This window comes from Oncorhynchus gorbuscha, linkage group LG18 (genome assembly GCF_021184085.1).
Source record: "Oncorhynchus gorbuscha isolate QuinsamMale2020 ecotype Even-year linkage group LG18, OgorEven_v1.0, whole genome shotgun sequence".
In the NCBI taxonomy this organism is placed as follows: Eukaryota; Metazoa; Chordata; class Actinopteri; order Salmoniformes; family Salmonidae; genus Oncorhynchus; species Oncorhynchus gorbuscha.
The window spans coordinates 601532-673620 of NC_060190.1; the positions used below are offsets into that span (position 1 = coordinate 601532).

Sequence of the window (72089 nt, forward strand, 5' to 3'; positions counted from 1 at the left end):
ACATGACAGTAGGCTACATTAGTGTGTTTAGGTTGAATCCCCTTTCATCCTCAAAATAGTTAATCTTACCAAAAGCTATAATAAACCTGTAGCCAATATTGATTTTTTTGTTGTTAAATGAGCAAGTCTTCTTCTCTACTGATCGCTTACAACAGTCTCGTAACTTTGGTGCGGTTCAGCTTCATCAACCAGCTACCGCAATATGGCCATTCAAACAAGCTACCGCAAAGCTGCTAGCTGGAGAAAGTTTGATCAACTGATCAACAAGGTTTTACCATAATAGCCGTGTTTTCTAGTGGTCAGCCTGATGGGCAGTGCCCTTTGGGAAAAGGGATGGATACCTTTACGGAACTGGGCAAGTCAGTTAAGAAACAAATTCTTATTTACAACGAAGCCTTTAGTCAGTTGCACAACTGAACGCATTCAACCGAAATGTGTTTTTCCTCTGAACCAGAGAGGTGAAAGGGGGGCTGCTTTAATCACATCCATGTCACCAGTGCCTGGGGAGCAGGTGCTGTTTGGGGACAAAATGCCTTGCTCAAGGGTAGAACAGTAGATTTGTTTCACCTTGCCGACTCAGGAATTCGAACCAGCCACCTCTCCGTTGCTGGGCCAACGCTCTTAACAGCTAAGCAGCTAAGCAGCTAGTCACGTCAATGCTGAGATGCGGTGTGTTTTCTGTGCCCAGGAAATATCACGTTTTATTTCGTATATAACATGTGGATTTCAAAATGCTTTAAATACAAGGTCAGGTGTCTATTACCTTTAAAAAAAACACGAAAGGGAAATGTTATGCATTTAGATTTTTTTTTTAAACATGTTTTTGTGGATGAAGGAGTTTTCTATCATTGGTTGTTATTCATCGACTTCCACAAGAAATATAAGTCTTAAAATAATAACATATTTAATGTCTCTCTTCATCATTTTATATTTCCAGTCCAATTTTCTCTCATCAATGACGTTTTATTTTCATGATTATTTTATTTATTATTATTTAAAGTTTTTCCGTGTCCCTGATATCACTTTCCACGCTGTCAGTTTGTTATTATTCTCCATTTAAAAAAACAACCCCTTCCTGCAATGACACCACATTCAGGAAGTGTCACCATTTCTGTGGTGGTAAAACAACCCCTTCCTACAATGACACCACATTCAGGAAGTGTCACCATTTCTGTGGTGGTAAAACAACCCCTTCCTGCAATGACACCACATTCAGGAAGTGTCATCATTTCTGTGGTGGGAAAACAACCCCTTCCTGCAATGACACCACATTCAGGAAGTGTCATCATTTCTGTGGTGGGAAAACAACCCCTTCCTACAATGACACCACATCCAGGAAGTGTCATCATTTCTGTGGTGGGAAAACAACCCCTTCCTGCAATGACACCACATTCAGGAAGTGTCATCATTTCTGTGGTGGGAAAACAACCCCTTCCTGCAATGACACCACATTCAGGAAGTGTCATCATTTCTGTGGTGGTAAAACAACCCCTTCCTGCAATGACACCACATTCAGGAAGTGTCACCATTTCTGTGGTGGGAAAACAACCCCTTCCTACAATGACACCACATTCAGGAAGTGTCATCATTTCTGTGGTGGGAAAACAACCCCTTCCTATCATGACACCACATTCAGGAAGTGTCACCATTTCTGTGGTGGTAAAACAACCCCTTCCTACAATGACACCACATTCAGGAAGTGTCACCATTTCTGTGGTGGTAAAACAACCCCTTCCTACAATGACACCACATTCAGGAAGTGTCACCATTTCTGTGGTGGTAAAACAACCCCTTCCTACAATGACACCACATTCAGGAAGTGTCATCATTTCTGTGGTGGGAAAACAACCCCTTCCTGCAATGACACCACATTCAGGAAGTGTCATCATTTCTGTGGTGGGAAAACAACCCCTTCCTACAATGACACCACATTCAGGAAGTGTCATAATTTCTGTGGTGGGAAAACAACCCCTTCCTGCAATGACACCACATTCAGGAAGTGTCATCATTTCTGTGGTGGGAAAACAACCCCTTCCTACAATGACACCACATTCAGGAAGTGTCATCATTTCTGTGGTGGGAAAACAACCCCTTCCTACAATGACACCACATTCAGGAAGTGTCATCATTTCTGTGGTGGGAAAACAACCCCTTCCTACAATGACACCACATTCAGGAAGTGTCACCATTTCTGTGGTGGGAAAACAACCCCTTCCTACAATGACACCACATTCAGGAAGTGTCACCATTTCTGTGGTGGTAAAACAACCCCTTCCTACAATGACACCACATTCAGGAAGTGTCACCATTTCTGTGGTGGGAAAACAACCCCTTCCTACAATGACACCACATTCAGGAAGTGTCATCATTTCTGTGGTGGTAAAACAACCCCTTCCTGCAATGACACCACATTCAGGAAGTGTCATCATTTCTGTGGTGGGAAAACAACCCCTTCCTACAATGACACCACATTCAGGAAGTGTCATCATTTCTGTGGTGGGAAAACAACCCCTTCCTACAATGACACCACATTCAGGAAGTGTCACCATTTCTGTGGTGGGAAAACAACCCCTTCCTACAATGACACCACATTCAGGAAGTGTCATCATTTCTGTGGTGGTAAAACAACCCCTTCCTACAATGACACCACATTCAGGAAGTGTCATCATTTCTGTGGTGGTAAAACAACCCCTTCCTAATTTGGGCTCCAAATGTTCACCCTGTTAGGTTCCACCCTGTTAGGTTCCATCCTGTTAGGTTCCACCCTGTTAGGTTCCACCCTGTTAGGTTCCACCCTGTTAGGTTCCACCCTGTGAGGTTCCATCCTGTGAGGTTCCATCCTGTTAGGTTCCACCCTGTTAGGTTCCACCCTGTTAGGTTCCATCCTGTTAGGTTCCACCCTGTTAGGTTCCATCCTGTTAGGTTCCACCCTGTTAGGTTCCATCCTGTTAGGTTCCACCCTGTTAGGTTCCACCCTGTTAGGTTCCATCCTGTTAGGTTCCACTCTGTTAGGTTCCATCCTGTTAGGTTCCACCCTGTTAGGTTCCATCCTGTTAGGTTCCATCCTGTTAGGTTCCACCCTGTTAGGTTCCACCCTGTTAGGTTCCACCCTGTTAGGTTCCACCCTGTTAGGTTCCATCCTGTGAGGTTCCATCCTGTTAGGTTCCACCCTGTTAGGTTCCACCCTGTTAGGTTCCATCCTGTTAGGTTCCATCCTGTTAGGTTCCATCCTGTTAGGTTCCACCCTGTTAGGTTCCATCCTGTTAGGTTCCACCCTGTTAGGTTCCATCCTGTTAGGTTCCACCCTGTTAGGTTCCACCCTGTTAGGTTCCACCCTGTTAGGTTCCACCCTGTTAGGTTCCATCCTGTGAGGTTCCATCCTGTTAGGTTCCACCCTGTTAGGTTCCACCCTGTTAGGTTCCATCCTGTTAGGTTCCATCCTGTTAGGTTCCATCCTGTTAGGTTCCACCCTGTGAGGATTATGCACCTAACAGGTTGGACAATGCAGCTAAAAAGAAACAAGCTTGACCAATATGTTTTTATAACTCTGGACATGAAATAGCACCATTTTTACTTGAAACCTTTTAAGGAGGCTATAAAGAAAGAAGAACTACCTGCCTCTCTGAAGCAAGGGGTTATTACTCTTATACCTAAACCACACAAGGATCTCTTAAATATTGATTGGGGTCCAATCACACTCCTAAATAAAGACTACAAACTCATAGCCTTAATCTTCGTGAAAATGTTAAAGTCTTGCTTGAATGATCTGATTGACATTCATCAATCAGGGTTTATGAAAGGGTGCCATCTACAGTGGGGCAAAAAAGTATTTAGTCATTTGTGCAAGTTCTCCCACTTAAAAAGATGAGAGAGGCCTGTAATTTTCATCATAGGTTCACTTCAACTATGACGGACAAAATGAGGAAAAAAATCCAGAAAATCACATTGTAGGATTTTTAATGAATTTATTTGCAAATTATGGTGGAAAATAAGTATTTTGTCACTAGCTTCACCCTCATGTCGCGAGCTTCACCCTCATGTCGCGAGCTTCACCCTCATGTCGCTAGCTTCACCCTCGTGTCCCCGGACTCACCCTCATGTCACTAGCTTCACCCTCATGTCGCTAGCTTCACCCTCATGTCGCTAGCTTCACCCTCATGTCGCTAGCTTCACCCTCATGTCGCTAGCTTCACCCACATGTCGCTAGCTTCACCCTCATGTCGCTAGCTTCACCCTCATGTCGCTAGCTTCACCCTCATGTCGCTAGCTTCACCCTCATGTCGCTAGCTTCACCCTCATGTCGCTAGCTTCACCCTCATGTCGCTAGCTTCCCCCTCATGTCGCTAGCTTCACCCACATGTCGCTAGCTTCACCCACATGTCGCTAGCTTCACCCTCATGTCGCTAGCTTCACCCTCATGTCGCTAGCTTCACCGTCATGTCGCTAGATTCACCCTCATGTCGCTAGCTTCCCCATCATGTCGCTAGCTTCACCCTCATGTCGCTAGCTTCACCCTCATGTCGCTAGCTTCACCCTCATGTCGCTAGCTTCACCCTCATGTCGCTAGCTTCCCCATCATGTCGCTAGCTTCACCCTCATGTCGCTAGCTTCACCCTCATGTCGCTAGCTTCACCCTCATGCTTCACCCTCATGTCGCTAGCTTCACCCTCATGGCACTAGCTTCCCCATCATGTCGCTAACTTCACCATCCTTTCAGGTCCCCTGCCCCTTTCGCTTCCCTTCATTGAAAATTAATGATGCACCATTGTTTCATCTCCCCCAATGTGCTAGATGGTTTCTTATCAGAAGGGTAATACAGACACAGATACAGAGTTTCCATCCATCAGAAATAACAGGACTGCTGCTGCTGGGAGAGGAGAGGCAGAGTGAGGCATGAAACAGACAAAGTTAAAGCTCTGGTTAAAAGTAGTATGTAGGGAATAGGGAGCCATTTGGTAATTTACAGCCCTTGGTACTGACTACCCTTGGTACTGAGTATTGAATAACCTTGGCCTTTGGTAGTGACCACCCTCGGCTTTGGTACTGACAACCCTCGGCTTTGGAACTGACCACCCTCGGCTTTGGTACTGACAACCCTCGGCTTTGGAACTGACAACCCTCGGCTTTGGAACTGACCACCCTCGGCTTTGGTACTGACAACCCTCGGCTTTGGAACTGACAACCCTCGGCTTTGGTATTGACCACCCTCGGCTTTGGTAGTGATAACCCTCGGCTTTGGTATTGACCACCCTCGGCTTTGGAACTGACCACCCTCGGCTTTGGAACTGACCACCCTCGGCTTTGGAACTGACCACCCTCGGCTTTGGTATTGACAACCCTCGGCTTTGGAACTGACCACCCTCGGCTTTGGAACTGACAACCCTTGGCTTTGGTATTGACAACCCTCGGCTTTGGAACTGACAACCCTCGGCTTTGGTAGTGACCACCCTCGGCTTTGGTAGTGACCACCCTCGGCTTTGGTAGTGACCACCCTCGGCTTTGGTATTGACAACCCTTGGCTTTGGAACTGACCACCCTTGGCTTTGGAACTGACCACCCTCGGATTTGGAACTGACCTCCCTTGGCTTTGGAACTGACCACCCTTGGCTTTGGTATTGACAACCCTCGGCTTTGGTATTGACAACCCTCGGCTTTGGTATTGACAACCCTCGGCTTTGGTAGTGACCACCCTCGGCTTTGGTAGTGACCACCCTCGGCTTTGGTATTGACCACCCTCGGCTTTGGTATTGACAACCCTCGGCTTTGGTATTGACCACCCTTGGCTTTGGCACTGACCACCCTTGGCTGGCTCCTTTTCTCTCTATTAGTGCACTACCTTCCACCAGAGCACTGTGGGCTAATAACACACTAAACTCCACTAGCTGTACAGTGAATGTGAAACAACAGCACCACCTACAGGACAATAGGGGAAACTTACATGATTAAAAAAAATTGTTTTACATAGATAAAAATACATTCTTATATTTGTCCTGTTGAAAATTGCAACTCCCAACTCTCTCTGAGACACCATCTGGGAGTGAGGTCATGGCAATTAGGCTGGGAAAGACTGGAAAGATGAGACTCACAAATAAATAAATAAATAAATAAATAAATAAATAAATAAATAAATAAATAAATAAATAAATGGAGGTAGTTTTGTGCCAACAAAAAAAAGGAGTTAAATATGTGTGAAACATTTATAATATAATATATAAATAATATAATATAATATAATATAAACTATAAATAATATAATATAATATCATATATAAATAATATAATATAAAACAATATAATATATATATAATATAATATATAAATTATATAATATATAATATAATATAATATATAAATAATATAATATATAAATAATATAATTATATATATATATATATATATATATTATATAAAGATACACCTGTATCACAACGTTGTAAGTCGCTCTGGATAAGAGCGTCTGCTAAATGACTTAAATGTAAATGTTGTACTAGAACAGACATCTAATTTACCAAGCACCTGCATCACAACATTGTACTAGATCAGAAGTCTAATTCACCAAGCACCTGTATCACAACATTGTACTAGATCAGAAGTCTAATTTACCGGTGAAGTCACAATACAGAGACAATAATGAAACAAGTGTTACAATCTCCATTCCCCGTAATAATCCCTGAGCGTCCCTCAGTGAAGGACACTGTATTCTGATAGGCGTTTTGACTGGAAACTCCCCAACGATCCGCCCTCCTCCTCTCTCTCTCCTGCTTCTATAAGGGCAGTGAGGGGGAGCCCTCCTCCTCCTCCTCCTCCCTCTCCTGCTTCTATAAGGGCAGTGAGGGGGGAGCCCTCCTCCTCTCTCTCTCCTGCTTCTATAAGGGCAGTGAGGGGGAGCCCTCCTCCTCCTCCTCCTCTCTCTCCTGCTTCTATAAGGGCAGTGAAGGGGGAGCCCTCCTCCTCCTCCTCTCTCTCTCCTGCTTCTCTAAGGGCAGTGAGGGGGGAGCCCTCCTCCTCCTCCTCTCTCTCCTGCTTTTCTAAGGGCAGTGAGGGGGAGCCCTCCTCCTCCTCCTCTCTCTCCTGCTTTTCTAAGGGCAGTGAGGGGGGAGCCCTCATCCTGCTCCTCTCTCTCCTGCTTTTCTAAGGGCAGTGAGGGGGGAGCCCTCCTCCTCCTCCTCTCTCTCCTGCTTTTCTAAGGGCAGTGAGGGGGAGCCCTCCTCCTGCTCCTCTCTCTCCTGCTTCTATAAGGGCAGTGAAGGGGGAGCCCTCCTCCTCCTCCTCTCTCTCTCCTGCTTCTCTAAGGGCAGTGAGGGGGGAGCCCTCCTCCTCCTCCTCTCTCTCCTGCTTTTCTAAGGGCAGTGAGGGGGAGCCCTCCTCCTCCTCCTCTCTCTCCTGCTTTTCTAAGGGCAGTGAGGGGGGAGCCCTCATCCTGCTCCTCTCTCTCCTGCTTTTCTAAGGGCAGTGAGGGGGGAGCCCTCCTCCTCCTCCTCTCTCTCCTGCTTTTCTAAGGGCAGTGAGGGGGAGCCCTCCTCCTGCTCCTCTCTCTCCTGCTTCTCTAAGGGCAGTGAGGGGGAGCCCTCCTCCTGCTCCTCTCTCTCCTGCTTCTATAAGGGCAGTGAAGGGGGAGCCCTCCTCCTCCTCCTCTCTCTCTCCTGCTTTTCTAAGGGCAGTGAGGGGGGAGCCCTCCTCCTCCTCCTCTCTCTCTCCTGCTTCTCTAAGGGCAGTGAGGGGGGAGCCCTCCTCCTCCTCCTCTCTCTCTCCTGCTTTTCTAAGGGCAGTGAGGGGGGAGCCCTCCTCCTCCTCCTCCTCTCTCTCCTGCTTCTCTAAGTGTAGTAGGTTCCTGTCGGTGAGAGCGTTGTTCTGTTACTTCCCGAGACAAGAAACATAGTAATATTTATGTGTGACAGTAAAGGCAAAAGAGAGTGAGTGAGTGAGTGAGTGAGTGAGTGAGTGAGTGAGTGAGTGAGTGAGTGAGTGAGTGAGTGAGTGAGTGAGTGAGTGAGTGAGTGAGTGAGAAGGGGAGAGGGAGATGGGGGGAGAGAGGGAGACGGGCAGAGAAAGAGAGAGACCCAAATAAGGACAGTTGTGAAAATAGAGAACTGTCCGATTCTTCTCTGTGCCACCAGGCGTCTCTCACCACAAACACACATTGTCTCTCTAGTGAGCACATTCTAATGAAATGTAACAGGTTACTTACCCAAATGACTTTAGTTTCTGTGTTTTGTTTAACCATCTCTCACTCTCACCACAAACACACACTGTCTGTCTAGTGAGCACATTCTATTGAAAGGTAACAGGTTACTTACCCAAATTACTTTAGTTTCTGTGTTTTGTTTAACCATCTCTCTCACACACACACGCCTCAGTTCATCATGGCATGGACTCTACAGTACAAGGTGTCGTGTCTTGGGCTATGCCAGATTTAGTGATATGACATGCTATTCTATTAAATCCTTTCTCCGTAAATAAAATGGGGTGTCCGTCTACTCGGTGACACTCACAGAACACAACTGTGAAGAGTTTAGGCAAATGTTAGCGTTGTAGCTCTTATCCCGGGACTGTGACTGTGTGAAATCACCTCCCCAGTCAGCCTGTTGTGTGTAATGACATTCACATCTCCCCAGTCAGCCTGTTGTGTGTAGTGACATTCACATCTCCCCAGTCAGCCTGTTGTGTGTAATGACATTCACATCTCCCCAGTCAGCCTGTTGTGTGTAATGACATTCACATCTCCCCAGTCAGCCTGTTGTGTGTGTATTGACATTCACATCTCCCCAGTCAGCCTGTTGTGTGTATAATGACATTCACATCTCCCCAGTCAGCCTGTTGTGTGTAGTGACATTCACATCTCCCCAGTCAGCCTGTTGTGTGTATAATGACATTCACATCTCCCCAGTCAGCCTGTTGTGTGTAGTGACATTCACATCTCCCCAGTCAGCCTGTTGTGTGTATAATGACATTCACACCTCCCCAGTCAGCCTGTTGTGTGTAATGACATTCACATCTCCCCAGTCAGCCTGTTGTGTGTAGTGACATTCACATGTCCCCAGTCAGCCTGTTGTGTGTAATGACATTCACATCTCCCCAGTCAGCCTGTTGTGTGTATAATGACATTCACATCTCCCCAGTCAGCCTGTTGTGTGTATAATGACATTCACATCTCCCCAGTCAGCCTGTTGTGTGTAGTGACATTCACATCTCCCCAGTCAGCCTGTTGTGTGTATAATGACATTCACATCTCCCCAGTCAGCCTGTTGTGTGTAGTGACATTCACATCTCCCCAGTCAGCCTGTTGTGTGTATTGACATTCACATCTCCCCAGTCAGCCTGTTGTGTATAATGACATTCACATCTCCCCAGTCAGCCTGTTGTGTGTGTAATGACATTCACATCTCCCCAGTCAGCCTGTTGTGTGTATTGACATTCACATCTCCCCAGTCAGCCTGTTGTGTGTGTAATGACATTCACATCTCCCCAGTCAGCCTGTTGTGTGTAGTGACATTCACATCTCCCCAGTCAGCCTGTTGTGTGTAGTGACATTCACATCTCCCCAGTCAGCCTGTTGTGTGTATTGACATTCACATCTCCCCAGTCAGCCTGTTGTGTATAATGACATTCACATCTCCCCAGTCAGCCTGTTGTGTGTGTAGTGACATTCACATCTCCCCAGTCAGCCTGTTGTGTGTATTGACATTCACATCTCCCCAGTCAGCCTGTTGTGTGTAATGACATTCACATCTCCCCAGTCAGCCTGTTGTGTGTAGTGACATTCACATCTCCCCAGTCAGCCTGTTGTGTGTAATGACATTCACATCTCCCCAGTCAGCCTGTTGTGTGTAGTGACATTCACATCTCCCCAGTCAGCCTGTTGTGTGTAGTGACATTCACATCTCCCCAGTCAGCCTGTTGTGTGTAGTGACATTCACATCTCCCCAGTCAGCCTGTTGTGTGTAATGACATTCACATCTCCCCAGTCAGCCTGTTGTGTGTAGTGACATTCACATCTCCCCAGTCAGCCTGTTGTGTGTAATGACATTCACATCTCCCCAGTCAGCCTGTTGTGTGTAGTGACATTCACATCTCCCCAGTCAGCCTGTTGTGTGTAATGACATTCACATCTCCCCAGTCAGCCTGTTGTGTATAATGACATTCACATCTCCCCAGTCAGCCTGTTGTGTGTAGTGACATTCACATCTCCCCAGTCAGCCTGTTGTGTGTAATGACATTCACATCTCCCCAGTCAGCCTGTTGTGTGTAGTGACATTCACATGTCCCCAGTCAGCCTGTTGTGTGTAATGACATTCACATCTCCCCAGTCAGCCTGTTGTGTGTATAATGACATTCACATCTCCCCAGTCAGCCTGTTGTGTGTAGTGACATTCACATCTCCCCAGTCAGCCTGTTGTGTGTAATGACATTCACATCTCCCCAGTCAGCCTGTTGTGTGTATAATGACATTCACATCTCCCCAGTCAGCCTGTTGTGTGTGTTGACATTCACATCTCCCCAGTCAGCCTGTTGTGTGTAATGACATTCACATCTCCCCAGTCAGCCTGTTGTGTGTAATGACATTCACATCTCCCCAGTCAGCCTGTTGTGTGTAGTGACATTCACATCTCCCCAGTCAGCCTGTTGTGTGTGTTGACATTCACATCTCCCCAGTCAGCCTGTTGTGTGTGTAGTGACATTCACATCTCCCCAGTCAGCCTGTTGTGTGTGTTGACATTCACATCTCCCCAGTCAGCCTGTTGTGTGTAGTGACATTCACATCTCCCCAGTCAGCCTGTTGTGTGTGTTGACATTCACATCTCCCCAGTCAGCCTGTTGTGTGTGTAGTGACATTCACATCTCCCCAGTCAGCCTGTTGTGTGTGTTGACATTCACATCTCCCCAGTCAGCCTGTTGTGTGTGTTGACATTCACATCTCCCCAGTCAGCCTGTTGTGTGTAGTGACATTCACATCTCCCCAGTCAGCCTGTTGTGTGTAATGACATTCACATCTCCCCAGTCAGCCTGTTGTGTGTAATGACATTCACATCTCCCCAGTCAGCCTGTTGTGTGTAGTGACATTCACATCTCCCCAGTCAGCCTGTTGTGTGTATTGACATTCACATCTCCCCAGTCAGCCTGTTGTGTGTAGTGACATTCACATCTCCCCAGTCAGCCTGTTGTGTGTAGTGACATTCACATCTCCCCAGTCAGCCTGTTGTGTGTAGTGACATTCACATCTCCCCAGTCAGCCTGTTGTGTGTAGTGACATTCACATCTCCCCAGTCAGCCTGTTGTGTGTAATGACATTCACATCTCCCCAGTCAGCCTGTTGTGTGTATTGACATTCACATCTCCCCAGTCAGCCTGTTGTGTGTAGTGACATTCACATCTCCCCAGTCAGCCTGTTGTGTGTAATGACATTCACATCTCCCCAGTCAGCCTGTTGTGTGTATTGACATTCACATCTCCCCAGTCAGCCTGTTGTGTGTAGTGACATTCACATCTCCCCAGTCAGCCTGTTGTGTGTAGTGACATTCACATCTCCCCAGTCAGCCTGTTGTGTGTAGTGACATTCACATCTCCCCAGTCAGCCTGTTGTGTGTAGTGACATTCACATCTCCCCAGTCAGCCTGTTGTGTGTAGTGACATTCACATCTCCCCACTCAGCCTGTTGTGTGTAATGACATTCACATCTCCCCAGTCAGCCTGTTGTGTGTATTGACATTCACATCTCCCCAGTCAGCCTGTTGTGTGTAGTGACATTCACATCTCCCCAGTCAGCCTGTTGTGTGTGTGTTGACATTCACATTGCCCCAGTCAGCCTGTTGTGTGTATTGACATTCACATCTCCCCAGTCAGCCTGTTGTGTGTAATGACATTCACATCTCCCCAGTCAGCCTGTTGTGTGTATTGACATTCACATCTCCCCAGTCAGCCTGTTGTGTGTAGTGACATTCACATCTCCCCAGTCAGCCTGTTGTGTGTAATGACATTCACATCTCCCCAGTCAGCCTGTTGTGTGTAGTGACATTCACATCTCCCCAGTCAGCCTGTTGTGTGTAATGACATTCACATCTCCCCAGTCAGCCTGTTGTGTGTAATGACATTCACATCTCCCCAGTCAGCCTGTTGTGTGTATTGACATTCACATCTCCCCAGTCAGCCTGTTGTGTGTAGTGACATTCACATCTCCCCAGTCAGCCTGTTGTGTGTATTGACATTCACATCTCCCCAGTCAGCCTGTTGTGTGTGTGTTGACATTCACATCTCCGCAGTCAGCCTGTTGTGTGTATTGACATTCACATCTCCCCAGTCAGCCTGTTGTGTGTGTGTTGACATTCACATTGCCCCAGTCAGCCTGTTGTGTGTATTGACATTCACATCTCCCCAGTCAGCCTGTTGTGTGTAATGACATTCACATCTCCCCAGTCAGCCTGTTGTGTGTATTGACATTCACATCTCCCCAGTCAGCCTGTTGTGTGTAGTGACATTCACATCTCCCCAGTCAGCCTGTTGTGTGTAGTGACATTCACATCTCCCCAGTCAGCCTGTTGTGTGTATTGACATTCACATTGCCCTGTACAGCTTTACTTCAGGATTGGGGATCAATGAAATGGGGTCTCAGTCGACTCAATCAATACCCAATATATATGTTTTCCCAACATCCTCCTCAGAGTTATCAGACTCCAAAACATCCACACAGTATTGTTTTTCCTCTGGAATAGTGTTCAATACACAGTAGGTGTATATACAGTAGGTGTATATACAGGAGGTGTATATACAGGAGGTGTATATACAGTAGGTGTATATACAGGAGGTGTATATACAGGAGGTTGACAATAGATGTGTCTCTATTCACAGTGGTTTCAGAGTCCCACAATAAGAGCTACGATGTTCCCTGGGTGTCACTGAGTAGACTGATACCCCATGTCATTGATCCACAATTTATAGTTAAGGCTGTACAGTGAAATAAGTATGTCCCCCAATGCAATTATAAAGTCTAATACATCCAGTGTGATTAAAACAGATTTTTGTCAAATTAACAAATAGTATTTTGTTGACTTCATATAACATTCTAACTTCGTTTAGCATGATCTATTCAATTACGGCACAATTCCACTATTTGTATTCATTTGCATCACCGTCAATTACATACTTTTATTTTGAAGGTTAGCCGCAAAGTCCACTATTTAGCTAATCCTTACTGTGGCTCGCATCACATAGATGGGTCCGACCACCATTAATCAAATAAAAACTGTCTTATAAATTAGGGTTCTTTTTAGATGATGACACCGAGCTAACTATATAGCTAGGTGTCATCATCTAAAAAGAATACCTAGCTAACTATATAGCTACTGAAACAGATTATGTCGTTTTGCTATGTTTTTGGGGAAGAACATTGTTTGCATCCATGAGCGAGCTAGCTTTTATTTATGACCTGCACTGTAGGTGCGCGAGACAACTTTACCAGCATCAAAACAATACGTAACAATGAACCGTTGGGACATATGAAATACAAGTGATTGTGTAATTAATGTGTAATAACTACGTTAAAAAAAATATGAACGCATTTTCAGGTCCTGATTGGTCAACAAGCTCATTTGAAACGTCAAATAGTGTTAATTGACACGTCAAATCGTGTTAATTGACACGTCAAATGGTGTTAATTGACACGTCAAATAGTGTTAATTGACACGTCAAAAAGTGTTATTTGACATGTATATTTTTTTGGCATGCAAAGACCTAAATGGCGTTTCATATATTTGGCCAGCCTAGGCAGAGCTGTTAAAAAAAATCTATATGTATCCCTAAAGGTTTTTAGGTAAAATAGCCCAATCAAAACGGAAAGCTCCTTGAACGTGGGAATATGCCAGGCCTATTGGGCCAAAATCAATTATGGCCTATTGTATAAATAATAGAACGAAAATGAACGAAATGTTTATGCGTATGTAACCTACCAGTTTAGCACCATACCAGCAGGTGGCACCCGGTATGTAACCTACCAGTTTAGCACCATACCAGCAGGTAGCACCCGGTATGTAACCTACCAGTTTAGCACCATACCAGCAGGTGGCACCCGGTATGTAACCTACCAGTTTAGCACCATACCAGCAGGTGGCACCCGGTATATAACCTACCAGTTTAGCACCATACCAGCAGGTGGCACCCGGTATATAACCTACCAGTTTAGCACCATACCAGCAGGTGGCACCCGGTATATAACCTACCAGTTTAGCACCATACCAGCAGGTGGCACCCGGTATGTAACCTACCAGTTTAGCACCATACCAGCAGGTAGCACCCGGTATGTAACCTACCAGTTTAGCACCATACCAGCAGGTGGCACCCGGTATGTAAGCTACCAGTTTAGCGCCATACCAGCAGGTGGCACCCGGTATGTGACCTACCAGTTTAGCACCATACCAGCAGGTGGCACCCGGTATGTAACCTACCAGTTTAGCACCATACCAGCAGGTGGCACCCGGTATGTAACCTACCAGTTTAGCACCATACCAGCAGGTGGCACCCGGTATGTAACCTACCAGTTTAGCACCATACCAGCAGGTGGCACCCGGTATATAACCTACCAGTTTAGCACCATACCAGCAGGTGGCACCAGGTATATAACCTACCAGTTTAGCACCATACCAGCAGGTGGCACCCGGTATGTAACCTACCAGTTTAGCACCATACCAGCAGGTGGCACCCGGTATGTAACCTACCAGTTTAGCACCATACCAGCAGGTGGCACCCGGTATGTGACCTACCAGTTTAGCACCATACCAGCAGGTGGCACCCGGTATGTAACCTACCAGTTTAGCACCATACCAGCAGGTGGCACCCGGTATATAACCTACCAGTTTAGCACCATACCAGCAGGTGGCACCCGGTATATAACCTACCAGTTTAGCACCATACCAGCAGGTGGCACCCGGTATATAACCTACCAGTTTAGCACCATACCAGCAGGTGGCACCCGGTATATAACCTACCAGTTTAGCACCATACCAGCAGGTGGCACCCGGTATGTAACCTATTTAGCACCATACCAGCAGGTGGCACCCGGTTAAGCACCAGTTTAGCCCATACCAGCAGGTGGCACCCGGTATACCTACCAGTTTAGCACCATACCAGCAGGTAGCACCCGGTATGTAACCTACCAGTTTAGCACCATACCAGCAGGTGGCACCCGGTATATAACCTACCAGTTTAGCACCATACCAGCAGGTGGCACCCGGTATATAACCTACCAGTTTAGCACCATACCAGCAGGTGGCACCGGTATATAACCTACCAGTTTAGCACCATACCAGCAGGTGGCACCAGGTATATAACCTACCAGTTTAGCACCATACCAGCAGGTGGCACCCGGTATATAACCTACCAGTTTAGCACCATACCAGCAGGTGGCACCCGGTATATAACCTACCAGTTTAGCACCATACCAGCAGGTGGCACCCGGTATGTGACCTACCAGTTTAGCACCATACCAGCAGGTGGCACCCGGTATATAACCTACCAGTTTAGCACCATACCAGCAGGTGGCACCCGGTATATAACCTACCAGTTTAGCACCATACCAGCAGGTGGCACCAGGTATATAACCTACCAGTTTAGCACCATACCAGCAGGTGGCACCAGGTATATAACCTACCAGTTTAGCACCATACCAGCAGGTGGCACCCGGTATATAACCTACCAGTTTAGCACCATACCAGCAGGTGGCACCCGGTATATAACCTACCAGTTTAGCACCATACCAGCAGGTGGCACCCGGTATGTGACCTACCAGTTTAGCACCATACCAGCAGGTGGCACCCGGTATGTAACCTACCAGTTTAGCACCATACCAGCAGGTGGCACCCGGTATGTGACCTACCAGTTTAGCACCATACCAGCAGGTGGCACCCGGTATATAACCTACCAGTTTAGCACCATACCAGCAGGTGGCACCCGGTATGTAACCTACCAGTTTAGCACCATACCAGCAGGTGGCATCCTTACACATAACAGTCACTACACTCCCTCTCTTGCTCTTGGTCCTCATATTTGTAAGTCACCTTGATTTAGCACCTGTGTGTTTAATCCGTTTCTTCATAAAACATATTTAGTGAACTCCATGACAGTAGCTAAAGCAAGGGTCTATTAGCAGCACACACGTAGACTACAAATGCATGCTGGGCCGGGCGCGCCCTCAGCTGAAGTGAGTGCTTCTGGAGCGAAATTGGAGAAGACCGAAGCTCCAGCCTTTGGGAATCTCGATCCACGATCCAGTCAAATTGAGCTCTGCTCCATTTCAGCATCGCTCACATACTCTGGTCCATAACAGGCTACTGCGTTGCACTGGTAAATGCTTCACAATGTATTTCTTTGTAGGCTATAGCCTGGAAATAATGAAATAATCTAGCCTAAATAATTCATTTTGGTTCCTTCTCAGGCTCCTGACCAACTTAGTGTTTATATGCTGTTTAATATGACATGTAGCCTATTATGAAATTGGGTCCGGTCTAAAGGCACTGCATCTCAGTGATAGAAGCGTCACTACAGACCTGGTTCGATTCCAGGCTGTATCACAACCGGCAGTGGTTGCGCACAATTGGCCCAGCGTTATCCGGGTTTGTAGTAAGAATGTGTTCTTAACTCAAATCAAATGTATTTATATAGCTCTTCGTACATCAGCTGATATCTCAAAGTGCTGTACAGAAACCCAGCCTAAAACCCCCAAACAGCAAGCAATGCAGGTGTAGAAGCACGGTGGCTAGGAAAAACTCCCTTAACTGACTTGACAAGTTAAATAAAGTTTACAAATACCATTTTTTTTAAATCATGTTCATCATTTCATGTTTATTCAAATACCTTTCATTCACATCCATATTGTTTAGTTTCAATACTTAAAAACAATTGGTAGGTCCAGGTAGTCAAAAAAATAGATTAAATTGTGATTTAAATTGTGATAAAAATGAATGGAGCGATTTTGGAGCAGTGTGTTTTTTTTTCTGTGAGGGAGCGGTAGCCTCTGACCCCAACCCCTCCTCTACATAAAGGACGTGGAGAGCCACACCCACTCATCAGGATTCCACATGCTCTGACCCCAACCCCTCCTCTACATAAAGGACGTGGAGAGCCACACCCACTCATCAGGATTCCACATGCTCTGACCCCAACCCCTCCTCTACATAAAGGACGTGGAGAGCCACACCCACTCATCAGGATTCCACATGCTCTGACCCCAACCCCTCCTCTACATAAAGGAAGTGGAGAGCCACACCCACTCATCAGGATTCCACATGCTCTGACCCCAACCCCTCCTCTACATAAAGGACTGGTCCATTCCGTTGTGTTGCACCACGTGTTTGTTCTTGTGTCGTCGTGGCAACATGTCTTTCAGCTGGTAGTGGCCCATGCGCCTGTGTTTATAGTAAGAGGAGTAGGTGAAACAGGAGACAACCAAGAGGATCACCACCACAGCTGCAGCCAGCCCTGCAAAGATGGGCAGGTAGTCCACTAGAGGGCAGGAGAGTAGAGGGAGAGGAGAGGGAGATGCAGAGGGGAGGAGGAGGAGAGGAGGGAGGAGGAGGAGGAGGGAGGAGGAGGGAGATGCAGAGAGGAGGAGGAGGAGGAGGAGGAGGAGGAGGAGGAGGAGGAGGAGGAGGAGGAGGAGGAGGAGGAGGAGGAGGAGGAGGAGGAGGAGAGGAGGAGGAGGAGGAGGAGGAGGAGGACACTTTATGTTCCAGCCTTATTCTAAAATGGATTCAATAAAAAAATACCCTCATCAATCTACACACAATACCCCATAATGACAAAGCGAAAACAGTTTAAATATATGTTTTAATACTTATTAAAAATGAAAAACAGAAATACCTTATTTACATAAGTATTTGGACACTTTGCTATGAGACTCGAAATTGAACTCAGGTGCATCCTGTTTCCATTGATCATCCTTTAGCCGTTTCTACAACTTGATTGGAGTCCACCTGTGGTAAATTCAATTGATTGGACATGATTGGGAAAGGCACACACCTGTCTATGTAAGGTCCCACTGTTGACAGTGAATGTCAGAGCAATAACCAAGCCACGAGGTCAAAGGAATTCTCCATTGAGCGCCGAGATGTGATTGTGTCCCGGCACAGATCTGGGGAAGGGTACCAAAGAATATCTGCAGCATTGAAGGTCCCCAAGAACACAGTGGCCTCCATCATTCCTAAATGGAAGAATTTGGAACCACCAAGACTCTTCCAAGAGCTGGCCGCCCGGCCAAACTGAGCAATCAGAGGAGAAGGGCCTTGGTTGGGGAGTTTAACCAAGAACCCAATCGTCACTCTGAAAAAGCCCTAGAATTCCTCTGTGGAGATGGGAGAACCTTCCAGAAGGACAACCATCTCTGCAGAACTCCACCAATCAGGCCTTGTAAACATGTGTTGTCTGAATGCAGATGTATTGACCCTCTGGGCGGAATAAACTTGGTTGAACTTTCATAAATGTTCGTTGAGTTTTTCACTCTGAGATTTAGAGCCTAACAATTCGAACCAGAGACTGTAGTGACGCTTTTGCACTGAGATGCTGTGCCTTAGACCGCTGCACCACTCGGGAGCCCAAATACAGGTGTGCCAAGCTTGTACCGTCATACTCAAGAAGACTCGGGGCTGTAATCTCTGCCAAAGGTGCTTCAACAAAGTACTGAGTAAAGGTTCTGAATACTTACGTGAATGTGATAACATTTTGTATTTATTATAAATTTGCAAAAATGTCTAAAAACCTGTTTTTGCTTTGTCATTATGGGGTATTCTGGGTAGATTGATGAGGTGGGGGAAACAATTGAATCAATTTTAGAATATGGCTGTAAAGTGACACAATTTGGAAAAAGTCAAGGGGTCTGAATACTTTCCACGCAACCAACCAATCAGTCAATGAACCACCCAACCAATCAACCATCCAACCAATCATCCATCCAACCAACCAGTCATTCAATGATCCATCCAACCAATCATCCATCCAACCAACCAGTCATTCAATGAACCACCCAACCAATCAACCATTCATCCAACCAGTCATTCAATGATCCATCCAACCAATCAACCATTCATCCAACCAATCAACCATCCAACCAATCAACCATCCATCCATTCAACCAATCAACCATCCAACCAATCATCTATCCAACCAACCAACCAACCAATCATTCAATGAACCACCCAACCAATCATCCATCCAACCAACCAGTCATTCAATGATCCATCCAACCAATCAACCATTCATCCAACCAATCAACCATCCAACCAATCAACCATCCATCCATTCAACCAATCAACCATCCAACCAATCATCTATCCAACCAACCAACCAATCATTCAATGAACCACCCAACCAATCATCCATCCAACCAACCAGTCATTCAATGATCCATCCAACCAATCAACCATTCATCCAACCAATCAACCATCCAACCAATCATCCATCCAACCAACCAATCATTCAATGATCCATCCAACCAATCATCCATCCAACCAACCAGTCATTCAATGAACCACCCAACCAATCAACCATTCATCCAACCAATCAACCATCCAACAAATCAACCATCCAACCAATCATCCATCCAACCTACCAATCATTCAATGATCCATCCAACCAATCATCCATCCAACCAACCAGTCATTCAATGATCCATCCAACCAATCAACCATCCAACCAATCAACCATCCAACCAATCATCCATCCAACCAATCATCCATCCAACCAACCAGTCATTCAATGATCCATCCAACCAATCAACCATCCAACCAATCAACCATCCAACCAATCATCCATCCAACCAACCAATCAGTCAATGATCCATCCAACCAATCAACCATCCAACCAATCAACCATCCAACCAATCATCCATCCAACCAACCAATCAGTCAATGAACCACCCAACCAATCAACCATCCAACCAATCATCTATCCATCCAACCAATCATCTATCCACCCAACCAATCATCCATCCAACCAATCATCTATCCAACCAACCAACCAATCAGTCAATGAACCACCCAACCAATCAACCATCCAACCAATCATCCATCCAACCAACCAATCAGTCAATGAACCACCCAACCAATCAACCATCCAACCAATCATCTATCCAACCAACCAGTCATTCAATGAACCACCCAACCAATCAACCATCCAACCAATCATCTATCCAACCAACCAGTCATTCAATGAACCACCCAACCAATCATCCATCCAACCAATCATCCATCCAACCAACCAGTCATTCAATGATCCATCCAACCAATCAACCATCCAACCAATCAACCATCCAACCAATCATCTATCCAACCAACCAATCATTCAATGAACCACCCAACCAATCAACCATCCAACCAATCATCCATCCAACCCACCAACCATCCAACCAATCATCCATCCAACCAATCAACCATCTGTCTCACCTGTGACCTCCACGTTAACAGTACAGGTGCTGTTTCCCAGGAGGTTTCTGGCGATGCAGGTGTAATCTCCAGAGTGAGACTTGGCAATGTTGGTGATGGTCACTACGGATCTCTCTTCCATGGGGTTGGGGTCGGCTTGGGAGAGCAACCAATCGTACGAGGGGGCAGGGTTACCTTTTGCACTACAGTTAAGTGATAGGGTGTCACCCTCCGTGATGCTCATGGAGAAACATCCAGGACTCATAGTGATCTGAGGCTTGTCTGGGGGGGGGATGAAACAAGCGATAAAGAGAGATGAGAAACAAGTTGATTAATGAGCGATAAAGAGAGATGAGAAACAAGTTGATTAATGAGAGAAAATGAAGTGAAAACAGCATCTGTCAACGTCATGACTCGTCTGGTGTCTAACTAACTGTTGTACTAAATGTGTGTAGACAGAGAACCAGAAGGACTCACAGTGCACGTTGGTGTTGAGGCGGTTTGAGTCCATTACAGGAGGAGGTTGGGGTCCCTCTGGTCCCAGATCCAACATGGCTGAACACAACAACTGGGCCCCGTCGTCAACACTAGTGGGGGAGAACTGCAGGGAATAGCTCTCGTTTACCGGTTCCCTAGTGTCATTGTTCAATTGTTGAATGTTGTTGTTCAGTGGTTGTGTGTATAACACTGTCCGTTCACCATTGGTAGAGACTTTGTAGAAGGTCACCGTGAGTCTCCCAATAGGAGCGATGTTCTGGACAAGACACTGCAGCAGGTACTGATCCCCCTCAACCATCGGATCAGGGTACTTCCTGTAGCTGATGGAGACACGGTCTGGAAGCTCTGTGGAGGAAGGGAAACACACAGTGTTTAACACTGCAGAGCCATAGTAAGAATACATTCAGAAACACCAGAGAAGATAAGATAAGAGAGAGGTCACTCACTATAAACTGTGATGTTCAGCTGTTCCTGACACAGGCCTCCGTCTGTGTAGCATGTAGGTTTGATATTCCAGTCAGTCACACTGTCAAATCAAATGGAATATTTAAAGTGCATTTAAAATAAATCAAAAATAGAAGCCAGAACTGTCTAAAACAGTAAAAACCATTCATTAAAGGCTTTTCTAACACGTTTTTAACAAGTTTTAAAAGTCTCATCTGTGTCTGCCTCTCTCACCTGTCCACCCTCCAGCGTAGGATCTTCACCTTGTTGTCTGTTAGACCAACCCCTCCCTGGGTGGCTTCCCAGGCCATCTCTACAGGGATATCTGAGCTGCAGTTAGAGGAGGCTGGGTCTCCATGCTTCACCACCAGCCTGGCAGGACTGACCACCAGGCACTCAGCATCTGGAAGACCAAGGACAAGTGAAAACTTTATTGTTCTGTTATTGTTGATTTTATTGTTCAAACCAAACAGGACGATATTATTGTCTCATGTTTATATCTATCTGTATGGTAATCAACTACATGTTACACTCCATAACCCAGAAGTTGCCACACACACACACACACACACACACACACACACACACACACACACACACACACACACACACACACACACACACACACACACACACACACACACACACACACACACACACACACACACACACAGTACATCTCCCGTACTAGCAGACCCCATGCTTCTAATGACCTCTAGTTATCACTATGGCAACACAGACAACATCTGGACCCTCCTCTTCCTGCCATTGTGCTCTGTGACGCCTAACACACACACACACACACACACACACACACACACACACACACACACACACACACACACACACACACACACACACACACACACACACACACACACACACACACACACACACTGGCCTACAGCCAGATCCACACAGAATCTTTGGACTCCAAATACTATTTCACTCTGCCCTAATAAGTACCACGAAACACACAGGCTTTCCAATTGATCAATTGATCAATTTCAAAATACCTCATATTAAATAAATAAAGTACTAAAATAGAAAAACGAAACAGAAAAACACCTAAGCTATTCGGAGTCGATTGCCTCAATCTAATTGGTGTAGTAATAACATCCCCATCAAAATATGTCTGTTGAAGCTGTTGTTATGTGTGTGCTGCGTCTCAGTCTACTGCATCCGCCTTTTGTCGTCATTCTGCATCTGCTGTGGAAAGAGGCAGAGCTACAGTGTAACGATGAGACTCTCGCGAATATGAATGTGTTCCCCGTTCTGCTCTACGACCCTCACAAACCCCACGGGACTCGTCTGAAGTCGGTACCGCCGATGTGCCAACTTCCGTCTGTGGCGTCCGAACCTCTTGGTAAACAAACTACTGTGACATCACTATGGAAACGGGAAAGGTAAAAATAAATACATTGCGGTGTCCCCCCAAAAAAATGGGTTAAATATGTGTCAAAGCTAAATATATATTCGCTTTTAAGTATTTTTTGGGGGGGATACTAACAGGAATCCTGAAATCAAATAGTTAAATGATCAATGGTACGATCATCTTAGAACAATTCCCGATGTAATCTCAGTAGAATGTAATTTACCAAGCACCTGTATCACAACATTGTACTAGACCAGAAGTCTAATTTACCAAGCACCTGTATCACAACATTGTACTAGACCAGAAGTCTAATTTACCAAGCACCTGTATCACAACATTGTACTAGACCAGAAGTCTAATTTACCAAGCACCTGTATCACAACATTGTACTAGACCAGAAGTCTAATTTACCAAGCACCTGTATCACAACATTGTACCAGAAGTCTAGACCAGACCTGTCTAAACGTTGTACTAGACCAGAAGTCTAATTCACCATGCACCTGTATCACAACATTGTACTAGACCAGAAGTCTAATTCACCAAGCACCTGTATCACAACGTTGTACTAGACCAGAAGTCTAATTTACCAAGTACCTGCATCACAACATTGTACTAGACCAGAAGTCTAATTCACCAAGCACCTGTATCACAACATTGTACTAGATCAGAAGTCTAACTTACCGGTGAAGTCACAATACAGAGACAATAATGAAACAAGTGTTACAATCTCCATTCCCCGTAATAATCCCTGAGCGTCCCTCAGTGAAGGACACTGTATTCTGATAGGCGTTTTGACTGGAAACTCCCCAACGATCCGCCCTCTTTCTCTCTCTCTCTCTCTCTCTCTCTCTCTCTCTCTCTCTCTCTCTCTCTCTCTCTCTCTCTCTCTCTCTCTCTCTCTCTCTCTCTCTCTCTCTCTCTCTCTCTCTCTCTCTCTCTCTCTCTCTCTCTCTCTCTCTCTCTCTCTCTCTCTCTCTCTCTCTCTCTCTCTCTCTCTCTCAATGAGGGGAGAGAGGATGGGGGTGGGGAGGATGGGGGGGGGGTGGGGCGGGGTGTAGTAGGTTCCTGTCGGTGTCATTGGTTTGGAATTTCCTAAAAAGCTCAAGAAAATTTTGTTCTGTTCCTCCCCTATTTCTGTGTGACATTACAGGCTACAGAGAGGTGAGTGAAAGACAGAGAGAGAAATGGAGAGGGAGATGGGGGAGAGAGAGGGAGATGGGGGAGAGAGAGGGAGATGGGGGAGAGAGAGGGAGATGGGAGAGAGAGAGAGGGTGATCGGGGAGAGAGAGGGAGATGGGAGAGAGAGAGAGAGAGAGAGAGGGAGATGGGGGAGAGAGAGACCCAAATAAGGACAGTAGTGCCACCAGGCGTCTCTCACCACAAACACACACAGTGTCTCATCTGATGAGCCCATTCTATTGAAAGGGAGCAGGTTACTTACCCAAATGACTTTAGTTTCTGTGTTTTTTTAACCAGAGTTCTACACTGAGTTTACCAAAACCCAGCAGCATTGCAGTTCTTGACATGAACCGGTGTGTCTGGCTCCTACTAACATACTCTGTTCAAAAGCCACTTAAATAGATTTACCCATTCACCCTCTGAATGGCACACATACACAATCCATGTCTCTAATATCTCAAGGCTTTAAACATCCTGCTTTATCCTGCCCCCCCTCTCCCTTCAACTACACTGATTGAAGTGGATTTAACAAGTGACATCAATAAGGGATCATAGATTTCACCTGGTCAGTCAATGTCATGGAAAGAGCAGGTGTTCATAATGTTTTGTACACTCAGTGTCTGTGTACAAAACGTATTGGGACAGTGACATATGTTTAGAAACGTTTAGAAATTACAGCACTTTTGATTTGAAATTATACAACGACTACGAGGTTAAACTGCAAACTGTCAGGTTTAATTTGGTGAACCGTTTAGAAATTATATTTGAAATTATACACTATTTTTTTTAATTTGGTGAACCGTTTAGAAATTATAGCACTATTTTTTTTACAAAGTATCACCCATTTTATGGGACCAAAAGTATTGGGACAAATTCACGTATATGTGTATTAAAGTAGTAAGTATTTGGTCCCATATTCCGAGTACCAGATGATCACATAAAGCTCATGACTCTACAATCTTGTTGGATACATTTGCTGTTTGTTTTGATTGTTTCAGATGATTTTGGACCCAATAGAAATCACTGGTAAATAGTGTGTTGTGTCACGTTAGAGTCTCTTTTATTATAAATAAGAATATAATATGTTTCTAAACACTTCTACATTCATGTGGATGCGACCGTGATTATGGAGAGTGAGAAGGTTACAGACCCACAAATATCATACCCCCAAGACATGCTAAACTCTCACCATTATAATAACAGGGGAGGTTAGCATTTCATATCATATACCTCCAAGACATGCTAACCTCTCACCATTACAATAACAGGGGAGGGTAGCATTATTGGGCGGTATGATATTTGTGTGCCAGAGAGCTAAACAGAACTGAGGAAGTTGATTAGATCTTAACACACACAACATTCCTGAACTACCTCTCTGTAATGTCAGCCCTCCTCCTCCTCTTATACTTGTCCCAAATGGCACACTATTCCCTATATAGTGCACTACGTTTGACCAGTGGCGTTGCACTACATAGGGAATAGGGTGCTGTTTGGGACCTTTATTCCAGGAGTTTATAATGTCTCTGTTAATGGTGCATTCAAGTAGTGTTCAGTCAGATTCTCAGATGTACCTCTCCCTCCCTCTGCCCTCTCTATCTCCCTCTCTTCGCCCTCCCTCCCTCCATCTGCCCTCTCTATCTCCCTCTCTATCTCCCTCCCTCTGCCCTCTCTATCTCCCTCTCCATCTCCCTCTCTATCTCCCTCTCTATCTCCCTCTCTATCTCCCTCTCTTCGCCCTCCCTCCCTCCATCTGCCCTCTCTATCTCCCTCTCTATCTCCCTCCCTCTGCCCTCTCTATCTCCCTCTCTATCTCCCTCTCCATCTCCCTCTCTATCTCCCTCTCTTCGCCCTCCATCTGCCCTCTCTATCTCCCTCTCTATCTCCCTCCCTCTGCCCTCTCTATCTCCCTCCCTCTGCCCTCTCTATCTCCCTCCCTCTGCCCTCTCTATCTCCCTCTCTTCGCCCTCTCTCCCTCCCTCTGCCCTCTCTATCTCCCTCTCTTCGCCCTCCCTCCCTCCATCTGCCCTCTCCCTCCCTCTGCCCTCTCCATCTCCCTCTCTATCTCCCTCTGCCCTCCCTATCTCCCTCTGCCATCTCTATCTCCCTCTCTTCGCCCTCCCTCCCTCCATCTGCCCTCTCCATCTCCCTCTCTATCTCCCTCCCTCTGCCCTCTCTATCTCCCTCTCTATCTCCCTCCATCTGCCCTCTCTATCTCCCTCTCTATCTCCCTCGCTCTGCCCTCTCTATCTCCCTCTCTTCGCCCTCCCTCCCTCCATCTGCCCTCTCCCTCCCTCTGCCCTCTCCATCTCCCTCTCTCTCCATCTGCCCTCTCTATCTCCCTCTCTATCTCCCTCGCTCTGCCCTCTCTATCTCCCTCTCTTCGCCCTCCCTCCCTCCATCTGCCCTCTCCCTCCCTCTGCCCTCTCCATCTCCCTCTCTATCTCCCTCTGCCCTCCCTCCCTCCACCTGCCCTCTCTCCCTCCCTCCATCCCTCTGCCCTCTCTCCCTCACTCCCTCTGCTCTCTCTATCTCCCTCTCTATCTCCCTCGCTCTGCCCTCTCTATCTCCCTCTCTTCGCCCTCCCTCCCTCCATCTGCCCTCTCCCTCCCTCTGCCCTCTCCATCTCCCTCTCTATCTCCCTCTGCCCTCCCTCCCTCCACCTGCCCTCTCTCCCTCCCTCCATCCCTCTGCCCTCTCTCCCTCACTCCCTCTGCCCTCTCTCCCTCCCTCCCTCTCTCCATCAATCCATCTGCCCTCTCTCCCTCCCTCTCTCCATCAATCCATCTGCCCTCTCTCCCTCCCTCTCTCCCTCAATCCATCTGCCCTCCCTCTCTCCCTCAATCCCTCTGCCCTCTCTCCCTCTCTCTCTCCCTCTCTCCATCAATCCATCTGCCCTCTCTCCCTCCCTCCCTCCCTCTCTCCATCAATCCATCTGCCCTCTCTCCCTCCCTCTCTCCCTCAATCCATCTGCCCTCCCTCTATCCCTCTCCCTCTCTCCCTCAATCCCTCTGCCCTCCTCCTCTCTCTCCATCAATCCCTCTGCCCTCTCTCCCCTCCATCAATCCCTCTGCCCTCTCTCCCTCCCTCTCTCCCTCAATCCATCTGCCCTCTCTCCCTCTCTCTCTCCCTCAATCCCTCTGCCCTCTCTCCCTCCCTCTCTCCATCAATCCCTCTGCCCTCTCTCCCTCTCTCTCTCCCTCAATCCCTCTGCCCTCTCTCCCTCTCTCTCTCCATCAATCCCTCTGCCCTCTCTCCCTCCCTCTCTCCATCAATCCCTCTGCCCTCTCTCCCTCTCTCTCTCCATCAATCCCTCTGCCCTCTCTCCCTCTCTCTCTCCATCAATCCCTCTGCCCTCTCTCCCTCTCTCTCTCCATCAATCCCTCTGCCCTCTCTCCCTCTCTCTCTCCATCAATCCCTCTGCCCTCTCTCCCTCCCTCTCTCCATCAATCCCTCTGCCCTCTCTCCCTCCCTCTCTCCTCAATCCATCTGCCCTCTCTCCCTCTCTCTCTCCCTCAATCCCTCTGCCCTCTCTCCCTCCCTCTCTCCATCAATCCCTCTGCCCTCTCTCCCTCTCTCTCTCCCTCAATCCCTCTGCCCTCTCTCCCTCTCTCTCTCCATCAATCCCTCTGCCCTCTCTCCCTCCCTCTCTCCATCAATCCCTCTGCCCTCTCTCCCTCTCTCTCTCCATCAATCCCTCTGCCCTCTCTCCCTCTCTCTCTCCATCAATCCCTCTGCCCTCTCTCCCTCCCTCTCTCCATCAATCCCTCTGCCCTCTCTCCCTCTCTCTCTCCATCAATCCCTCTGCCCTCTCTCCCTCTCTCTCTCCATCAATCCCTCTGCCCTCTCTCCCTCCCTCTCTCCATCAATCCCTCTGCCCTCTCTCCCCCTCTCTCCCTCTCTCTCTCCCATCAATCCCTCTGCCCTCTCTCCCTCTCTCTCTCCATCAATCCCTCTGCCCTCTCTCCCTCTCTCTCTCCATCAATCCCTCTGCCCTCTCTCCCTCCCTCTCTCCATCAATCCCTCTGCCCTCTCTCCCTCCCTCTCTCTCTCCATCAATCCCTCTGCCCTCTCTCCCTCTCTCTCTCCATCAATCCCTCTGCCCTCTCTCCCTCCCTCTCTCCATCAATCCCTCTGCCCTCTCTCCCTCCCTCTCTCCCTCTCTCTCTCCATCAATCCCTCTGCCCTCTCTCCCTCTCTCTCTCCATCAATCCCTCTGCCCTCTCTCCCTCCCTCTCCCATCAATCCCTCTGCCCTCTCTCCCTCAATCTCTCCATCAATCCCTCTGCCCCTCTCCCTCTCTCTCTCCATCAATCCCTCTGCCCTCTCTCCCTCTCTCTCTCCATCAATCCCTCTGCCCTCTCTCCCTCCCTCTCTCCATCAATCCCTCTGCCCTCTCTCCCTCTCTCTCCCTCAATCCCTCTGCCCTCTCTCCCTCTCTCTCCCATCAATCCCTCTGCCCTCTCTCCCTCCCTCTCTCCATCAATCCCTCTGCCCTCTCTCCCTCTCTCTCTCCATCAATCCCTCTGCCCTCTCTCCCTCTCTCTCTCCATCAATCCTTCTGCCCTCTCTCCCTCCCTCTCTCCATCAATCCCTCTGCCCTCTCTCCCTCTCTCTCTCCATCAATCCCTCTGCCCTCTCTCCCTCTCTCTCTCCATCAATCCCTCTGCCCTCTCTCCCTCCCTCTCTCCATCAATCCCTCTGCCCTCTCTCCCTCCCTCTCTCCCTCTCTCTCTCCATCAATCCCTCTGCCCTCTCTCCTCTCTCTCTCCATCAATCCCTCTGCCCTCTCTCCTCTCTCTCTCCATCAATCCCTCTGCCCTCTCTCCCTCCCTCTCTCCATCAATCCCTCTGCCCTCTCTCCCTCCCTCTCTCTCTCCATCAATCCCTCTGCCCTCTCTCCCTCTCTCTCTCCATCAATCCCTCTGCCCTCTCTCCCTCCCTCTCTCCATCAATCCCTCTGCCCTCTCTCCCTCCCTCTCTCCCTCTCTCTCTCCATCAATCCCTCTGCCCTCTCTCCCTCTCTCTCTCCATCAATCCCTCTGCCCTCTCTCCCTCCCTCTCTCCATCAATCCCTCTGCCCTCTCTCCCTCAATCCCTCTGCCCTCTCTCCCTCAATCCCTCTGCCCTCTCTCCCTCAATCCCTCTGCCCTCTCTCCCTCTCTCTCTCCATCAATCCCTCTGCCCTCTCTCCCTCCCTCTCTCCATCAATCCCTCTGCCCTCTCTCCTCTAACTTTTTCAACCCCACTCTCTACCCCTTCCTTCTTTTTCACTCCTCCATCTCCCCCGACTCTGAGTGGTACGTGTTTACTCAGAGGAAGGGAGAGTTTCTTATCAGAAGGGAAATACAAACACACACACACAGAGTTTATATCCATCAGAAACAACAGGACTGCTGCTGCTGGGAGAGGAGAGGCAGAGTGAGGCATGAAACAGACAAAGTTAAAGCTCTGGTTAAAAGTAGTATGTAGGGAATAGGGAGTCATTTGGGACATGAATACCCTTGGCCTTGGTACAGACTACTCTGGTTTTAAAGTAGTATGTAGGGAATAGGGAGTCATTTGGGACATGAATACCCTTGGCCTTGGTACTGACTACTCTGGTTTTAAAGTAGTATGTAGGGAATAGGGAGTCATTTGGGACATGAATACACTTGGCCTTGGTACTGACTACTCTGGTTTTAAAGTAGTATGTAGGGAATAGGGAGTCATTTCGGACATGAATACCCTTGGCCTTGGTACTGACTACTCTGGTTAAAGTAGTATGTAGGGAATAGGGAGTCATTTGGGACATGAATACCCTTGGCCTTGGTACTGACTACTCTGGTTTTAAAGTAGTATGTAGGGAATAGGGAGTCATTTGGGACATGAATACCCTTGGCCTTGGTACTGACTACTCTGGTTTTAAAGTAGTATGTAGGGAATAGGGAGTCATTTGGGACATGAATACACTTGGCCTTGGTACTGACTACTCTGGTTTTAAAGCAGTATGTAGGGAATAGGGAGTCATTTCGGACATGAATACCCTTGGCCTTGGTACTGACTACTCTGGTTTTAAAGTAGTATGTAGGGAATAGGGAGCCATTTGGTACTGAGTATTGAATAACCTTGGCCTTTGGTACTGACAACTCTGGTTAAGGTAGTATGTAGGGAATAGGGAGCATGTGTGTGTGTGTGTATATATATACAGTGGGGGAAAAAGTATTTAGTCAGCCACCAATTGTGCAAGTCCTCCCACTTAAAAAGATGAGAGAGGCCTGTAATTTTAATCATAGGTACACTTCAACTATGACAGACAAAATGAGAAAAAGAAATCCAGAAATTGTAGGATTTTTAATGAATTTATTTGCAAATTATGGTGGAAAATAAGTATTTGGTCAATAACAAAAGTTTATCTCAATAATTTGTTATATACCCTTCGTTGGCAATGACGTTGGCAATGACAGAGGCCAAACATTTTCTGTAAGTCTTCACAAGGTTTTCAAACACTGTTGCTGGTATTTTGGCCCATTCCTCCATGCAGATCTCCTCTAGAGCAGTGATGTTTTGGGGCTGTTGCTGGGCAACACAGACTTTCAACTCCCTCCAAATATTTTCTATGGGGTTGAGATCTGGAGACTGGCTAGGCTACTTCAGGACCTTGAAATGCTTATTACGACACCACTCCTTCGTTGCCCGGGCGGTGTGTTTGGGATCATTGTCATGCTGAAAGACCCAGCCACGTTTCATCTTCAATGCCCTTGCTGATGGAAGGAGGTTTTCACTCAAAATCTCACGATACATGGCCCCATTCATTCTTTCCTTTACACGGATCAGTCGTCCTGGTCTCTTTGCAGAAAAACAGCCCCAAAGCATGATGTTTCCACCCCCATGCTTCACAGTAGGTATTATGTTCAATGGATGCAACTCAGCATTCTTTCTCCTCCAAACACGATGAGTTGAGTTTTTACCAAAAAGTTCTATTTTGATTTCATCTGACCATATGACATTCTCCCAATCTTCTTCTGGATCATCCAAATGCTTTCTAGCAAACTTCAGACGGGCCTGGACATGTACTGGCTTAAGCAGGGGGACACGTCTGGCACTGCAGGATTTGAGTCCCTTGTGGCGTAGTGTGTTACTGATGGTAGGCTTGGTTACTTTTGTCCCAGCTCTCTGCAGGTCATTCACTAGGTCCCCCGTGTGGTTCTGGGATTTTTGCTCACCGTTCTTGTGATCATTTTGACCCCACGGGGTGAGATCTTGCGTGGAGTCCCAGATCGAGGGAGATTATCAGTGGTCTTGTATGTCTTCCATTTCCTAATAATTGCTGCCACAGTTGATTTCTTCAAACCAAGCTGCTTACCTATTGCAGATTCAGTCTTCCCAGCCTGGTGCAGGTCTACAATTTTGTTTCTGGTGTCCTTTGACAGGTCTTTGGTCTTGGCCATAGAGGAGTTTGGAGTGTGACTGTTTGAGGTTGTGGACTTTTAGTGAAATGCTTACTTACAAGCCCTTAACCAACAATGCATTTTTAAGAAAAATAAGTGCTAAGGAAATATTTACTAAAATAAACTGAAGTAAAAAAATAATTAAAACATTTAAATAAATAAAAGAAGAAGATAGAACACAGCCCGTAGCCGTGGTATATTGGCCATATATCACACACCCTGAGACGCTTTATTGCTGTTACAAACTGGTTACTAACATAATTAGCGCAGTAAAAATAAATGTTTTGTCATACCTTTGGTATACATACGGTCTGATATACCACGGCTGTCAGCCAATCAGCAACCAGGGCTCGAAGCACCCAGTTTATAATACTTTATATAACATAGCAACACTAATAGAAATATTATTTTATAACGAATGTGTTCTCCGAATTGTATGGTTTATTACTATTAACATAAAACACTAAAACATGGACAGGTTTTATACAAACAGAGACAAACAGAGACAAACAGAGACAGAGACAAACAGAGACAAACAGAGACAGAGACAAACAGAGACAAACAGAGACATGATAAACAGAGACAGAGACAAACAGAGACAAACAGAGACGTGATAAACAGAGACAAACAGAGACAGAGACAAACAGAGACAAACAGAGACAGAGACAAACAGAGACAAACAGAGACAGAGACAGAGACAAACAGAGACAAACAGAGACAGAGACAAACAGAGACAGAGACAAACAGAGACAGAGACAAACAGAGACAGAGACAAACAGAGACAGAGACAAACAGAGACAAACAGAGACAAACAGAGACAGAGACAGAGACAAACAGAGACAGAGACAAACAGAGACAGAGACAAACAGAGACAAACAGAGACAGAGACAAACAGAGACAGAGACAAACAGAGACAAACAGAGACAGAGACAAACAGAGACAGAGACAAACAGAGACAAACAGAGACAAACAGAGACAGAGACAAACAGAGACAGAGACAAACAGAGACGTGAGAAACAGAGACAGAGACAAACAGAGACAGAGACAAACAGAGACAAACAGAGACAGAGACAAACAGAGACAAACAGAGACAAACAGAGACAAACAGAGATGTGATAAACAGAGACAAACAGAGACAGAGACAAACAGAGACAAACAGAGACAGAGACAAACAGAGACAGAGACAAACAGAGACAGAGACAAACAGAGACAAACAGAGACAAACAGAGACAAACAGAGAGACAAACAGAGACAAACAGAGACAGAGACAGAGACAGAGACAAACAGAGACAAACAGAGACAAACAGAGACAGAGACAAACAGAGACAGAGACAGAGACAAACAGAGACAAACAGAGACAAAACAGAGACAGAGACAGAGACAAACAGAGACAAACAGAGACAAGACAAACAGAGACAGAGACAAACAGTGACAGAGACAAACAGTGACAGAGACAAACAGTGACAGAGACAAACAGAGACAGAGACAAACAGAGACAAACAGAGACAAACAGAGACAGAGACAAACAGAGACAGAGACAAACAGAGACAGAGACAAACAGAGACAAACAGAGACAAACAGAGACAGAGACAAACAGAGACAAACAGAGACAGAGACAGAGACAGAGACAGAGACAGAGACAAACAGAGACAAACAGAGACAAACAGAGACAAACAGAGACAAACAGAGACAAACAGAGACAGAGACAGAGACAAACAGAGACAAACAGAGACAGAGACAAACAGAGACAAACAGAGACAGAGACAGAGACAGAGACAAACAGAGACAAACAGAGACAGAGACAAACAGAGACAAACAGAGACAAACAGAGACAAACAGAGACAGAGACAGAGACAGAGACAAACAGAGACAAACAGAGACAGAGACAAACAGAGACAAACAGAGACAAACAGAGACAAACAGAGACAGAGACAGAGACAGAGACAGAGACAAACAGGGACAAACAGAGACAAACAGAGACAAACAGAGACAGAGACAAACAGAGACAGAGACAAACAGAGACAAACAGAGACAGAGACAGAGACAGAGACAAACAGAGACAAACAGAGACAGAGACAAACAGAGACAAACAGAGACAAACAGAGACAGAGACAAACAGAGACAAACAGAGACAGAGACAGAGACAAACAGAGACAAACAGAGACAGAGACAAACAGAGACAGAGACAAACAGAGACAGAGACAAACAGAGACAGAGACAAACAGAGACAGAGACAAACAGAGACAAACAGAGACAAACAGAGACAGAGACAGAGACAAACAGAGACAGAGACAAACAGAGACAGAGACAAACAGAGACAAACAGAGACAGAGACAAACAGAGACAAACAGAGACAAACAGAGACAGAGACAGAGACAGAGACAAACAGAGACAAACAGAGACAAACAGAGACAAACAGAGACAGAGACAGAGACAAACAGAGACAAACAGAGACAAACAGAGACAAACAGAGACAAACAGAGACAGAACAGAGACAGAGACAAACAGAGACAGAGACAAACAGAGACAAACAGAGACAGAGACAAACAGAGACAAACAGAGACAAACAGAGACAAACAGAGACAGAGACAGAGACAAACAGAGACAAACAGAGACAGAGACAGAGACAGAGACAGAGACAGAGACAGAGAAAAACAGAGACAAACAGAGACAGAGACAAACAGAGACAAACAGAGACAAACAGAGACAAACAGAGACAGAGACAGAGACAGAGACAGAGACAAACAGAGACAAACAGAGACAAACAGGGACAAACAGAGACAAACAGAGACAAACAGAGACAGAGACAGAGACAAACAGAGACAAACAGAGACAGAGACAAACAGAGACAAACAGAGACAGAGACAGAGACAGAGACAAACAGAGACAAACAGAGACAGAGACAGAGACAAACAGAGACAAACAGAGACAAACAGAGACAAACAGAGACAAACAGAGACAAACAGAGACAGAGACAAACAGAGACAAACAGAGACGTGATAAACAGAGACAGAGACAAACAGAGACAGAGACAAACAGAGACAGAGACAAACAGAGACAAACAGAGACAGAGACAAACAGAGACAAACAGAGACAAACAGAGACAAACAGAGACAAACAGAGACAAACAAGAGACAGAGACAAACAGAGACAAACAGAGACAAACAGAGACAGAGACAAACAGAGACAGAGACAAACAGAGACAAACAGAGACAAACAGAGACAAACAAACAGAGACAAACAGAGACAAACAGAGACAGAGACAGAGACAAACAGAGACAAACAGAGACAAACAGAGACAAACAGAGACAAACAGAGACAAACAGAGACAGAGACAAACAGAGACAAACAGAGACAGAGACAAACAGAGACAAACAGAGACAAACAGAGACAAACAGAGACAGAGACAAACAGAGACAAACAGAGACACAAACAGAGACAAACAGACAAACAGAGACAAACAGAGACAAACAGAGACAGAGACAAACAGAGACAAACAGAGACAGAGACAAACAGAGACAAACAGAGACAAACAGAGACAAACAGAGACAGAACAGAGACAAACAGAGACAAACAGAGACAAACAGAGACAGAGACAGAGACAAACAGAGACAAACAGAGACAAACAGAGACAAACAGAGACAAACAGAGACAAACAGAGACAAACAGAGACAGAGACAGAGACAAACAGAGACAAACAGAGACAAACAAACAGAGACAAACAGAGACAAACAGAGACAAACAGAGACAGAGACAGAGACAGAGACAAACAGAGACAAACAGAGACAGAGACAAACAGAGACAAACAGAGACAAACAGAGACAGAGACAGAGACAAACAGAGACAAACAGAGACAGAGACAAACAGAGACAAACAGAGACAAACAGAGACAAACAGAGACAAACAGAGACAAACAAACAGAGACAAACAGAGACAGAGACAGAACAGAGACAAACAGAGACAAGACAGAGACAGAGACAAACAGAGACAAACAGAGACAAACAGAGACAAACAGAGACAAACAGAGACAAACAGAGACAAACAGAGACAAACAGAGACAAACAGAGACAGAGACAGAGACAAACAGAGACAAACAGAGACAAACAGAGACAAACAGAGACAAACAGAGACAAACAGAGACAAACAGAGACAAACAGAGACAGAGACAAACACAGAGACAAACAGAGACAAACAGAGACAGAGACAGAGACAGAGACAAACAGAGACAAACAGAGACAGAGACAGACAGAGACAAACAGAGACAAACAGAGACAGAGACAAACAGAGACAAACAGAGACAAACAGAGACAAGACAGAGACAAACAGAGACAAACAGAGACAAGACAGAGACAAACAGAGACAAACAGAGACAAACAGAGACAGAGACAAACAGAGACAGAGACAAACAGAGACAAGACAAACAGAGACAAACAGAGACAAACAGAGACAAACAGAGACAAACAGAGACAAACAGAGACAGAGACAAACAGAGACAAACAGAGACAAACAGAGACAAACAGAGACAAACAGAGACAAACAGAGACAAACAGAGACAGAGACAGAGACAGAGACAGAGACAGAGACAGAGACAAACAGAGACAAACAGAGACAAACAGAGACAGAGAACAGAGACAAACAGAGACAAACAGAGACAGAGACAAACAGAGACAAACAGAGACAGAGACAAACAGAGACAAACAGAGACAAACAGAGACAGAGACAAACAGACAGAGACAGAGACAGAGACAAACAGAGACAGAGACAAACAGAGACAGAGACAAACAGAGACAGAGACAAACAGAGACAAACAGAGACAAACAGAGACAGAGACAAACAGAGACAGAGACAAACAGAGACAAACAGAGACAGAGACAAACAGAGACAAACAGAGACAAACAGAGACAGAGACAGAGACAGAGAGACAGAGACAAACAGAGACAAACAGAGACAAACAAACAGAGACAAGACAGAGACAGAGACAGAGACAAACAGAGACAAACAGAGACAGAGACAAACAGAGACAAACAGAGACAGAGACAGAGACAGAGACAAACAGAGACAGAGACAAACAGAGACAAACAGAGACAGAGACAAACAGAGACAAACAGAGACAAACAGAGACAGAGACAGAGACAAACAGAGACAAACAAACAGAGACAAACAGAGACAGAGACAAACAGAGACAAACAGAGACAGAGACAGAGACAGAGACAAAGAGACAGAGACAAACAGAGACAAACAGAGACAAACAGAGACAAACAGAGACAGAGACAGAGACAAACAGAGACAAACAGAGACAAACAGGGACAAACAGAGACAAACAGAGACAAACAGAGACAGAGACAGAGACAAACAGAGACAAACAGAGACAGAGACAAACAGAGACAAACAGAGACAGAGACAGAGACAGAGACGAACAGAGACAAACAGAGACAGAGACAAACAGAGACAAACAGAGACAAACAGAGACAGAGACAAACAGAGACAAACAGAGACAAACAGAGACAGAGACAGAGACAGAGACAAACAGAGACAAACAGAGAAAGAATAGACAAACAGAGACAAAGCAGAATATCAATCAAAGAAAAATGACAGTAACATGTTTAATATTATATCATTGAGACAGAGACAAACAGAGACAAACAGAGACAGAGACAAACAGAGACAAACAGATAGCCAATCAGAGACACATACATGGGCTTGGTAACCATGTTTAATAATATCAGAATCGACAGAGACAAACAATCAGAATACCACATACATGGGCAGGTAACCATGTTTAATATTATATCATTGGTTAATCAGAGACAGTTGAGAATCAGTAATACCACATACATGAACAAACAGAATCTTTACAAACAGAGAATCAGTAGACAAACAGAGACAAACAGAGATATCATTGGTTAATCGTTACAGAGACAGATAGCCAATCAGAATACACAGAACCATGTTTAACAGGTTAATCGACCAGAGACAAAGCAATCAGACCAAACAGAGAACAAATATTATACAGAATCGTTACCCAGGAGACGACAAACAGAGACAAATCAGAGACAAACAGAGAAAGAATAGACATTGGTTAATCACAGCAGAGCCAATCAGTAATACAGTACATGCTTGGTAGCAGAATATCAATCAAAGTAAAAATGAAGTTGTGTTCTTTGTAACATGTTTAATATTATATCATTGGTTAATCGTTACCCAGGAGACGGAGTTGATAGCCAATCAGTAATACCACATACATGGGCTTGGTAACCATGTTTAATATTATATCATTGGTTAATCGTTACCCAGGAGACGGAGTTGATAGCCAATCAGTAATACCACATACATGGGCTTGGTAACCATGTTTAATATTATATCATTGGTTAATCGTTACCCAGGAGACGGAGTTGATAGCCAATCAGTAATACCACATACATGGGCTTGGTAACCATGTTTAATATTATATCATTGGTTAATCGTTACCCAGGAGACGGAGTTGATAGCCAATCAGTAATACCACATACATGGGCTTAGTAACCATGTTTAACAGCCACCAAGTGTGTTTGTGTTCTGAGTTCCGACCCATTTCATTGAGGTGGATATATGACAGTTCGTTCTGTTCTGGTAAGTATGACTTAACTGTTACTTCTGATTTCCTTTGTCACTGTTCCTCATCTATAACACACACACACAGACACACACACACACACACACACACACACACACACACACACACACACACACACACACACACACACACACACACACACACACACACACACACACACACACACACACACACACACACACACACACACACACACACACACACACACACACACACGCACACGCACATACGCACGCACGCACACACACACACACACACGCACATACGCACGCACGCACGCACGCACGCACGCACGCACGCACGCACGCACGCACAGACACACACACACACACACACACACGCACAGACGCACAGACACACACACACGCACACACGCACACGCAGACGCACAGACACACACACAGTTTCTGCTATTATATCCTGTGAATTGCGCCCTTCTCATTACACACACTCACAGTTTCTGCTGTTACATCCGGTGCACTCTGCCCTCATTTCTTTCCTCTCCTCCCCAGTTAAGACCGAGCCTATGAACAACACTGACTAACACAGTCAGCAACACAGTCAGCAACACAGGACTAACACAGTCAGCAACACAGGACTAACACAGTCAGCAACACAGGACTAACACAGCCAGCAACACAGGACTAACACAGTCAGCAACACAGGACTAACACAGTCAGCAACATAGGACTAACACAGTCAGCAACACAGTCAGCAACACGGGACTAACACAGTCAGCAACACAGTCAGCAACACAGGACTAATACAGCCAGCAACACAGGACTAACACAGTCAGCAACACAGGACTAACACAGTCAGCAACACGGGACTAACACAGTCAGCAACACAGGACTAACACTGTCAGCAACACAGGACTAACACAGCCAGCAACACAGTCAGCAACACAGTCAGCAACACAGGACTAACACAGTCAGCAACACAGTCAGCAACACAGGACTAACACAGCCAGCAACACAGGACTAACACAGTCAGCAACACAGGACTAACACAGTCAGCAACACAGGACTAACACAGTCAGCAACACAGGACTAACACAGTCAGCAACACGGGACTAACACAGTCAGCAACACAGGACTAACACAGTCAGCAACACAGGACAGCCATGCAGGCAAAGGGAACACAACACAGAGTTTCAGCTGTTATATAGTGGATCCTCTGTCCCTCTCATTACAGACACACAGTTTCAGCTGTTATATAGTGGATCCTCTGCCCCTACAGCAGAGTGTGTGGTACAGTGATGTCTGGTAAGGCCCCACAGCAGAGTGTGTGTTACAGCAGAGTGTGTGGTACAGTGATGTCTGGTAAGGCCCCACAGCAGAGTGTGTGTTACAGCAGAGTGTGTGTTACATTGACATCTGGTAATGCCCTACAGCAGTGTGTGTGTTACAGCAGAGTGTGTGTTACAGCAGAGTGTGTGTTACAGCAGAGTGTGTGTTACAGCAGAGTGTGTGTTACACAGCAGAGTGTGTGTTACACAGCAGAGTGTGTGTTACAGCAGAGTGTGTGTTACACAGCAGAGTGTGTGTTACAGCAGATTGTGTGTTACAGCAGAGTGTGTGTTACACAGCAGAGTGTGTGTTACAGCAGAGTGTGTGTTACAGCAGAGTGTGTGTTACACAGCAGAGTGTGTGTTACACAGCAGAGTGTGTGTTACACAGCAGAGTGTGTGTTACACAGCAGAGTGTGTGTTACAGCAGAGTGTGTGTGTTACAGTGATGTCTGGTAAGGCCCTACAGCAAAGTGTGTGTTACAGCAGAGTGTGTGTTACAGCAGAGTGTGTGTTACAGCAGAGTGTGTGTTACAGCAGAGTGTGTGTTACACAGCAGAGTGTGTGTTACAGCAGAGTGTGTGTTACAGCAGAGTGTGTGTTACAGCAGAGTGTGTGTTACAGCAGAGTGTGTGTTACAGCAGAGTGTGTGTTACACAGCAGAGTGTGTGTTACACAGCAGAGTGTGTGTGTTACACAGCAGAGTGTGTGTGTTACAGTGATGTCTGGTAAGGCCCTACAGCAGAGTGTGTGTTACAGCAGAGTGTGTGTTACAGCAGAGTGTGTGTTACAGCAGAGTGTGTGTTACATTGACATCTGGTAAGGCCCTACAGCAGAGTGTGTGTGTTACACAGCAGAGTGTGTGTTACAGCAGAGTGTGTGTTACAGTGACATCTGGTAAGGCCCTACAGCAGAGTGTGTGTGTTACACAGCAGAGTGTGTGTTACAGCAGAGTGTGTGTTACAGCAGAGTGTGTGTTACACAGCAGAGTGTGTGTTACACAGCAGAGTGTGTGTTACAGTGACATCTGGTAAGGCCCTACAGCAGAGTGTGTGTTACACAGCAGCGTGTGTGTTACACAGCAGAGTGTGTGTTACAGCAGAGTGTGTGTTACAGCAGAGTGTGTGTTACAGCAGAGTGTGTGTTACACAGCAGAGTGTGTGTTACAGCAGAGTGTGTGTTACAGCAGAGTGTGTGTTACAGCAGAGTGTGTGTTACAGCAGAGTGTGTGTGTTACAGCAGAGTGTGTGTTACAGCAGAGTGTGTGTGTTACAGCAGAGTGTGTGTTACAGCAGAGTGTGTGTTACACAGCAGAGTGTGTGTTACAGCAGAGTGTGTGTTACACAGCAGAGTGTGTGTTACAGCAGAGTGTGTGTTACAGCAGAGTGTGTGTGTTACAGCAGAGTGTGTGTTACACAGCAGAGTGTGTGTTACACAGCAGAGTGTGTGTTACACAGCAGAGTGTGTGTTACAGCAGAGTGTGTGTTACACAGCAGAGTGTGTGTTACAGCAGAGTGTGTGTTACAGCAGAGTGTGTGTTACAGCAGAGTGTGTGTGTTACAGTGATGTCTGGTAAGGCCCTACAGCAGAGTGTGTGTTACAGCAGAGTGTGTGTTACACAGCAGAGTGTGTGTTACAGCAGAGTGTGTGTGTTACAGTGATGTCTGGTAAGGCCCTACAGCAGAGTGTGTGTTACAGCAGAGTGTGTGTTACAGCAGAGTGTGTGTTACACAGCAGAGTGTGTGTGTTACAGCAGAGTGTGTATTACAGCAGAGTGTGTGTTACAGCAGAGTGTGTGTTACAGCAGAGTGTGTGTGTTACAGCAGAGTGTGTGTTACACAGCAGAGTGTGTGTGTTACAGCAGAGTGTGTGTTACAGCAGAGTGTGTGTTACACAGCAGAGTGTGTGTTACAGCAGAGTGTGTGTGTTACAGTGATGTCTGGTAAGGCCCTACAGCAGAGTGTGTGTTACAGCAGAGTGTGTGTGTTACAGTGATGTCTGGTAAGGCCCTACAGCAGAGTGTGTGTTACACCAGAGTGTGTGTGTTACAGCAGAGTGTGTGTGTTACAGCAGAGTGTGTGTGTTACAGCAGAGTGTGTGTTACAGCAGAGTGTGTGTTACAGCAGTGTGTGTGTTACAGCAGAGTGTGTGTTACAGCAGAGTGTGTGTTACAGCAGAGTGTGTGTTACAGCAGAGTGTGTGTTACAGCAGAGTGTGTGTTACAGCAGAGTGTGTGTTACAGCAGAGTGTGTGTTACACAGCAGAGTGTGTGTTACAGCAGAGTGTGTGTTACAGCAGAGTGTGTGTTACAGCAGAGTGTGTGTTACAGCAGTGTGTGTTACAGCAGTGTGTGTTACAGCAGAGTGTGTGTTACAGCAGAGTGTGTGTTACAGCAGAGTGTGTGTTACAGCAGAGTGTGTGTTACAGCAGAGTGTGTGTTACAGCAGAGTGTGTGTTACAGCAGAGTGTGTGTTACAGCAGAGTGTGTGTTCATGGCCCCAGTAAAGCTGCAATGGGATCAATGGAACACGTTGTTTTACCAGTGAATCGATAAGAACTCTTAAAGCTTCATCACCTACATCACAAAATCATGTAAAATGTTTCACGGAATCGACAAAATTATAATTTAATACAGTCGAAACGTTTACAAATTAGACGCTCTGAAATGAAAGCAACTGCCTACAATGAACATTCGGATTAGAATAATATACAACGTCTGATCTCGAAAACAATGTAATATGTTTAGTAGAGTCAAAGATGCCCTGCTATTGACACACTAGTGCTGAACAACATCCCCACCAAACAATGTAATATGTTTAGTAGAGTCAAAGATGCCCTGCTATTGACACACTAGTGCTGAACAACATCCCCACCAAACAATGTAATATTATTAGTAGGTGTATTCTAGAGTCAAAGATGCCCTGCTATTGACACACTAGTGCAGAACAACATCCCCACCAAACAATGTAATATGTTTAGTAGAGTCAAAGATGCCCTGCTATTGACACACTAGTGCAGAACAACATCCCCACCAAACAATGTAATATGATTAGTAGGTGTAATCTAGAGTCAAAGATGCCCTGCTATTGACACACTAGTGCAGAACAACATCCCCACCAAACAATGTAATATGATTAGTAGGTGTAATCTAGAGTCAAAGATGCCCTGCTATTGACACACTAGTGCAGAACAACATCCCCACCAAACAATGTAATATGTTTAGTAGAGTCAAAGATGCCCTGCTATTGACACACTAGTGCAGAACAACATCCCCACCAAACAATGTAATATGTTTAGTAGGTGTCATCTAGAGTCAAAGATGCCCTGCTATTGACACACTAGTGCAGAACAACATCCCCACCAAACAATGTAATATGATTAGTAGGTGTAATCTAGAGTCAAAGATGCCCTGCTATTGACACACTAGTGCTGAACAACATCCCCACCAAACAATGTAATATGTTTAGTAGAGTCAAAGATGCCCTGCTATTGACACACTAGTGCAGAACAACATCCCCACCAAACAATGTAATATGTTTAGTAGAGTCAAAGATGCCCTGCTATTGACACACTAGTGCAGAACAACATCCCCACCAAACAATGTAATATGTTTAGTAGGTGTATTCTAGAGTCAAAGATGTCCTGCTATTGACACACTAGTGCAGAACAACATCCCCACCAAACAATGTAATATGATTAGTAGGTGTCATCTAGAGTCAAAGATGCCCTGCTATTGACACACTAGTGCAGAACAACATCCCCACCAAACAATGTAATATGATTAGTAGGTGTCATCTAGAGTCAAAGATGCCCTGCTATTGACACACTAGTGCAGAACAACATCCCCACCAAACAATGTAATATGATTAGTAGGTGTCATCTAGAGTCAAAGATGCCCTGCTATTGACACACTAGTGCTGAACAACATCCCCACCAAACAATGTAATATGATTAGTTGGTGTCATCTAGAGTCAAAGATGCCCTGCTATTGACACACTAGTGCTGAACAACATCCCCACCAAACAATGTAATATGATTAGTAGAGTCAAAGATGCCCTGCTATTGACACACTAGTGCTGAACAACATCCTCACCTGGAACAAGGTCATTTGTATATTATTAACAGAAGTCTAGTTTCATTGCATGTTATCTGACACCATAACTTAATAAGGAAATGTGAAATGAAGTATTATGTGTCATAGCTGACTAAGATCACCAATGGTCAGAAATAGTGAAAGAAAACGCAGGCAATAACACTGTAAAATGAATTAAATCCATGATATATATACACATATAGAAACCATGGAAACCATTGAATGGTAGGTGTAAAATGAATTAAATCCATTATATATATATATATATATATATATATACATATAGAAACCATGGAAACCATGGAGTAGTAGGTGTAAAATGAATTAAATCCATGATATATATATATGTAATGAATTTCCTCCTCTTCTTCCGAAGAGGAGAGGCGAAACGGATCAGAGGACCAATACGCGGCGTGGTAAGTGTCCATGGTTCTTTTTAATACGTTAAGGTACACATGAACAACTGACTACAAAAAAACAATAAATGTGAAAACTCAAAACAGTCCTATCTGGTGCAATCACAGAGACAGAAACAATCACCCACAAACACACAGTGAAACCCAGGCTACCTAAGTATGATTCTCAATCAGAGACAACTAATGACACCTGCCTCTGATTGAGAACCATACTAGGCTGAAACATAGAAATACACAAAACATAGAAAAACAAACATAGACTGCCCACCCAACTCACGCCCTGACCATACTAACTAAATACAAAACACAGGAAATAAAGGTCAGAACGTGACAATATATATATATATATACACATATAGAAACCATGGAAACCATGGAATAGTAGGTGTAAAATGAATTTAATCCATGATATATATATACACACATATAGAAACCATGGAAACCATGGAATAGTAGGTGTGTCCTACTATTGGCACAGCATAATAGTTGATGTCTTCACTGTTATTCTACAATGTAGAAAATAGTACGAATAAAGAAAAACCCTTTAATGTGTAGGTGGATCCAAACTGTTGATTTAAGGCAAAATCATAAAGTTACAAGGTAATATTATCAAAGTATTGTTGTCATGGCTATCAATCAATCAATAATTGTATTTATTTATTAATCAGTAGTTAGCAGAAAGTGGACAGACAGCCACCAATCACAGTGGGAGGGATTTTGAAGAAGAAAAAAAAATAAAAGCACATGTATTCAGCCAATCAGTGGGTTCAGGAAGTGGTCTTAAAGCCAATGAATGAGTTGGAGGAGCAGCATAGCCACCAAGGCACTTGCAGCAGCCTGACAGGAAGCTCCTGAGGAGGGAAACAGAAGTTTAGGCTGCGTTTACACAGGCAACACAATTCTGATCATTTGACAATAATTTGGCATGTCTGATATACATCTGAATTTTTTTCCCCAATATGTCAACAGCTCAAAAAACGACATGAGTTTATCTTTTGAGTTTTGATTTAAACTACATTCGTATGTGGATCTCAATCCTGATACAATTCCCATACTCCATATACAAGGATGCTCAGATTCATTTTTTTTTTGCTTCTGAAGTGGTTTTGCATATGACCTACCGTTACCAAGACGACCACCCCAAAGGTTAACGGAACAGAGAGAGGAAATGAGCATTGCATCCTTCCTCTGCTCCAAGATGGCATAGCATTTTAGATGTCTTTTGTCCTTGTCCGTATATATATGTATATATTTCTACAACTTTCTTCGCATACCTTTTTATTTATATTTTGATTTTCTATAAACTCATCTTCAAAACACTCTCCTGCAACCCGCCTAACCAACTTATATTTATAAAAAAAGAAAGTATTATTTACCTCAAATCTGTAATCCTCCATAGAAGCTAGCCAGAAGCTAGCCAGAAGCTAATCCAGAAGCTAGCCAGAAGCTAATCCAGAAGCTAGCCAGAAACTAATCCAGAAGCTAGCCAGAAACTAATCCAGAAGCTAGCCAGAAGCTAATCCAGAAACTAGCCAGAAGATAATCCAGAAGCTAGCCTGAAGCTAATCAGAAGCTAGTTAGCTTCTTTACTGGCTAATCGTTAGTATTCAGCTAACCACAGTTTGTGATCATCAGCTACCCTTTAGCTCGAAAATCTATCGCCAGTTTTGTACGGTGCGGCTCGGAACATACCGGACCCATTTTTCTCTCCATGTCCCCGGATTTCAACCACTAACTCTGGACATTCATACCTGGATCTCGCAGCTAGCTAGCTGCTATCCGTGTGACTATCGGCTTACGTCGATTCCGGAGCAAACATCAATTATTCCGGAGCTAGCCAGCTGAAGAGTTCCATCAGTCACTCCTGGGCTACAATCACCTATCCTCCCCACCAGGCCTTCACAACTGGACTACCGACGTTATCTACCCGAGGGAGTTATCTGCTGCCCTATCAGAGACTACATCAGTGTTAGTGCTGCCCTATCAGAGACTACATCAGTGTTAGTGCTGCCCTATCAGAGACTACATCAGTGTTAGTGCTGCCCTATCAGAGACTACTTCAGTGTTAATGCTGCCCTATCAGAGACTACATCAGTGTTAGTGCTGCCCTATCAGAGACTACATCAGTGTTAGTGCTGTCCTATCAGAGACTACATCAGTGTTAGTGCTGCCCTATCAGAGACTACATCAGTGTTAGTGCTGCCCTATCAGAGACTACATCAGTGTTAGTGCTGCCCTATCAGAGACTACATCAGTGTTAATGCTGCCCTATCAGAGACTACATCAGTGTTACTGCTGCCCTATCAGAGACTACATCAGTGTTAGTGCTGCCCTATCAGAGACTACATCAGTGTTACTGCTGCCCTATCAGAGACTACATCAGTGTTACTGCTGCCCTATCAGAGACTACATCAGTGTTACTGCTGCCCTATCAGAGACTACATTAGTGTTACTGCTGCCCTATCAGAGACTACATTAGTGTTAATGCTGCCCTATCAGAGACTACATCAGTGTTAGTGCTGCCCTATCAGAGACTACATCAGTGTTACTGCTGCCCTATCAGAGACTACATCAGTGTTAGTGCTGCCCTATCAGAGACTACATCAGTGTTAGTGCTGCCCTATCAGAGACTACATCAGTGTTAGTGCTGCCCTATCAGAGACTACATCAGTGTTAGTGCTGCCCTATCAGAGACTACATCAGTGTTAGTGCTGCCCTATCAGAGACTACATCAGTGTTAGTGCTGCCCTATCAGAGACTACATCAGTGTTAGTGCTGCCCTATCAGAGATTACATCAGTGTTAGTGCTGCCCTATCAGAGACTACATCAGTGTTAGTGCTGCCCTATCAGAGACTACATCAGTGTTAGTGCTGCCCTATCAGAGACTACATCAGTGTTAGTGCTGCCCTATCAGAGACTACATCAGTGTTACTGCTGCCCTATCAGAGACTACATCAGTGTTACTGCTGCCCAATCAGAGACTACATCAGTGTTACTGCTGCCCTATCAGAGACTACATCAGTGTTACTGCTGCCCTATCAGAGACTACATCAGTGTTACTGCTGCCCTATCAGAGACTACATCAGTGTTAGTGCTGCCCTATCAGAGACTACATCAGTGTTAGTGCTGCCCTATCAGAGACTACATCAGTGTTACTGCTGCCCTATCAGAGACTACATCAGTGTTACTGCTGCCCTATCAGAGACTACATCAGTGTTAGTGCTGCCCTATCAGAGACTACATCAGTGTTAGTGCTGCCCTATCAGAGACTACATCAGTGTTAGTGCTGCCCTATCAGAGACTACATCAGTGTTAGTGCTGCCCTATCAGAGACTACATCAGTGTTACTGCTGCCCTATCAGAGACTACATCAGTGTTACTGCTGCCCTATCAGAGACTACATCAGTGTTAGTGCTGCCCTATCAGAGACTACATCAGTGTTAGTGCTGCCCTATCAGAGACTACATCAGTGTTAGTGCTGCCCTATCAAATCAAATCAAATCAAATCAAATCAAATTTTATTTGTCACATACACATGGTTAGCAGATGTTAATGCGAGTGTAGCGAAATGCTTGTGCTTCTAGTTCCGACAATGCAGTGATAACCAACAAGTAATCTAACTAACAATTCCAAAACTACTGTCTTATACACAGTGTAAGGGGATAAGGAACATGTACATAAGGATATATGAATGAGTGATGGTACAGAGCAGCATACAGTAGATGGTATCGAGTACAGTATATACATATGAGATGAGTATGTAGACAAAGTAAACAAAGTGGCATAGTTAAAGTGGCTAGTGATACATGTGTTACATAAGGATGCAGTCGATGTTGTAGAGTACAGTATATACATATGTATATGAGATGAATAATGTAGGGTAAGTAACATTATATAAGGTAGCATTGTTTAAAGTGGCTAGTGATATATCAGAGACTACATCAGTGTTAGTGCTGCCCTATCAGAGACTACATCAGTGTTAGTGCTGCCCTATCAGAGACTACATCAGTGTTAGTGCTGCCCTATCAGAGACTACATCAGTGTTAGTGCTGCCCTATCAGAGACTACATCAGTGTTACTGCTGCCCTATCAGAGACTACATCAGTGTTACTGCTGCCCTATCAGAGACTACATCAGTGTTAGTGCTGCCCTATCAGAGACTACATCAGTGTTACTGCTGCCCAATCAGAGACTACATCAGTGTTACTGCTGCCCTATCAGAGACTACATCAGTGTTAGTGCTGCCCTATCAGAGACTACATCAGTGTTAGTGCTGCCCTATCAGAGACTACATCAGTGTTAGTGCTGCCCTATCAGAGACTACATCAGTGTTAGTGCTGCCCTATCAGAGACTACATCAGTGTTAGTGCTGCCCTATCAGAGACTACATCAGTGTTAGTGCTGCCCTATCAGAGACTACATCAGTGTTAGTGCTGCCCTATCAGAGACTACATCAGTGTTAGTGCTGCCCTATCAGAGACTACATCAGTGTTACTGCTGCCCTATCAGAGACTACATCAGTGTTACTGCTGCCCTATCAGAGACTACATCAGTGTTAGTGCTGCCCTATCAGAGACTACATCAGTGTTAATCAGGAACAGGGTTGGAGTTTAAACCTTCAGGAGGGCATCTCTCCAGGAACAGGGTTGGAATTAAAACCTACAGGAGGGTATCTCTCCAGGAACAGGGTTGGAGTTAACCTACAGGAGGGTAGCTCTCCAGGAACAGGGTTGGAGATAAAACCTACAGGAGGGTAGCTCTCCAGGAACAGGGTTGGAGATAAGACCTACAGGAGGGTAACTCTCCAGGAACAGGGTTGGAGTTAACCTACAGGAGGGTAACTCTCCAGGAACAGGGTTGGAGATAAGACCTACAGGAGGGTAGCTCTCCAGGAACAGGGTTGGAGTTAAAACCTACAGGAGGGTAGCTCTCCAGGAACAGGGTTGGAGTTAAAACCTACAGGAGGGTAGCTCTCCAGGAACAGGGTTGGAGTTAAAACCTACAGGAGGGTAGCTCTCTAGGAACAGGGTTGCTCTATGTTAGCAGTATGGGGGGGCATTGAATAGTCATGAGGTCTGAGTTGACCTGCTCTATGTTAGCAGTATATGGGGGGGGGGCACATCGTATATAGTCATGAGCTGTGTCAGGTTTCAAATAACATAAACACACCTGGAATGTCAACATCACAGTGCATTTCGCTACACTCGCATTAACATCTGCTAACCATGTGTATGTGACAAATAAAATTGGATTTGATTTGATTTGATTTGATTTGTTGAGTAAAATACCAATGATTATGTGAAAGGTCATGTCACATTGGAGTCATTGGGCTTCTCTTCGGAGTTAGTGTTTCTATGTGGTGATGCTCCTCTTCAGTTCCAAAGAGGAGCTTTTCATTACAAGGAGAGCGCGGTCACAGAGGTTTTTCATTATACCATGTGTGAATTCTATTGTTTCATTTTTAATATATATATATTTTTCCATAACAGGACCTTCTCGACAGACCAAGACCGATGGACGACCGAATCTATCAACCTACCAACCAACCAAACTATCATCCAACTAACCTAACAACCAATCAATCTTCCAACTTACCAACCATCCGACCAATCATCCATCCATCTCACCTGTGACCTCCACGTTAACAGTACAGGTGCTGTTTCCCAGGAGGTTTCTGGCGATGCAGGTGTAATCTCCAGAGTGAGACTTGGCAATGTTGGTGATGGTCACTACGGATCTCTCTTCCATGGGGTTGGAGTCGGCTTGGGAGAGCAACCAATCGTACGAGGGGGCAGGGTTACCTTTTGCACTACAGTTAAGTGATAGGGTGTCGCCCTCCGTGATGCTCATGGAGAAACATCCAGGACTCATAGTGATCTGAGGCTTGTCTGGGGGGGGGGGATGAAACAAGTTGATTAATGAGCGATAAAGAGAGATGAGAAACAAGTTGATTCATGAGAGAAAATGAAGTGAAAACAGCATCTGTCAACGTCATGACTCGTCTGGTGTCTAACTAACTGTTGTACTAAATGTGTGTAGACAGAGAACCAGAAGGACTCACAGTGCACGTTGGTGTTGAGGCGGTCTGAGTCCATTACAGGAGGAGGTTGGGGTCCCTCTGGTCCCAGATCCAACATGGCTGAACACAACAACTGGGCCCCGTCATCATCTCTACCAGGGGTGAAGTCCAGGGTGTAGGTCCCATTCTGTGGTGTGTTGATGTTGTCCTTGGATTTCTGTTGTGTGTCTAATTCTGTCTGTTCACCAGTGGCACTGATTTTGTAGAAGGTCACCGTGAGTCTCCCAATAGGAGCGATGTTCTGGACAAGACACTGCAGCAGGTACTGATCCCCCTCAACCATCGGATCAGGGTACTTCCTGTAGCTGATGGAGACACGGTCTGGAAGCTCTGTGGAGGAATGGAAACACACAGTGATTAACAGTGCAGAGCCATACTAAGAATACATTCAGAAACACCAGAGAAGATAAGAGAGAGATGTCACTCACTATAAACTGTGATGTTTAGCTGTTTCTGACACAGGCCTCCGTCTGTGAAGCATGAAGGTTTGATCTTCCAGTCAGTCATACTGTCAAATCAAATGAAATATTTAAAGTGTATTTAAAATAAATCAATTAAAATAAAAAACAGAAGGCAACACAAGCGATGAATAAATGTATAGAATAACACCTCATTAAAGACCATCGAAGCTAAATAACATTAAAGTCAAACTAAAAAGGTGTTGTTGTTTTTTTACTAGCTTTAAAAGTCTCAGCTGTGTCTGCCTCTCTCACCTGTCCACCCTCAGCTGTCTGCCTCTCTCACCTGTCCACCTTCAGCTGTGTCTGCCTCTCTCACCTGTCCACCCTCAGCTGTCTGCCTCTCTCACCTGTCCACCTTCAGCTGTGTCTGCCTCTCACCTGTCCACCCTCAGCCTGCCTCCACCCCACCCTCAGCTGTGTCTGCCTCTCTCCACCCTCACCTGTCCACCCTCAGCTGTGTCTGCCTCTCTCCACCCTCACCTGTCCACCTTCAGCTGTGTCTGCCTCTCTCACCTGTCCACCCTCAGCTGTCTGCATCTCTCTGCCTCTCTCACCTGTCCACCTTCAGCTGTGTCTGCCTCTCTCACCTGTCCACCTTCAGCTGTGTCTGCCTCTCTCACCTGTCCACCCTCAGCTGTCTGCCTCTCTCACCTGTCCACCTTCAGCTGTCCACCTTCCACCTTCAGCTGTCTGCATCCACCTCAGCTCACCTGTCCACCTTCAGCTGTGTCTGCCTCTCTCACCTGTCCACCTTCAGCTGTGTCTGCCTCTCTCACCCACCTTCAGCTGTCCACCTTCACCTTCAGCTGTGTCTGCCTCTCTTCCACCTTCAGCTGTCTGTCCACCTTCCACCTTCAGCTGTGTCTGCCTCTCTCACCGGTCCACCTTCAGCTGTGTCTGCCTCTCTTACCTGTCCACCTTCAGCTGTGTCTGCAGCTGTGTCTGCCACCCTCTCTGCCTCTCTACCTGTCCACCCTCAGCTGTCTGCATCTCTCACCTGTCCACCCTCAGCTGTGTCTGCCTCTCTCACCTGTCCACCCTCCAGCGTAGGATCTTCACCTTGTTGTCTGTTAGACCAACCCCTCCCTGGGTGGCTTCCCAGCCCATCTCTACAGGGGTATCTGAGCTGCAGTTAGAGGAGGCTGGGTCTCCATGCTTCACCACCAGCCTGGCAGGACTGACCACCAGGCACTCAGCATCTGGAAGACCAAGGACAAGTGAAAACTTTATTGTTCTGTTATTGTTGATTTTATTGTTCAAACCAAACATTGTTTTAGGCTTTCTGGAACCGCAGCCTTCTGTTCAGATGTATTACCATGGAAACGGAACTCTGTTGGTCGGTCTATAACGTCTCATAGAGCCTCTTCTCATAATATGAACTCTGTTGGTCGGTCTATAACTTCTCATAGAGCCTCTTCTCATAATATGAACTCTGTTGGTTGGTCTATAACGTCTCATAGAGCCTCTTCTCATAATATGAACTCTGTTGGTTGGTCTATAACTTCTCATAGAGCCTCTTCTCATAATATGAACTCTGTTGGTCGGTCTATAACTTCTCATAGAGCCTCTTCTCATAATATGAACTCTGTTGGTCGGTCTATAACGTCTCATAGAGCCTCTTCTCATAATATGAACTCTGTTGGTCGGTCTATAACGTCTCATAGAGCCTCTTCTCATAATATGAACTCTGTTGGTCGGTCTATAACGTCTCATAGAGCTATAACGTCTCATAGCCTCTTCTCATAATATGAACTCTGTTGGAACATGTCTTGCATAACTTCTCAACAGAGCCTCTTCTCATAATATGAACTCTGTTGGTCGGTCTATAACGTCTCATAGAGCCTCTTCTCATAAACATATGAACTCTGTTGGTCAACCTATAACTTCTCATAGAGCCTCTTCTCATAATATGAACTCTGTTGGTCGGTCCCAAACGTCGATAACTTCTCAACTAGAGCCTCTTCTCATAATATGAACTCTTGCAGAACATGTCTTGCAGTATAACCAAAATGTAGGAAATTATCACCAAATGTTGACAAAATGTGGACTTGGGAATTTTCTATATTAGCAGGTTAGGGTTGAGTGGAGAAATCTATGAATTCTTTATTTCCTGCCTACTTTTAGAGAGAATACAAAGCTCCGTTAGATACCATCTGTAGAGGTGCCGTCTATTTCTGCCTACTTGAGAGAATACAAAGCTCCGTTAGATACCATCTGTAGAGGTGCCGTCTATTTCTGCCTACTTGAGAGAATACAAAGCTCCGTTAGATACCATCTGTAGAGGTGCCGTCTATTGGGTGTTGTTTAGGTTAGAGGTGTCTTCTGCCTACTTGAGAGAATACAAAGCTCCGTTAGATACCATCTGTAGAGGTGCCGTCTTCATCATTAAACATCATAAAACATGATAGTATTTCAACCACATAAAAGCCGAACTGTAATCTCATCAGAAACATATTGGGGTTTCATTTTCACAGCTTTCTGTCTCCTTTACAACCGCTCAAATTGATGTCATTTGGACATTTTGCACAGAAAATCTTTTCCGTTTTTATTTTTGTTTCGTCATTGTATTTTCTCGCCGGTCCCCAAACGTCGAAAGATGACAGCGGGAACCTTACGGATGTCAACTAGATTGATAGCGTTCATCCTATCGATCTATTACATTATTATGTTGATCAAGGGTTTATTTAGTATTCTAGGTCAACATATAATGACGAAGGAGAAGCTACATGCATCTAATTATAGAATAGTCGACTAACAAATAGCCTACCAAAATGTAGGAAATTATCATTTATCTCTAAATCAGGTTAAAAAAAACTAATCCCCCTGTCAAAAAAATCGTTCCGCTCTCTTTGACTGTAGCCTATTGCATATTTTCTATATTAGCAGGGTTAGGGTTGAGTGCGGCCCTCAGATTTTCACTTTATCACATCTAGTCAGGTTGTTGTGGATGGGTTATTAGTAATTCCGGGCGGTTGCGGGTGAACAAACAGCTGACCTGAGCACCACTAACACCTACACACACATGGAATTTAGTACGTCATTGAACCATGGCAGGAGGGAGGATGTATTCCTAAAGAATTCAACCATTCACTGTCAGTCATTAGTTATCTAAAATACTTTAAATCAAATGCACAGTACCAACATTTATTTAAGGAAATAAAACAGGAAAAAATACCTAAACTATTAAACTCAACTTAATTCCGCCACAGAGTTGTGGAATTAGACAGAAGTCTAACTTACCGGTGAAGTCACAATACAGAGACAATGATGAAATAAGTAGACCAAATAAAATCGCCATTTTCCATCGAACTAACAACGAACGTCCCTCCGCGAAGTCTTCCGCTTTTCTGTTCGACGAGCTGAAGAAGAAATGCGCTCGTTCTGCTTTGCAGAAGACCGTTGAAAGTGAAAGTATTCTAGACTGGAAAACGCCCCAACGACCCCTCCTCTTCCTCCTCAGTCTCTCTCTCTTCTCTCTCTCTCTTCTCTCTCTCTCTGAGTCTTCTATTATCTACAGCAGTGGTATTCATAGTCGGGGTCACGAACTCGAGGGAGAACTGCAGTGCACTCGTCCAAAGCATAAATAAGAGTATAGATTATTGTATGGGACAATAGGAGGAGGATAGAGGGCAGGGGTGGAGAGGAAGAGGCAGTAGTCAGGGCAGATATATCAACCAACATCTGCATTGTCACACACATCATTCTATCACTGACACTGGTGTCCAATCTATCTGTAGTCTATAATGGAGAGAGAGAGAGAGAGAGAGATAATGAGAGAGAGGTGTCTCTTTAGAGAGAGAGAGATAATGGAGAGAGAGAGAGAGAGAGAGAGAGAGAGAGAGATCAAACAGTAGACCAGGAGTAGTCTATAATGGAGTGTTGTTTAGGTTAGAGGTTAAGGGCAGTAGTCTATAATGGAGTGTTGTTTAGGTTAGAGGTGTCACTTTAATCAAACAGTAACAGTGACCCAGATCAGGACAGTAGTCTATAATGGAGTGTTGTTTAGGTTAGAGGTGTCTCTTCCATCAAACAGTGACCCAGATCAGGGCAGTAGTCTATAATGGAGTGTTGTTTAGGTTAGAGGTGTCTCTTTAATCAAACAGTGACCCAGATCAGGTCAGTAGTCTATAATGGAGTGTTGTTTAGGTTAGAGGTGTCTCTTTAATCAAACAGTGACCCAGATCAGGGCAGTAGTCTATAATGGAGTGTTGTTTAGGTTAGAGGTGTCTCTTTAATCAAACAGTAACAGTGACCCAGATCAGGACAGTAGTCTATAATGGAGTGTTGTTTAGGTTAGAGGTGTCTCTTTAATCAAACAGTGACCCAGATCAGGACAGTAGTCTATAATGGAGTGTTGTTTAGGTTAGAGGTGTCTCTTTAATCAAACAGTAACAGTGACCCAGATCAGGACAGTAGTCTATAATGGAGTGTTGTTTAGGTTAGAGGTGTCTCTTTAATCAAACAGTGACCCAGATCAGGGCAGTAGTCTATAATGGAGTGTTGTTTAGGTTAGAGGTGTCTCTTTAATCAAACAGTAACAGTGACCCAGATCAGGACAGTAGTCTATAATGGAGTGTTGTTTAGGTTAGAGGTGTCTCTTTAATCAAACAGTGACCCAGATCAGGACAGTAGTCTATAATGGAGTGTTGTTTAGGTTAGAGGTGTCTCTTCCATCAAACAGTAACAGTGACCCAGATCAGGACAGTAGTCTATAATGGAGTGTTGTTTAGGTTAGAGGTGTCTCTTTAATCAAACAGTGACCCAGATCAGGTCAGTAGTCTATAATGGAGTGTTGTTTAGATTAGAGGTGTCTCTTTAATCAAACAGTGACCCAGACCAGGTCAGTAGTCTATAATGGAGTGTTGTTTAGGTTAGAGGTGTCTCTTCCATCAAACAGTAACAGTAACAGTGACCCAGACCAGGTCAGTAGTCTATAATGGAGTGTTGTTTAGGTTAGAGGTGTCTCTTTAATCAAACAGTGACCCAGATCAGGTCAGTAGTCTATAATGGAGTGTTGTTTAGGTTAGAGGTGTCTCTTTAATCAAACAGTAACAGTAACAGTAACCCAGATCAGGACAGTAGTCTATAATGGAGTGTTGTTTAGGTTAGAGGTGTCTCTTCCATCAAACAGTAACAGTAACAGTAACAAACAGTAACAGATCAGGACAGTAGTCTATAATGGAGTGTTGTTTAGGTTAGAGGTGTCTCTTTAATCAAACAGTAACAGTGACCCAGATCAGGACAGTAGTCTATAATGGAGTGTTGTTTAGGTTAGAGGTGTCTCTTTAATCAAACAGTGACCCAGATCAGGACAGTAGTCTATAATGGAGTGTTGTTTAGGTTAGAGGTGTCTCTTTAATCAAACAGTAACAGTGACCCAGATCAGGACAGTAGTCTATAATGGAGTGTTGTTTAGGTTAGAGGTGTCTCTTTAATCAAACAGTGACCCAGATCAGGGCAGTAGTCTATAATGGAGTGTTGTTTAGGTTAGAGGTGTCTCTTTAATCAAACAGTAACAGTGACCCAGATCAGGACAGTAGTCTATAATGGAGTGTTGTTTAGGTTAGAGGTGTCTCTTTAATCAAACAGTGACCCAGATCAGGACAGTAGTCTATAATGGAGTGTTGTTTAGGTTAGAGGTGTCTCTTCCATCAAACAGTAACAGTGACCCAGATCAGGACAGTAGTCTATAATGGAGTGTTGTTTAGGTTAGAGGTGTCTCTTTAATCAAACAGTGACCCAGATCAGGTCAGTAGTCTATAATGGAGTGTTGTTTAGATTAGAGGTGTCTCTTTAATCAAACAGTGACCCAGACCAGGTCAGTAGTCTATAATGGAGTGTTGTTTAGGTTAGAGGTGTCTCTTCCATCAAACAGTAACAGTAACAGTGACCCAGACCAGGTCAGTAGTCTATAATGGAGTGTTGTTTAGGTTAGAGGTGTCTCTTTAATCAAACAGTGACCCAGATCAGGTCAGTAGTCTATAATGGAGTGTTGTTTAGGTTAGAGGTGTCTCTTTAATCAAACAGTAACAGTAACAGTACCCAGATCAGGACAGTAGTCTATAATGGAGTGTTGTTTAGGTTAGAGGTGTCTCTTCCATCAAACAGTAACAGTAACAGTAAGAGGTCAATCCCAGACAGTAGTCTATAATGGAGTGTTGTTTAGGTTAGAGGTGTCTCTTTAATCAAACAGTAACCCAGACCAGGACAGTAGTCTATAATGGAGTGTTGTTTAGGTTAGAGGTGTCTCTTCCATCAAACAGTAACAGTGACCCAGATCAGGACAGTAGTCTATAATGGAGTGTTGTTTAGGTTAGAGGTGTCTCTTCCATCAAACAGTAACAGTGACCCAGATCAGGTCAGTAGTCTATAATGGAGTGTTGTTTAGGTTAGAGGTGTCTCTTTAATCAAACAGTAACAGTAAACAGTAACAGTAACAGTGACCCAGATCAGGACAGTAGTCTATAATGGAGTGTTGTTTAGGTTAGAGGTGTCTCTTCCATCAAACAGTAACAGTAACAGTAACCAGATCAGGACAGTAGTCTATAATGGAGTGTTGTTTAGGTTAGAGGTGTCTCTTTAATCAAACAGTGACCCAGATCAGGACAGTAGTCTATAATGGAGTGTTGTTTAGGTTAGAGGTGTCTCTTCCATCAAACAGTAACCCAGACCAGGACAGTAGTCTATAATGGAGTGTTGTTTAGGTTAGAGGTGTCTCTTTAATCAAACAGTAACAGTGACCCAGATCAGGTCAGTAGTCTATAATGGAGTGTTGTTTAGGTTAGAGGTGTCTCTTTAATCAAACAGTAACAGTGACCCAGATCAGGGCAGTAGTCTATAATGGAGTGTTGTTTAGGTTAGAGGTGTCTCTTTAATCAAACAGTAACAGTATCAGTGACCCAGATCAGGTCAGTAGTCTATAATGGAGTGTTGTTTAGGTTAGAGGTGTCTCTTTAATCAAACAGTGACCCAGATCAGGGCAGTAGTCTATAATGGAGTGTTGTTTAGGTTAGAGGTGTCTCTTTAATCAAACAGTAACAGTGACAGTAGTCTAGAGTGTTGTTTAGGTTAGAGGTGTCTCTTTAATCAAACAGTGACCCAGATCAGTAGTAGTCTATAATGGAGTGTTGTTTAGGTTAGAGGTGTCTCTTTAATCAAACAGTGACAATCAGTGACAGTAGTCTATAATGGAGTGTTGTTTAGGTTAGAGGTGTCTCTTCCATCAAACAGTAACAGTGACCCAGATCAGGACAGTAGTCTATAATGGAGTGTTGTTTAGGTTAGAGGTGTCTCTTTAATCAAACAGTGACCCAGATCAGGACAGTAGTCTATAATGGAGTGTTGTTTAGGTTAGAGGTGTCTCTTCCATCAAACAGTAACAGTGACCCAGATCAGGACAGTAGTCTATAATGGAGTGTTGTTTAGGTTAGAGGTGTCTCTTTAATCAAACAGTGACCCAGATCAGGTCAGTAGTCTATAATGGAGTGTTGTTTAGATTAGAGGTGTCTCTTTAATCAAACAGTGACCCAGACCAGGTCAGTAGTCTATAATGGAGTGTTGTTTAGGTTAGAGGTGTCTCTTCCATCAAACAGTAACAGTAACAGTGACCCAGACCAGGTCAGTAGTCTATAATGGAGTGTTGTTTAGGTTAGAGGTGTCTCTTTAATCAAACAGTGACCCAGATCAGGTCAGTAGTCTATAATGGAGTGTTGTTTAGGTTAGAGGTGTCTCTTTAATCAAACAGTAACAGTAACAGTGTTGTTTAGGTTAGAGGTGTCTTCCAACAGTGACCCAGATCAGGACAGTAGTCTATAATGGAGTGTTGTTTAGGTTAGAGGTGTCTCTTCCATCAAACAGTAACAGTAACAGTAACCTCTTCCAGATCAGGACAGTAGTCTATAATGGAGTGTTGTTTAGGTTAGAGGTGTCTCTTTAATCAAACAGTAACCCAGACCAGGACAGTAGTCTATAATGGAGTGTTGTTTAGGTTAGAGGTGTCTCTTCCATCAAACAGTAACAGTGACCCAGATCAGGACAGTAGTCTATAATGGAGTGTTGTTTAGGTTAGAGGTGTCTCTTCCATCAAACAGTAACAGTGACCCAGATCAGGTCAGTAGTCTATAATGGAGTGTTGTTTAGGTTAGAGGTGTCTCTTTAATCAAACAGTAACAGTAACAGTGACCCAGATCAGGACAGTAGTCTATAATGGAGTGTTGTTTAGGTTAGAGGTGTCTCTTCCATCAAACAGTAACAGTAACAGTAACCCAGATCAGGACAGTAGTCTATAATGGAGTGTTGTTTAGGTTAGAGGTGTCTCTTTAATCAAACAGTGACCCAGATCAGGACAGTAGTCTATAATGGAGTGTTGTTTAGGTTAGAGGTGTCTCTTCCATCAAACAGTAACCCAGACCAGGACAGTAGTCTATAATGGAGTGTTGTTTAGGTTAGAGGTGTCTCTTTAATCAAACAGTAACAGTGACCCAGATCAGGTCAGTAGTCTATAATGGAGTGTTGTTTAGGTTAGAGGTGTCTCTTTAATCAAACAGTAACAGTGACCCAGATCAGGGCAGTAGTCTATAATGGAGTGTTGTTTAGGTTAGAGGTGTCTCTTTAATCAAACAGTAACAGTATCAGTGACCCAGATCAGGTCAGTAGTCTATAATGGAGTGTTGTTTAGGTTAGAGGTGTCTCTTTAATCAAACAGTAACAGTATCAGTGACCCAGATCAGGTCAGTAGTCTATAATGGAGTGTTGTTTAGATTAGAGGTGTCTCTTCCATCAAACAGTAACAGTGACCCAGATCAGGTCAGTAGTCTATAATGGAGTGTTGTTTAGGTTAGAGGTGTCTCTTTAATCAAACAGTAACAGTGACCCAGATCAGGACAGTAGTCTATAATGGAGTGTTGTTTAGGTTAGAGGTGTCTCTTTAATCAAACAGTAACAGTAACCCAGATCAGGTCAGTAGTCTATAATGGAGTGTTGTTTAGATTAGAGGTGTCTCTTTAATCAAACAGTGACCCAGATCAGGGCAGTAGTCTATAATGGAGTGTTGTTTAGGTTAGAGGTGTCTCTTTAATCAAACAGTAACAGTGACCCAGATCAGGTCAGTAGTCTATAATGGAGTGTTGTTTAGATTAGAGGTGTCACTTTAATCAAACAGTGACCCAGACCAGGACAGTAGTCTATAATGGAGTGTTGTTTAGGTTAGAGGTGTCTCTTTAATCAAACAGTAACAGTGACCCAGATCAGGGCAGTAGTCTATAATGGAGTGTTGTTTAGGTTAGAGGTGTCTCTTTAATCAAACAGTAACAGTATGACAGATGACCCAGATCAGTCAGTAGTCTATAATGGAGTGTTGTTTAGGTTAGAGGTGTCTCTTTAATCAAACAGTAACAGTATCAGTGACCCAGATCAGGTCAGTAGTCTATAATGGAGTGTTGTTTAGATTAGAGGTGTCTCTTCCATCAAACAGTAACAGTAACAGTGACCCAGATCAGGGCAGTAGTCTATAATGGAGTGTTGTTTAGGTTAGAGGTGTCTCTTTAATCAAACAGTGACCCAGATCAGGTCAGTAGTTTATAATGGAGTGTTGTTTAGATTAGAGGTGTCACTTTAATCAAACAGTGACCCAGATCAGGTCAGTAGTCTATAATGGAGTGTTGTTTAGGTTAGAGGTGTCTCTTTAATCAAACAGTAACAGTAACAGTGTCCCAGATCAGGGCAGTAGTCTATAATGGAGTGTTGTTTAGGTTAGAGGTGTCTCTTCCATCAAACAGTGACCCAGATCAGGACAGTAGTCTATAATGGAGTGTTGTTTAGGTTAGAGGTGTCTCTTTAATCAAACAGTAACAGTAACAGTGTCCCAGATCAGGGCAGTAGTCTATAATGGAGTGTTGTTTAGGTTAGAGGTGTCTCTTCCATCAAACAGTAACCCAGATTAGGTCAGTAGTCTATAATGGAGTGTTGTTTAGGTTAGAGGTGTCACTTCCATCAAACAGTGACCCAGATCAGGTCAGTAGTCTATAATGGAGTGTTGTTTAGGTTAGAGGTGTCTCTTTAATCAAACAGTAACAGTGACCCAGATCAGGTCAGTAGTCTATAATGGAGTGTTGTTTAGGTTAGAGGTGTCTCTTTAATCAAACAGTGACCCAGATCAGGACAGTAGTCTATAATGGAGTGTTGTTTAGATTAGAGGTGTCTCTTTAATCAAACAGTGACCCAGATCAGGTCAGTAGTCTATAATGGAGTGTTGTTTAGGTTAGAGGTGTCTTCCATCAAACAGTAACCCAGACCAGGACAGTAGTCTATAATGGAGTGTTGTTTAGGTTAGAGGTGTCTCTTTAATCAAACAGTAACAGTGACCCAGATCAGGGCAGTAGTCTATAATGGAGTGTTGTTTAGGTTAGAGGTGTCTCTTTAATCAAACAGTGACCCAGATCAGGTCAGTAGTCTATAATGGAGTGTTGTTTAGGTTAGAGGTGTCTCTTTAATCAAACAGTAACAGTAACAGTGACCCAGATCAGGACAGTAGTCTATAATGGAGTGTTGTTTAGGTTAGAGGTGTCTCTTTAATCAAACAGTGACCCAGATCAGGGCAGTAGTCTATAATGGAGTGTTGTTTAGGTTAGAGGTGTCTCTTCCATCAAACAGTAACAGTGACCCAGATCAGGACAGTAGTCTATAATGGAGTGTTGTTTAGGTTAGAGGTGTCTCTTTAATCAAACAGTAACCCAGATCAGGACAGTAGTCTATAATGGAGTGTTGTTTAGGTTAGAGGTGTCTTCCATCAAACAGTAACCCAGACCAGGACAGTAGTTTATAATGGAGTGTTGTTTAGGTTAGAGGTGTCTCTTTAATCAAACAGTGACCCAGATCAGGGCAGTAGTCTATAATGGAGTGTTGTTTAGGTTAGAGGTGTCTCTTCCATCAAACAGTAACAGTAACCCAGACCAGGACAGTAGTCTATAATGGAGTGTTGTTTAGGTTAGAGGTGTCACTTTAATCAAACAGTGACCCAGATCAGGGCAGGAGTCTATAATGGAGTGTTGTTTAGGTTAGAGGTGTCTCTTCCATCAAACAGTAACAGTGACCCAGATCAGGACAGTAGTTTATAATGGAGTGTTGTTTAGGTTAGAGGTGTCACTTTAATCAAACAGAACCAGAATGCAAGAATCATTGGTGTTTCTCACTCTGAAACCCCTGAAAAACACATTCTATTGACATACTCTCATATTCCCTGATCAATTAAGTTCACAGTGTCTCCATGGTAACGGTCATGTTTGTCCAGTCGCCCGGGGAGCTAAACAGAGGAAGTGAATCTGCACGGCAGGAAGTTGATTATAGATCCGAACAGATGCAGTCTTCCTGACAGCCTTACAATGACTTTTGAGAAATGAAACATCCCGAACCAAGGTGCATTTAGTGGCAGCAAAGCATTGTGGACCAAAGCTAAAGAGTACATCCAGCTTATAGTAAACGCTCAAAATGACGTCTTTGGAACAGACTTGCAAAGAGGATACATGTCACAGTCACAATACATTGACTGTCAGGAGTTAAATAGACTTGACATGTGGAAAGGCATTGTGGGAAGGTTGAGAAAACTAAGACAGGAACTCAGTTGTGTGAAGTTAACGTGAACGTGCTTCATATTATAACATAAGGAGGCCGATATATCCTCATGTGTGTTCTGCTGTAGTCTACAATGATAGAAGTTATGTTCTGATATTGTGATATTTGTTCTACTGTTACATTGATGTGTTGTAAGGCCCACAGCTGAGTGTGTGTTCATGTGCATATGGCCCGTGTTCTGCAATGACGTCAAAACATGTTGCTCAACATTGATGTCTCGAAAATTAGGCTATAAGAAATTCAGACTTGTTTAAGCCCCACAGCTAAACTCGAGTAGGTTGGCATACCCTCAAACTCAACTCTGGATCTTGAAGCCAGTTCCACTGTACTTTTTAAAAATGGTTCCCTTCTAATCAGGGACTGATTTACACCTGGGACACCTGTTGTGTGCAATCAATTATCAGGCAGAAGGGAAAACCAGCAGGCCCCGGACCTCGCAGGGTCAGAGTTGATTACCCCTGGTATAGATAGGCTATGCGTATGACGGGTGTTCAGTAAGTGACGTCTAAAATGGTTTGAAGGAATCATCACCTTGAAGAGCGCTGTCCGTTTCTCCACCATATATAGTAGGCTACTTGGCTGTTTACTCTGCTGCGCTGCTACTTTGTGGTTGACACATTTCTTCTTGTGTGTTCCGGTACCTCAAGTCCCCCGGATATCCCCCCTGTAAGCTATTGTGAGATAAAAAAATTAAATACAAAGTTAGAGAGATAAAGGATAGAGGGTAAGAGAGAGAAAGAGTAAGTACATCTAATTCTGCCATTCATTCGTGTCATAATATCGTGATAAAATGTTCACTGTCTTGAAAATAGAACCCTAACGTTCTCTTTGGTATCGCGTGATTTTACGTGAGTCTCATTAAGACTACAGAACTGGCAACGCACAAGTTTCATCTTTATTGTCAACATACCAGACAATTTGGCGTTGACACTTCCTCCCACTGGTGTTCATAACGGAGCGATTCTTAAGGCCACGCCTCCTACAAGTCACGCCTCCTACAAGTCACGCCTCCTACAAGTCACGCCCCAAACATTATATCATATCAGTTCACAAAAAAAAAAACAGGCAACTTCTGCGCACTTGGGTGCTGCCATAGTTACATTGGCAGTGCCAGTCCAATAAGGCTTGAGGTCATCAGCCACTGATACGTCAACATTTTTTCTCCGGTTACTTTGATTGGACTGACATGTGTTCATGTCATCGTCTACCACGCCTTCTAGCTAGCTTAGCTGAAAAGTTATCATGTCGACTATATCTAATCAGGCTCAGAGCGTTTTTCTGTTATGTACCAATACTCTAACAATGTAGAAGTATTGTAGACCCATGCTGAATCTAACTTGGGGAAGTAGTATATAAGCTGATCATAAGCAAATGTTATCTTTGAGGGGCCATAAAACCAAACATTCTAATGTTTGAGTGTGAAGTTGTTTCAATGCATAAAAGCTTTTTTAAATTGAGGTTGAATTCCAGAACACCAGAACTCCAGAACACCAAAACTCCAGAACACCAGAACTCCAGAACACCAGAACTGGGCCTCATCATCACCACTACTAAGGAAGAAGTCCTCCAGAAACATCACGTCACTATAAACTGTAATGTCCAGCTGTTCCTGACACTGGCCTCCTCTGTGAAGCACGAAGGTTTGATCTTCCTGTCAGTCACAATCAAATCATCACCAAGACGAGGGAAGAAGTCCTCAGAAAAATCTGTCACCCCCCCCCAAATGAAATGGCTGTTTGTGTGTATAGTTGTCTGTTCAACACTCTTGGTGCCTGTAGAAGGTCACAGTGAGGTTGTCAATGAGAGCAGTACCTTGGTCACCACTGTAGCTGGTCCTGATTCCCCTTAACTCCATGGTCACCACTGTAGCTGGTCCTGATCCCCTCAACTCCATGGTCACCACACTGTAGCTGGTCCTGATCTCCATCAACTCCATGGTCACCACACTGTAGCTGGTCCTGATCCCCCTCAACTCCATGGTCACCACACTGTAGCTGGTCCTGATCCCCCTCAACTCCATGGTCACCACTGTAGCTGGTCCTGACCCCCTCAACTCCATGGTCACCACACTGTAGCTGGTCCTGATCCCCCTCAACTCCATGGTCACCACACTGTAGCTGGTCCTGATCCCCCTCAACTCCATGGTCACCACTGTAGCTGGTCCTGATCCCCCTCAACTCCATGGTCACCACACTGTAGCTGGTCCTGATCCCCCTCAACTCCATGGTCACCACTGTAGCTGGTCCTGATCTCCATCAACTCCATGGTCACCACACTGTAGCTGGTCCTGATCTCCATCAACTCCATGGTCACCACTGTAGCTTGTCCTGATCCCCCTCAACTCCATGGTCACCACACTGTAGCTGGTCCTGATCCCCCTCAACTCCATGGTCACCACACTGTAGCTGGTCCTGATCCCCCTCAACTCCATGGTCACCACACTAGCTGGTCCTAACCATTAAACCAGAGGGTGGAGGCTGCAGCGAATAGCTGATGGACACAGTCTGAAAGCTCTGTGGAGGAATGGAAACACACACACACAAACAGTGATTAAACAGTGCAGAGTCATACTGCAGTATACATTCAGAAACACCAGTGAAGGGGCCTCCCGAGTAGTATTACAGTGCTAGCTGTGCCACTAAAGATTCTGGGTTCGAGTCCAGGCTCTGTCGCAGCCGGGCCGCGACCGGGAGACCCATGGCGCGGCACACAATTGGCTCAGCGTCGTCCAGGTTAGGGGTGGGGTTTGGCTGGCAGGGATGTTCTTGTCCCATCATGCACTAGCGACTCCTGTGGCGGGCCGGGAGCAGTGTACGCTGACACAGTCGCCAGGTGTACAGTGTTTCCTCCTTACTTGGTGCAGCTGGCTTCCAGGTTAAGTGGGCATTGTGTCAAGAAGCAGGGCGACTTGGTTGGGTTGTGTTTCAGAGGACGCACGGCTCTCGACCTTCGCCTCTCCTGAGTTAGTACGGGAGATACAGCGATGGGACAAGACTGTAACTACCCATTTGGATACCAGGAAAAAGGGAGAAAAAACCCACTAGTGAAGACAAGATAGAAACATCACTGGTCACCACACTGTAGCTGGTGATGTCCAGCTGTTTCTGACACTGGCCTCCCTGTGAAGCATGAAGGTTTGATATTCCAGTCAGTCACTGTCAAATCAAATCACATTTAAAACATTTTTTTATAGCTGGTCAGGCTAGCTGGACAAGCTGGTGATGCTGGTCTAGCTGGCAAAACCACACTCACTCATCATTATCATATTTCCCAGCATGCTCTAGTACAGTTTGATTTTTAGAATGTTTTTGTTTCTATGTGTTTTTACATGTAAGTTCCCTGCTTAGCGAACCTGTGAGGTACTGGTTCCGACCAACATTTCCACCTATACATCCATGTGTGGACACCGTATATTGAAATGGCTTGCATTGTTATTTTTAAATTTTTTATTTCACCTTTATTTAACCAGGTAGGCAAGTTGAGAACAAGTTCTCATTTACAATTGCGACCTGGCCAAGATAAAGCAAAGCAGTTCGACAGATACAACGACACAGAGTTACACATGGAGTAAAACAAACATACAGTCAATAATACAGTATAAACAAGTCTATATACAATGTGAGCAAATGAGGTGAGAAGGGAGGTAAAGGCAAAAAGGCCATGGTGGCAAAGTAAATACAATATAGCAAGTAAAACACTGGAATGGTAGTTTTGCAATGGAAGAATGTGCAAAGTAGAAATAAAAATAATGGGGTGCAAAGGAGCAAAATAAATAAATTAATTAAATACAGTTGGGAAAGAGGTAGTTGTTTGGGCTAAATTATAGGTGGGCTATGTACAGGTGCAGTAATCTGTAAGATGCTCTGACAGTTGGTGCTTAAAGCTAGTGAGGGAGATAAGTGTTTCCAGCAGAGAACTGGAAGGAGAGGCGGCCAAAGAAAGAATTGGTTTTGGGGGTGACTAGAGAGATATACCTGCTGGAGCGCGTGCCTCGAGTGTGTGTTGCTATGGTGACCAGCGAGCTGAGATAAGGCGGGGCTTTACCTAGCAGAACATGTAGATAACCTGTACCCAGGGGGTTTGGCGACGAGTCTGAAGCGAGGGCCAACCAATGAGAGCGTACAGGTCACAGTGGTGGGTAGTGTATGGGGCTTTGGTGACAAAACGGATGGCACTGTGATCCAATTTGTTGAGTAGAGTGTTGGAGGCTATTTTATAATGACATCGCAGAAGTCGAGGATCGGTAGGATGGTCAGTTTTACGAGGGTATGTTTGGCTGCATGAATGAAGGATGTTTTGTTGCGATATAGGAAGCCAATTCTAGATTTAATTTTGGATTGGAGATGCTTAATGCGAGTCTGGAAGGAGAGTTTACAGTCTAACCAGATATTTGTATTTGTCCACGTATTCTAAGTCAGAACCGTCCAAAGTAGTGATGAAGGGCAGGTGCGGGCAGTGATCGATTGAATAGCATGCATTTAGTTTACTTGCATTTAAGAGCAGTTGGAGGCCACGGAAGGAGAGTTGTATGGCATTGAAGCTCGTCTGGAGGATAGTTAACAGTGTCCAAAGAAGGGCCAGAGGTATACAAAATGGTGTCGTCTGCGTAGAGGTGGATCAGAGAATCACCAGCAGCAAGAGCTACATCATTGATGTGTACAGAGAAGAGTCAGCCCGAGAATTGAACCCTGTGGCACCCCCATAGAGACGGCCAGAGGTCTCGACAACAGGCCCTCCGATTTGACACACTGAACTCTATCAGAGAAGTAGTTGGTAAACCAGGCGAGGCAATCATTTGAGAAACCAGGGCAGTCGAGTCTGCCAATAAGAATGTTGTGATTGACAGAGTCGAAAGCCTTGGCCAGGTCGACGAATATGGCTGCACAGTAATGTCTCTTATCGATGGCGGTTATGATATCGTTTAGGACCTTGAGCGTGGCTGAGGTGCACCCATGACCAGCTCTGAAACCAGATTGCATAGCGGAGAAGGTACGGTGGGATTCGGAAAGGTCGGTGATCTGTTTGTTAACTTGGCTTTCAAGACCTTAGAAAGGCAGGGTAGGATAGATATATGTCTGTAACAGTTTGGGTCAAGAGTGTCCCCCCTTTGAAGAGGGGGATGACCGCAGCTTCTTTCCAATCTTTGGGAATCTCAGACGATATGAAAGAGGTTGAACAGGCTAGTAATAGGGGTTGCAACAATTTCGGCAGATCATTTTAGAAAGAGAGGGTCCACATTGTCTAGCCCGGCTGATTTGTAGGGGACCAGATTTTGCAGCTCTTTCAGAACATCAGCTATCTGGATTTGGGTGAGGGAGAAATGGTGGGGGCTTGGGCGGGTTGCTGTGGAGGGGGCTTGGGCGGGTTGCTGTGGAGGGGCTTGGGCGGGTTGCTGTGGAGGGGCTTGGGCGGGTTGCTGTGGAGGGGGCTTGGGCGGGTTGCTGTGGAGGGGGCTTGGGCGGGTTGCTGTGGAGGGGGCTTGGGCGGGTTGCTGTGGAGGGGGCTTGGGCGGGTTGCTGTGGAGGGGGCTTGGGCGGGTTGCTGTGGAGGGTGCCGAGCAGTTGACCGGGGTAGGGTAGCCAGGTTGAAAGCATGGCCAGCCGGGCTTATTGAAATTCTCAAATATAGTGGATTTATTGGTGGTAACAGTGTTTCCTAGCCTCAGAGCAGTGGGCAGCTGGGTGGAGGTGCTCTTATTCTACATGGACTTTACAGTGTTTCCTAGCCTCAGAGCAGTGGGCAGCTGGGTGGAGGTGCTCTTATTCTACATGGACTTTACAGTGTTTCCTAGCCTCAGAGCAGTGGGCAGCTGGGAGGAGGTGCTCTTATTCTCCATGGACTTTACAGTGTTTCCTAGCCTCAGAGCAGTGGGCAGCTGGGAGGAGGTGCTCTTATTCTACATGGACTTTACAGTGTTTCCTAGCCTCAGAGCAGTGGGCAGCTGGGTGGAGGTGCTCTTATTCTCCATGGACTTTACAGTGTTTCCTAGCCTCAGAGCAGTGGGCAGCTGGGTGGAGGTGCTCTTATTCTACATGGACTTTACAGTGTTTCCTAGCCTCAGAGCAGTGGGCAGCTGGGTGGAGGTGCTCTTATTCTACATGGACTTTACAGTGTTTCCTAGCCTCAGAGCAGTGGGCAGCTGGGTGGAGGTGCTCTTATTCTACATGGACTTTACAGTGTTTCCTAGCCTCAGAGCAGTGGGCAGCTGGGTGGAGGTGCTCTTATTCTACATGGACTTTACAGTGTTTCCTAGCCTCAGAGCAGTGGGCAGCTGGGTGGAGGTGCTCTTATTCTACATGGACTTTACAGTGTTTCCTAGCCTCAGAGCAGTGGGCAGCTGGGTGGAGGTGCTCTTATTCTACATGGACTTTACAGTGTTTCCTAGCCTCAGAGCAGTGGGCAGCTGGGTGGAGGTGCTCTTATTCTACATGGACTTTACAGTGTTTCCTAGCCTCAGAGCAGTGGGCAGCTGGGTGGAGGTGCTCTTATTCTACATGGACTTTACAGTGTTTCCTAGCCTCAGAGCAGTGGGCAGCTGGGTGGAGGTGCTCTTATTCTCCATGGACTTTACAGTGTTTCCTAGCCTCAGAGCAGCGGGCAGCTGGGTGGAGGTGCTCTTATTCTACATGGACTTGAGCAATAGCCCTGCTTCTCACGGACACAGTAGTATATTCTGAGCCTGTGTGAAGTAGGATGAGAAATCTGAAACCACTTAAACTGTGTACACCCAGAAATAGCCACACACATATTCCACACTCATACTCTCCACTTCTCTCTCTCCTCGAACTTTTCCAATCTCACTTGCCACTTCTTCCCCAACAATATCTGCACACTCTCTCTCTCTGCCTTCCATGCCACTCTCCAATCCCGCTCTCCCTCTGCCTTCCATGCCACTCTCCAACCCCTCTCTCTCTCTGCCTTCCATGCCACTCTCCAACCCCTCTCTCTCTCCACTCTCCAACCCCTCTGCCTTCCATGCCACTCTCCAACCCCTCTCTCTCTCTGCCTTCCATGCCACTCTCCAACCCTTCTCTCTCTGCCTTCCATGCCACTCTCCAACCCCTCTCTCTCTCTGCCTTCCATGCCACTCTCCAACCCCTCTCTCTCTCTGCCTTCCATGCCACTCTCCAACCCCTCTCTCTGCCTTCCATGCCACTCTCCATCCCCTCTCTCTCTCTGCCTTCCATGCCACTCTCCAACCCCTCTCTCTCTCTGCCTTCCATGCCACTCTCCAACCCCTCTCTCTCTCTGCCTTCCATGCCACTCTCCAACCCCTCTCTCTCTGCCTTCCATGCCACTCTCCAACCCCTCTCTCTCTCTGCCTTCCATGCCACTCTCCAACCCCTCTCTCTCTCTGCCTTCCATGCCACTCTCCAACCCCTCTCTCTCTCTCTGCCTTCCATGCCACTCTCCAACCCCTCTCTCTCTGCCTTCCATGCCACTCTCCAACCCCTCTCTCTCTCTGCCTTCCATGCCACTCTCCAACCCCTCTCTCTCTCTGCCTTCCATGCCACTCTCCAACCTCTCTCTCTGCCTTCCATGCCACTCTCCAACCCCTCTCTCTCTGCCTTCCATGCCACTTACCAACACCTCTCTCTCTGCCCTCCATGCCACTCTCCAACCCCTCTCTCTCTGCCTTCCATGCCACTCTCCAACCCCTCTCTCTCTCTGCCTTCCATGCCACTCTCCAACCCCTCTCTCTCTCTGCCTTCCATGCCACTCTCCAACCCCTCTCTCTCTGCCTTCCACGCCACTTACCAACACCTCTCTCTGCCCTCCACGCCACTCTCCAACCCCTCTCTCTCTCTGCCTTCCATGCCACTCTCCAACCCCTCTCTCTCTCTCTGCTTCTGCCACTCTCCAACCTCCCTCTCTCTGCCTTCCACGCCACTTACCAACACCTCTCTCTGCCCTCCACGCCACTCTCCAACCCCTCTCTCTCTGCCTTCCATGCCACTCTCCAACCCCTCTCTCTCTCTGCCTTCCATGCCACTCTCCAACCCCTCTCTCTCTGCCTTCCATGCCACTCTCCAACCCCTCTCTCTCTGCCTTCCATGCCACTCTCCAACCCCTCTCTCTCTGCCTTCCATGCCACTCTCCAACCCCTCTCTCTCTCTGCCTTCCATGCCACTCTCCAACCTCTCTCTCTGCCTTCCATGCCACTCTCCAACCCCTCTCTCTCTGCCTTCCATGCCACTTACCAACACCTCTCTCTCTGCCCTCCATGCCACTCTCCAACCCCTCTCTCTCTCTGCCTTCTATGCCACTCTCCAACCTCTCTCTCTGCCTTCCACGCCACTTACCAACACCTCTCTCTGCCCTCCACGCCACTCTCCAACCCCTCTCTCTCTGCCTTCCATGCCACTCTCCAACCCCTCTCTCTCTCTGCCTTCCATGCCACTCTCCAACCCCTCTCTCTCTGCCTTCCATGCCACTCTCCAACCCCTCTCTCTCTGCCTTCCATGCCACTCTCCAACCCCTCTCTCTCTGCCTTCCATGCCACTCTCCATCCCCTCTCTCTCTCTGCCTTCCATGCCACTCTCCAACCCCTCTCTCTCTGCCTTCCATGCCACTCTCCAACCCCCCTCTCTCTCTGCCTTCCATGCCACTCTCCAACCCCTCTCTCTCTCTCTCTGCCTTCCATGCCACTCTCCAACCCCTCTCTCTCTCTCTCTCTCTCTCTCTGCCTTACATGCCACTCTCCAACCCCTCTCTCTCTCTCTGCCTTACATGCCACTCTCCAACCCCTCTCTCTCTCTCTGCCTTCCATGCCACTCTCCAACCCCTCTCTCTCTGCCTTCCATGCCACTTTCCAACCCCTCTCTCTCTCTGCCTTCCATGCCACTTTCCAACCCCTCTCTCTCTCTGCCTTCCATGCCACTTTCCAACCCCTCTCTCTCTCTGCCTTCCATGCCACTCTCCAACCCCTCTCTCTCTCTGCCTTCCATGCCACTCTCACATTTACATTTTACATTTAAGTCATTTAGCAGACGCTCTTATCCAGAGCGACTTACAAATTGGAGCATTCACCTTATGACATCCAGTGGAACAGTCACTTTACAATAGTGCATCTAAATCTTAAAGGGGGGATACTACATCCTATCCTAGGTATTCCTTAAAGAGGTGGGGTTTCAGGTGTCTCCGGAAGGTGGTGATTGACTCCGCTGTCCTGGCGTCGTGAGGGAGTTTGTTCCACCATTGGGGGCCAGAGCAGCGAACAGTTTTGACTGGGCTGAGCGGGAGCTGTACTTCCTCAGTGGTAGGGAGGCGAGCAGGCCAGAGGTGGATGAACGCAGTGCCCTTGTTTGGGTGTAGGGCCTGATCAGAGCCTGGAGGTACTGAGGTGCCGTTCCCTCACAGCTCCGTAGGCAAGCACCATGGTCTTGTAGCGGATGCGAGCTTCAACTGGAAGCCAGTGGAGAGAACGGAGGAGCGGGGTGACGTGAGAGAACTTGGGAAGGTTGAACACCAGACGGGCTGCGGCGTTCTGGATGAGTTGAAGGGGTTTAATGGCACAGGCAGGGAGCCCAGCCAACAGCGAGTTGCAGTAATCCAGACGGGAGATGACAAGTGCCTGGATTAGGACCTGCGCCGCTTCCTGTGAGGCAGGGTCGTACTCTGCGGATGTTGTAGAGCATGAACCTACAGGAACGGGCCACCGCCTTGATGTTGGTTGAGAACGACAGGGTGTTGTCCAGGATCACGCCAAGGTTCTTAGCGCTCTGGGAGGAGGACACAATGGAGTTGTCAACCGTGATGGCGAGATCATGGAACTGGCAGTCCTTCCCGGGAGGAAGAGCAGCTCCGTCTTGCCGAGGTTCAGCTTGAGGTGGTGATCCGTCATCCACACTGATATGTCTGCCAGACATGCAGAGATGCGATTCACCACCTGGTCATCAGAAGGGGGAAAGGAGAAGATTAGTTGTGTGTCGTCTGCATAGCAATGATAGGAGAGACCATGTGAGGTTATGACAGAGCCAAGTGACTTGGTGTATAGCGAGAATAGGAGAGGGCCTAGAACAGAGCCCTGGGGGACACCAGTGGTGAGAGCGCGTGGTGAGGAGACAGATTCTCGCCACGCCACCTGGTAGGAGCGACCTGTCAGGTAGGACGCAATCCAAGCGTGGGCCGCGCCGGAGATGCCCAACTCGGAGAGGGTGGAGAGGAGGATCTGATGGTTCACAGTAT

General features: G+C 45.7%; 2 protein-coding genes across 2 annotated transcripts; both read right to left on the reverse strand.

Annotated features, from left to right (window-relative positions):
* Window positions 1–16807: 16807 nt before the first annotated feature.
* Window positions 16808–23550, reverse strand: LOC124002763 (CD166 antigen-like). The gene is made up of 6 exons (XM_046310488.1): window positions 23398–23550; window positions 21576–21744; window positions 21344–21423; window positions 20877–21242; window positions 20421–20681; window positions 16808–17487 (listed from the first exon to the last, which is right to left on the reverse strand). Exons 1-6 carry the CDS (start codon window positions 23447–23449, stop codon window positions 17294–17296), a joined length of 1122 nt encoding a protein of 373 aa, XP_046166444.1. The 5' UTR covers window positions 23450–23550; the 3' UTR covers window positions 16808–17293.
* A 20609-nt stretch (window positions 23551–44159) lies between these two features.
* On the reverse strand, window positions 44160–53694 carry LOC124002780 (neuronal growth regulator 1-like). Its single transcript, XM_046310510.1, has 6 exons — window positions 53514–53694; window positions 51304–51472; window positions 50241–50320; window positions 49795–50142; window positions 49361–49621; window positions 44160–44583 (listed from the first exon to the last, which is right to left on the reverse strand). The coding sequence occupies exons 1-6, from the start codon at window positions 53569–53571 to the stop codon at window positions 44513–44515; spliced, it is 987 nt and encodes a 328-aa protein (XP_046166466.1). The 5' UTR covers window positions 53572–53694; the 3' UTR covers window positions 44160–44512.
* Window positions 53695–72089: the final 18395 nt, after the last annotated feature.

Bases quoted from the DNA above. Each gene is read 5' to 3' on its own strand.
- LOC124002763 (XM_046310488.1), bottom strand. From the start codon at position 23,449: ATGGAGATTGTAACACTTGTTTCATTATTGTCTCTGTATTGTGACTTC. The intron at 21,745-23,397 runs GTAAGTTAGACT...TTGGTCTTCCAG, and splicing joins TCTGTATTGTGACTTCACCG to ATGCTGAGTGCCTGGTGGTC. The intron at 21,424-21,575 runs GTGAGAGAGGCA...TTGATTTGACAG, and splicing joins CTACGCTGGAGGGTGGACAG to TGTGACTGACTGGAATATCA.
- LOC124002780 (XM_046310510.1), bottom strand. From the start codon at position 53,571: ATGGCGATTTTATTTGGTCTACTTATTTCATCATTGTCTCTGTATTGT. The intron at 50,143-50,240 runs GTGAGTGACATC...ATTCCTCCACAG, and splicing joins GCTAAACATCACAGTTTATA to AGCTTCCAGACCGTGTCTCC. The intron at 44,584-49,360 runs GTGAGATGGATG...TTCCCTCCTCAG, and splicing joins TGTTAACGTGGAGGTCACAG to GAGCTTCCTGTCAGGCTGCT.